Genomic DNA, 72,089 nt, shown 5'->3' with positions numbered 1-72,089 from the left:
AAGTCAACTCATTTTTCTTTTTTAAACATTTTTTATTGCTTTATAATCATTTTACAATGTTGTGTCAAATTCCAGTGAAGAGCACAATTTTTCAGTTATACATGTACATATATATATATATATATATATATATTCATTGTCAAATTTTTCTCTCTGTGAGCTACCATAAGATCTTGTATTTATTTCCCTGTGCTATACAGTATAACCTTGTTTATCTATTCTACAATTTTGAAATCCCAGTCTATCTCTTCCCACCCTCCACCCCCTTGGCAACCACAAGTTTGTATTCTATGTCTATGTGTCTATTTCTGATTTGTATTTATGCTTTTTGTTTGCTTGTTTGTTTGTTTTAGGTTCCACATATAAGTGATCTCATATGGTATTTTTCTTTCTCTTTCTGGCTTACTCCACTTAGAATGACATTCTCCAGGAGCATCCATGTTGCTGCAAATGACATTATTTTGTCAATTTATATGGCTGAATAGTATTCAGTTGTATAAATATACCACTTCTTATTTATCCAGTCATCTGTTGATGGACATTTAGGCTGTTTCCATGTCTTGGCTACTGTAAATATTGCTGCTATAAACATTGGGACACAAGTGTCTTTTTGAAGTAGGGTTCCTTCTGGATAGAGGACCAGGAGTGGGATTCCTGGGTCATATGGTAAGTCTATTCCTAGTATTTTGAGGAATCTCCATACTGTTTTCCATAGTTTCTGCACCAAACTGCATTCCCACCAACAGTGTAGGAGAGTTCCCTTTTCTCCACAGCCTCTCCAGCATTTGTCATTTTTGTATTTTTGAATGATGGCCATTCTGATTGGTGTGAAGTGATACCTCATTGTAGTTTTGATTCGCATTTCTCTGATAATTAGTGATATTGTGTATATTTTAACAACTGATTTTTCTGTATTGATATTTTATCATACAACTTTTCTAAACTCATTTATATTATCAGTTTTTTTTTGGTGGTTTGTCTCTGTACCAGCATCTTCAGTATACCCCCAAAAGGAGCAGTCATAATCATAATGATCAGATATAAAAATGTCAGGTCTAAGTGTAAACTATTGGATGGTAAGTCAAGGGCCAACTTGAGTACAAAATTATATATACAAAACTGTTAAGAAATACCAAAGGAGAACATAGTTGTAAATTAAGAAGGGTGAGAAATACAATCAGGACACGAAGCAGGCACACTCATCTCATCACCCTACTCAAATAGTGATAACTTTTTATAGCCCATTAGCAAGGACAAGTTATTAAAGAGGAGGTGATTCATGACAAGGTGAGCACACCAGAGAGTGTGCTTTGATGCACTAAAGTGTAGTTGAAAGAAAAGCACCTGGTTTACACCCAGTAGATCCCATACTTCATGAAAAATTTGAACTAAAGCCAGCCCAGGCTTTCTACCATATTCAACTATCATAAGTAAATTAGAGATTTGTTTAACACTTAATATATTGAAGATAGAAAATTAAATCTAGTAGTATAAAGTACCATTAAGGAAAGATGAAATAAGTTAAATACCTTGAAACCAGATGATGTATTTATGAACAGTTTACTGGAACAAATTCATCAATATGGTATAATAGAAGATTTATGAGTAGAGGTAATAAGCCCAACAAGTCTGATGATAGCAGGTTGTTCATAAAAGAATTTTAGTTCAATTTTAATTATTAATTAAAAACAAAACTGTTAATATAATTTAATGTAATTTTAAAAGGTACAGGTTGTAGATGCAGGATATAAGCTTCTCTAGAGAATAAGCCTAAACAATGCTGTAGTTTGCTTAAAAGAAGCCACCAATTAAGAAAGCATTCAAGGTTAAGAACACATTCATCTCAATATCAATAGCAAAATAATAAACCTCATAATTTAATACTGGACTAATCTATTAGTTAGTAAAAGCAATACTATTCATATTGGTAGCAAGAAATATTTATCCTTGCATAAGCTTATATCAGGATGAATCACTTATTGATGGTTAACAGTAAAATAAACCCTAACCAATACTTAATTATAAAAAAAACTGTTAGTCCAACACAGGTTTGCATTTAAGGAATGACTTTCTAAAAGGAAAAGGAACTTGGTAATCACATGTCCTGCATGTTTACCAGGAAGGTTACCTCTAGCACTTCTAATCTTAGAGGAACTGCCTAACAAAGGACATATTTAATGGCCATGGTTTCCTGACACTGAAAATGTAGCATAATCACTTGTTTTCTAAATAAGCAGCTAGGAGAATGGCACAAGGTTTTTACTATCTCTTTTCATCAGTGAAATTGACCTTCCCAATAAGAGGTGGGAGCCATATAAAATGAGAAGTTCCTTTGGTGCTTTATGTGTTTAATCTATAAAATAAATAACTGAATCTTAAGGGATAACATAGCTTTTAATGGGTTAATAATTATGGTTGTGGTGGCCCCAATGAATATAACAAGCTCCAAGTGATTAAAATTTAGACCAGCTTTTCAAAATGCTGTAGAATGTATTGATCCAATACATTGATTAACAGAAAAAAGTACTCTAAGAATAATAGCTCAATTCAAATTTAGAATTCATTTCAGCAATAGATTTTATACCCTCAGAATTGGATCAGAAGATCCCAGTGTTGTAACTGCTGAAAATGCTTCATTTAATGATTAAAGTTCTGTGAGATATGAGTTCAGACTGGAATGATCCCAGTAAGTTTGTATCTATTATACACTTGTCCCAGTATGAGAGGGCAAAAGAATTAAGGGTCACTTTATAAAAGCACCATCAAATTAATTGGTGATACAGTAAAATTTTAATAATTTATACATACCCTAGTGTAGAACACGGTTTGCTACAGTAGCAGAACACAACAATTGCATCAAACATAAATCTTTATTTCCTTAAGGTTAAGTCCTCTTCCTAAGAACAGATTTACAATCTACATTCTTTTACTAAGTATTACAGGTTTGCTCACTGTGTCATTATTCACATTAATTAAAGGGAATTCCTAGGTTCTGGAAATTTAGAGAGGCCCAAATATCATCAATTTATGTATATTATTGCACCAATGCTGGCCTTAACCATGGCTTTCACATTAGCAGTTCCTCTTAACATAACTTATCCACTATCCACTGATGTAAACTTAGGCACACTTCTTATACTGGCTGTATGAAGCCTAGCTTCTTATTCCATGCTCTGATCTGGATGAGTTCAATATTAAAAATACACACTAATCAGAGCTTTATAGGCAAAAGCACAATCTCAAATAAAGTAAACTAGCAATTATTGGTTTATTATTCCCACTGATAAATGGATCATTTATACTCTCATTTATTAAACAAGAATACCTATGATTAATTTTCCCCTCCCAAACCCTAGCTAGATTTTTTTTTATATTTACCTCTACTGTAGCAGAAATCAACAGAGCCCCATTTTGATTTAACAGGAGAATCAAAACTTGTATATACCTTCCATGTAGAATATGTAGCAGGTCTATTTTCTCTGATCTTTATAGCTGAATATGTCAGTATCACTATAATAAATGGTTTCAAAATTATTCTATTTTTAAGGGCATTTCAAAATCCCTAGATAACAGAATTATATACAGCCAAATTACATACAGCCAATGTTATTATTCAAACATGCCTCCTAACAATATCCTTTCTATGAATTTGAATATCCTACACACAATTTTGAGATGATCATCTTATACATCTCTTATTTTTTAACATTTTTATTGAGTTATAGTCATTTTACAATGTTGTGTCAAATTCCAGTGTAGAGCATAATTTTTCAGTTATACATGAACATATATATATATTCATTGTTACATTATTTTCCCTGTGAGCTACCACAAGATCTTGTATATATTTCCCTGTGCTATACAGTACAATCTTGTTTATCTATTCTGCATATGCCTGTCAGTATCTACAAATTTTGAACTCCCAGTTTATCCCTTCCCACCCCTCTCCCCCTTGGCAACCACAAATTTGTATTCTATGTCTATGAATCTATTTCTGTTTTGGATTTATGTTCTCTTTTTAGATTTCTTTTTTATACATCCCTTTTTTATGAAAAAAATTAACACAAAGACTAGCTCTATGTATATGTTTCAGTACCTGTCAGTGCATCAGGCATCCCACTACAAACATAAGAAGTATGTCTGACCAAAGAGTTTTTGTTTGTTTGTTTTGCTTTGCTTTTAAAGGGGAAGTAAGTAGGTTTATTTATGTATGTTTAAATTTATTATTATTATTATTATTATTATTATTATTATTATTATTATTATTATTATTATTATTATTATTATTTAAAATATTTAATATATTATTATTATTATTATTATTTATTATTATTATTATTATTATTATTATTATTATTATTATTATTATTATTATTATCATCATCATCTAAGCATACACTCTACCACTGAGCTATACCCTCCCCCAAAAGAGCTCTTTTAAAATAGTAAATAAAAGAGGTTTAATCAGTTCCTAGAATCATAGGAATTGATCCTACCCCTAAGAATTTTAAAATGTTCATGCTACCACATTATACCACATTCTATGGTGAATATAGTCTGTTAAATAAACTATCAGGCACATACCCTAAGAGTATTGTTTTATATCTTTAGTATACTAGTAAACCCTATTTTTACTGTCATTCTACTGACCATTATCTCAGGAATCATTATTTTAATAAAAAGCTCACATGGTACTAGTATTTCCATTCTAAAAGAAAATTAAATGCACAAGTTATAGAAGCAAGAACAAGTCTTTTCTAACAATAAACACCACATCAATACTATTTATATTGGATATTATTATTAATCTAGTATACTCCAGTCAATGAACAATTACAAAATTCTTTAATCTAAGAGCATCCACCATTTTAACAATAGCCCTAGACATAAAATTGAACTTCCCCCATTTCTTTTCTGAGTGATTGAATTTATACAGGGCATACGTCATACAATAGAGCCAATCTTATTAATGTGACAAATGTACACCCCTATGTGTTACACCAAATCTCACTGCCCACTAAACATACTATTCATCAAAGCTCTATTATGAAGTATCATCAGCAGCTGAGACAGACTAACAAAACCCACTACAAAATTTATAGCCTGCTCATCAACTGTCCATATAAGATGAATAAAAGCTATTACAATATGTAATCCAATCATGACAACCCTAAATGCACTAATTTGTATCAAAAACACTGTCAACTTACTATTTATGCCCTGTGCATGGACTGCAACAGTATCATTATCACACACATAAAATAAAACTTTTCTGATCACAATTTTTATCCCCATCATCATATTGTCTTAGGTGGTCTGCCACCAGTATAAGGGTTTTTCCTCAAATGAGTAATAACTCAAGATATAACAAAATTCATTAACATCAAACTACAAACATTAATATTCCTTGCAGCATTATTCAACATATATTTGTACTTCTGGCTAAAATCCTCCAAGGCACTACCTATATTTTTATCAATAAATTATAAAAAAAAATGAGATTTTAAACATAGAAAACAACATTCTGATTATTACTAATCCTAACACTCACAGGATTACTGCCCTTAATATCAACTGTATCAGTGCTTAAGTATGGATTCAGGCTGTACACACCAACAGTTTTCAAATGTTTAAGGAAGTACAATTTCATTTCTGAAAATACGGATTACAAGAGTTTGTTCTACATCAATTGAAGCCAATCAAACACTTTAATTAAGAAAAATACTTAGTAGATTGGTGGGCTTCCACTACAGGAAGTTTCAGTCAGCAGATAAATCTTCTAGTAAACTGGCTTCAGTCTATTTCTCTCTAGATCGCTTTGGGCACTCCTTCCATGTTTAGTTTTGTTATCAACATGGGATGTCTTCTTTTTTTAAGGTTTTATTTTATTTCTTTTGGTAATGTCTTTTCCATTTCAATTTACTAGTCTTACACCTTGATAAAATTGATTCTTAGGTATTCTAGTAATATTGATATTATGTAAAATAAAATTCTGTTAAATTATTCTTGACATTATTCATTGTTACTGTGTACAAGAAAGAATTTCTGATACATTGACAATTTGTATTGTCTACTTGCTGAAGTATTTGAGTTGCTTACAGCTTAAAAGTTGAGCTACTCAGTGAATTGTTCATGATTTCAAGATTTATATATATATATATATATATATATGATGATGTCATCTGATTGGTGAATAGATTTGTTTTTAGTGTAACAATTTTATTTGTTGATACTCTTACTGTCTTTCACCCTGGCTTTTTGTGGAAGTTCCAGGAAAATAGTGAATAAAAGTGTTGAAAGGAAACCTCTGGGCTTTATTCCAGATTTTTATTTACTGTTTCTTATAATGCTGTGTATCATACTAAGATAATTTATTTCTACCCCTATTTTCACGAGTGTTTATTCCATGAAGTAAGAGTGGAGTTTTTTAACGTTTCTTGTGATCAATTGAATCAGATTATGTAATTTCTCCTGCTGTAATATTGTTGTTTATTATACCGTTCAGTTTTATGTTAAAATTTAAGACATTGTTTGGCTTAAAATGTTAAAAAATTATAAAATCTTCTGTGGAGACATTTGCTTATGGTGCATAATCTTTTTATTGTGTGGTTAAATTAAGGTAAGTAGTACTTTAGGTAAGTGGAGGAATCGAATTTAATAGGCAAGTTGATTGTTTTTGTGATGTTTCTGTGGGATTTTATTCCATCAAGATAGTCTTATGTTATTCCAAGAAAATAGGATTAAGGAATGAGGGGTAGAGACAAGGTGAAAGTAAAATAGTCAGTGGTAAGGGTTAGGCAAAGGGTCTTAGGGGTCAGCACTAGGGAACAGGGGCCTGGAGAAGTATTGGATGTTTATGTCATGAGTATGGGCTGTGGTTGGGTCTATGGGTAAGAGCTGAGTTAGGCATTATGGTCAAGGGTCAGGGCAAAGGTCAAGGTCTGGGTCATGGTCTAGGTCAGGGTCTAGGGTTTAGGGTCTAGGGTCAGAGTCAGGGTCTGGGTCTGGGTAAGGGTCAGGGTCAGGGTTTTATGGTGCAGGTTATGGTGTGAGGGTTCGGGTTCGGGTTCAGGCTTGGTTCGGGGTTTGATTCGGGGTCAGGGCTGGGTTTGGAATCAGGTTAGGGTTAAGGTTAGGGTCAGGGTTCAGGCTTATGGTCAGCATTCAGGCTTAGGGTCAGGGTTCAGGTAGGGTCAGTGTTTTGGTTCAGGGTCAGGGTTAGGGCTAGGGCTTTGTCTATGGCTAGGGTTAGGGTAAAGGCTTGGTTTCAGGTTAGGGTTTAGGGTTAGGTTTAGGGTAGGGTTAAGGTAGTGTTAGGGTTAGTGTTAAGGGTAGGGTTAGGGTAAGGTCCTGTTCAGCATCTGGGTCTGGGTCAGAGTCTGGGTCAGGGTCAAGTTCAGGTTTCAGCATTAGGGTCTGGTTAGGAGTCAGTGGTCACTGTTAAGGTCAGTGTTTTTGGTGTGGGGACAAGTTTCAGGGACAGGTTCGGTGTCAATATCAGTCAGGGTCATGTTCAGGTACAGAGTTTATGGTCAAGGTCAGCAGATGGGGTCAGGGCTTCTGCGTCAGGGCTATGGATAGGGCTAGTGTTAGGACTAGGGCTAGGACTAGAGCCAGGGCCAGGGTTAGGGTTTGGGCCAGAGTCAGGGCTAGGGTCTGGGTCAATGTCAAGTTCAGGGCTAGTGCTGGGGATAGAGCTAGGGCTCAGGGTACAAGTTTAGGGCACGGGTAAGTAGGATGCTGGCTCAGGTGATGGTTAGGGTACATGTTCCTGTTTAGTATGATGGATAGGTTGAGGTTAAGGGATAGGATGAGGTTGAGGATCAGGATGAGAGTGAGGTTTGGGTTCAGGTTAGGGGTCAGGGACAAGTTTGTGGTTGGGGTTGTGTTTGTATATGGGGTTGGGTTTAGGGTTAGGATTGAGTTTAGTGTTAGGGTTTGGGTTGGGGTTAGGATTGGGATTGTGTTTGGGGTTGGGGCAAGGTTAGGGTTGGGGCTGGGGCTGGGGCTGGGGCAGGTTCAGGGTCAGGGTTGAGGGATAGAAGTGTTCATGGTTAGGGTCAGAGTTCAAGGTTAGGGTCTGGATCCCAGAATGGAACATGTGGAGAAGCATACATTCAGCTAGCCTAAAGGGCAAGGGTAAATATGCAATCACTTATCCTGAGTTCTCACCATGTTTCCTAGAGCCGGTTTCAAGGTAAAGGCAGTTTGTGATGGAAAATCGAGTTGGAGAGAGTGCCTCCCCATATATATATATAGGTATGACTGTGTCCAAATCAATAAAACTCAGTGTTCACAAAAAGGTAGGTGATGGATGGCTTCCACACACATTCAGTTCCAAGATTTATTTTTTAATATTTTTTATTGATTTATAGTCATTTTACAATGTTGTGTCAATTTCCTATCTAGAGCACAATTTTTCAGTTATACATGAACATATATTTCACATTTTTCTCTCTGTGAGCTACCATAAGGTCTTGTATATATTTCCCTGTGCTATACAGTATAATCTTGTTTAACTATTCTACAATTTTGAAATCCTGATCTATCTCTTCCCACCCCCCGCCCCCTTGGCAGCCACAAGTTTGTATTCTGTGTCTCTGAGTCTATTTCTGTTTTGTATTTATGCTTTTTTTTGTTTTTATTCCACATATGAGTGATCTCTTATGGCACTTTTCTTTCTGTTTCTGGCTTACTTCACTTAGAATGACATTCTCCAGGAACATCCATGTTGCTGCAAATGGCGTTATGTTGTCGGGTTTTATGGCTGAATATTATTCCATTGTATAAATATACCACTTCTTCTTTATCCAGTCATCTGTTGGACATTTAGGCTGTTACCATGTCTTGGCTATTGTAAAGCTGCTATGAACATTGGGGTGCATGTGTCATTCTGAAGTAGGGGTCCTTCTGGATATATGCCCAGGAGTGGGATTCCTGGGTAATATGGTAAGTCTGTTGCTAGTCTTTTGAGGAATCTCCATACTGTTTTCCACAGTGGCTGCACCAAACTGCATTCCCACCAGCAGTGTAGGAGAGCTCCCTTTTCTCCACAGCCTCTCCATCATTTGTCATTTGTGGACTTTTGAATGATGGCCATTCTGACTGGTGTGAGGTGATACCTCATTGTAGTTTTGATTTGCATTTCTCTGATAAATAGTGATATTGAACATTTTTTCATGTGTCTATTGATCATTTATATGTCTTCCTTGGAGAATTGCTTGTTTAGATCTTCTGCCCATTTTTGGATTGTGTCGTTTATTTTTTTTCTTCTTGAGTCATATGAGCTGCTTATGTATTCTGGAGATCAAGCCTTTATCGATTTCATTTGCAAAATTTTTCTCCCATTCCGTAGGTTGTCTTTTTATTTTACTTATGGTTTCCTTTGCTGTGCAGAAGCATGTAAGTTTCATTAGGTCCCATTTATTTATTGTTGCTTTTAATTCTACTAGGAGAAAATTTTGATATGTATGTCAGATAATGTTTTGCCTATGTTTCCCTCTTATTTTATCTTGTCTTATATTTAAGTCTTTGATACATTTTGAGTTTATTTTTGTGTATGTTGTAAGGGAGTGTTCTAGCTTCATTGTTTTACATGCTGCTGTCCAGTTTTCCCAATACCATTTGCGGAAGAGTCTGTCTTTATTCCATTGTATATTCTTGCCTCCTTTATCAAAGACTAGTTGACCAAAAGTTTGTGGGTTCGTTTCTGGGCTCTCTTTTCTGTTCCACTGGTCTATATGTCTGTTTTTGTACCAATACCATGCTGCGTTAATGACTGTAGCTCTATAGTATTGTCTGAAGTCTTGGAGAATGATTCCTCCAGCCTCTTTCTTTCTCTTCAGTAATGCTTTGTTAATTCTAGGTCTTTGATTGTTCCATATAAATTTTATTATGATTTATTCTAGTTCTGTGAAATATGTCCTGGGTAATTTGATAGGGATTGCATTAAATATGTCAATTGTCTTGTGCAGTGTGACCATTTTAATATTGATTCTTCCAATCCAAGAGCATGGGATATCTTTCCAATTTTTAAAGTCTTCTTTAATTTCCTTCATCAATGTTTTTTTTAAAATTTTTTTTATTGATTTATAATCATTTTACAATGTTGTGTCAATTTCCAGTGTAGAGCACTTTTTTTTTCAGTTATATATGAACATATATATATTGATTTTCACATTTTTTTCTCTGTGAGCTACCATAAGATCTTGTATATATTTCCCTGTGCTGTACAGTGTAATCTTGTTTATGTATTCTAAAACTCTGAAATCCCAGTCTATCTCTTCCCACCCCCTACCCCCTTGACAACCACAAGTTTGTATTCTATGTCTATGAGTATACTTCTGTTTGTATTTATGATTTGTTTTTTTGTTTTTTGGGTTTTTTTTGTTTGTTTGTTAGTTTTGTTTTGTTTTTTTAGATTCCACAGATGAGCAACCTCATGGTATTTTTCTTTCTCTTTCTGGCTTACTTCACTTTAATGACATTCTCCACAAACATCCATGTTGCTGCAAATGGCATTATGTTGTCAGTTTTTATTGCTGAGTAGTATTCCATTGTTCATATATACCACTTTTTCTTTATCCAGTCATTTGTTAATGGACATTTAGGCTGTAGGTGACACCTGCACCCCAATGTTCATAGCAGCATTACCTACAATAGCAAAGACATGGAAACATCCTTCATCATTGGTTCATAGTTTTCTGTGTATAATTCTTTCACCTCATTGGTTAGATTTGTTCCTTGTTATTTTATTACTTTGGGTGCTATTTTAAAGGGGATTGTTTCCTTACATTCTTTCTCTGATGATTCATAATCAGTGTAAAGAAATGCAACAGATATTTGAACGTTAATCTTGTAACCTGCTACCTTGATGAATTCTTTGATCAGCTCTAGTAGTTTTTGTGTGGACCTTTTAGGGTTTTCTATATATAGTAACTTGTTGGCATATAGTGACACTCTTATCTCTTCTTTTCCAATTTGGATTCCTTTTATTTCTCTCTCTTGTCTGATTGCTGTGGCTAGAACTTCCAAGACTATGTTGAATAGGAGTGGTGATAGTGGGCACCCTTGTCCCAGATTTTAGTGGGAAGCTTTTGAGTTTTTCACCATTGAGTACTATTGTGGCTATAGGTTTGTCATATATAGCTTTTATATGTTGAGATATGTTCCTTCTATACATACTTTGGTGACAGTTTTTATCATAAATGGGTGTTGAATTTTATCAAATACTTTTTCTGCATCTATTGAGATGATCATGTGGTTTTTGTCTTTTCTTTTGTTGATGTGATGTATTACATTGATTGATTTGCATATGTTGAACCACCCTTGTGTCCCTGGGATGAACACCACTTGGTCATGATGTATAATCTTTTTATGTGTTGTTGGATTCTATTTGCTGATATTTTGATGAGGACTTTGGCATCTATGTTCATCAGTGATACTGGCCTATAATTTTCTTTTTTGGTGTGTCTTTGCCTGGTTGCGGTATCAGGATGATGGTGGCTTTATAGAATGAGTTTGGGAGCATTCCCTACTTTTCAATCTTCTGGAAGAGTTTGAGAAAGACTGGTATCAGTTCTTCTTTGCATGCTTTGTACAATTCCCCTGTGAAGCCATCCGGTCCTGGATTTTTATTTATAGGGAGGTTTCTTATTGCAAATTAGGTTTCATTTCAAGTGATCGATTTGTTCAAGTGGTCAGTTTTTATTGATTCAGTCTTGGTGGACAGTATGTTTCCAGAAACTTGTCCATCTCCTCTAGGTTATCCAGTTTGGTTACATACAGTTTTTCATAATATTCTCATATGATATTCTGTATTTCTATTTTATTTGTTGCAATTTCTCCATTTCCTTTCTTTTTTTGCTAATTTGTGCTCTCTCTTTTTTCTTCTTTGTGAGTTTGGCCAGAGTTTTGTCGATTTTATTTACTTTTTCAAAAACCAGATTTTGGTTTGGTTGGTTTTACCTATGGTGTTGTTAATCTCCATTTTCTTTATTTCCTCCCTAATCTTTATAATTTCCTTCCTTCTGCTGCCTTTTGGGGTTTTTTGGTCTTCTTTTTTCTAGTTCATTCAGCTGGTGGGTTAAATTGTTTATTTGAGGTTTTTCTTCTTTTTAGAGGAAGGGCTGTATCGCTATAAACTTCCCTCTTAGCACTGCCTTTGCTGTGTCCCATAAATTTTGTGTGGTTATGCTTTCATTGTCTTTTGTATCAAGGTATTTTTTAATTTCAGCTTTCACTTCCTCATTGACCCATTGTTTTTCTTTTTAATAACATTTTGTTTAATCTTCAAGCTTTCCTTTTCTTCTTCTTTGTTTCTCTGTTGTTGATTTCTATTTTCATGGCATTGTTGTCAGTAAAGATTCTTGAGATAATTTCTATCTTCTTAAAATTGTTGAGGTTTCTTTTGTGCCCAAGTACATGATCAATCCTGGAAAATGTTCCATGTGCACTTGAAAAGAAAGTATATCCTATTTTTGGGGAGTGTAATTCTCTGAAAATATCCACCAAATATAATTTTTCTATTGTATTATTTAATTTCTCTGTTGCATTATTTATTTTCCCTCTGGAAGATCTGTCTAGTGATGTTAATGCAGTGTTAAAATCTCCAACTATGATTGTATTCCCATCAGTATCCCCCTTTATCTCTGTTAGTAATTGTTTTATGTACTTAGGTGCTCCTATATTGGGTGCATATATATTAATGAGTGTAATATCCTCATCTTGTATCACTCCTTTAATCATTATAAAATGTCCTTCTTTATGGCCTTTGTTTTAAAGTCTATTTTGTCTGAAATCAGTATTGCAACACCTGCTTTTTTGGCTTTTTCATTTGCATGGATTATCCTTTTCCATCCTTTCACTCTCAATCTATATGTGTCCTTCTCCCTAAAGTGGGTCTCTTTTATGCAGCATATTGAAGGTTCTTGCTTTATTATACAATCTGCCACTCTATGCCTTTTGACTGGAGCATTAGTCCATTAACATTTACAGTAATTAATGACAGATGAGTGTTTATTGCCATTTTGAACTTATCTTTGCAGTTGATTTGGTATTTCCTCTTTTTTCCTTTCTTCTTCCTTTTGTGGTTTGGTAATTTTCCTTTGTATTATCATGAATTTTATTTAGTTTTAGTGAGTCCCTTGTAAGTTTTTGGCTCACTGTTGCACTTTTTTTTAAGTCTATTTACCCATTACTATAACTGTTTTTATTAAAGTGATAGTAACATGATCTCAAACACATTCTACTGAGAAAAAGAAATTTAAAAAAGAAAAAAATTCTATATTTTCCTGCCTCCCTTTCCCACTCTCAATGATTTATATGCCTTCTTTTATAATTTTGTGTTTATTTTATTTGTAACTCATGAGTTATCACCTTTCCAGTTGTGAGTTTCTCATTTCTGTAGCATCCTGCTGCTTTTCTATTTAGAGTAGAACTTTCAATATTTCTTTTAGCATGGGCTTAGTGTTGCTAAACTCTGTAGTTTTTTCTTGTCTGTGAAATTCTTTGTCTCTCCTTCTATCCTAAAGTTTAGCCTTGCTGGATAAAGTATACTAGGCTGCATCTTTTTTTCATTCAGGGATTTGAATATATTTTGCCACTCCCTTCTGGCCTGTAGTGTTTGTGTAGAGAAATCAGCTGAAAGTCTTATGGCGGTTCCCTTGTAACTCACTCTTTGCTTTTCTCTTGCTGACTTTTGGATCATTTCTTTATCCTTGACTCTGGCCATCATGATTATGATATGTGTTGGTGTGGGTCTTTTTGGGTTCTTCCTTTTTGGGACCCTCTGAGCTTCCTATACTTGGATATCTGATTCCTTCTTTAAGTTTGGGAAGTTTTCAGTCATGATTTCTTCAAAAACCTTTTCAATCCCCTTTGATCTTTCTCCCCCTTCTGGAACCCCTATTATGCGAAGATTGGGATGCTTTATATTATCCCATAGGTCCCTTATGTCATTTTCATTTATTTTAATTTGTTTATCTTGTAGCTCTTCTCATTGGGTGCTTTCTATTGTCTGGTCTTCTAGGTCACTAATTCATTCCTCTGCATTTTCTAGTCTGGTTTGCTCAGCCATTAGATCACTCCTCATCTAAGTCAATGAGTTTATCAATTCTACTTGGCTCTTCTTTATAGCTTCAATTTCATTTTTGGCATATTTTATTTCTCTAAACACTATCTCTTTTAGTTCCCTCAATATTTTGATCACTCCTTTTTTGAAATGTTGATCTAGTAGTCTATCAATGTCTATTTCATTGATTTTCTTTCAGGGGATTTCTCTTGGTCTTTTAATTGGGGATGCTTTCTCCGCTTCTTCATCATGCTCATGCCTCTCTGGCACTGTGATTTATGGAGTATCAGTTATCTATTGTGGTCCTTAAGGAGTTTATCTATGTAATGCCTATGTAGGAATAAGACTTAGAAAAAAGATAGAAAGAATTTTAAAAGAATGGAGAAAAAAGGTTTGAAAAGAGTGTATAATGAATGAATAGCAATCGGGTTGAGATGTCATTTAAAAACCTTTTGAAAAGGAGAAAAGTGGAAAAGATGTATCTGAAACCTGTGTGTAATCAATAACAGGACATCAAAGCCAAGAGTAATAAAAATGAATTAAGAAGTAAAAATTAAAAGGGTGATAGAAAATAGAACAGGTAAAACCAGATTTAAAAAAACAAAAAAGGAGGGGCTCAGTGTTCTCCTGTAGACTGTGTGTTTTTGATGTGAGATCTTTCTGTCTTTATCCTGTTTTGGAAGCTCAGCTTGCTGTTTCCAGCGGCCCTCCATTGGCACCCTTGTCTGAGCTGCTCCCAGTGCCTGTCAGCAAGCAGATTGTGCCTCCTCCCAACACTGAGTCAGGTGCAGCTCTCCTTTGCTATGGGTGGGCAAGTCACTGCCCCTCCTGACGCCACAGTCAGATTTTGCAGACTGGCCAGGTAGAAGGGTGGGTCACTCCCCCTCCAAGGACTGTGGTCAGGGGCTGCATTCCTGCCCAAAAGTCGGAGGCCACCCTCCTTCTCCTGGTGCCAGTCCCTTTGCTGCTTTGTGCTGCTGTGCTCTCCACCTCTGGTCGGTGCTCCACAGGTGGGCTCGGGGAAGACCGAGGAACATCCCTGTCCCTGCTGAGGGCCAAAATCCAGCTCCTTGTTTGTCTTGGCAGAGCAAGTTTTCTGAGGGACCAGGATGGAAAGATCCTATCTGCCTTAGGCTGTTTGTCAAGTCTCTGCCTGGCCCTTGAGTCTGCTAAGTCCTTAGGTGCAGATGCAGGTTTTGCCCCCAACCCCACTTGGGTGCTAAGCACAGGAGAATATGGTGGCTGTGCCTGAAGCCAGCCTCTCTTCACCTGAAAACTTTCCGTGGGTTTTCATATATGAGGGTATGCATCCTTCCCCCAGGGCATGTCAACCGTGTTGTTTTATGGAGGGCCCAGGTTGTTCTGCCCTGTGCACCCACACCCATGGTACACAGCCCTCTGCAGCCCCCTGGGGCTGCCTCAGTGCAGCTGCCCCCATCCTCCACCTGCCTTGGGCAGTCTGGTCCTGGCCCTGGCTGCTGGCCCATGTCTCAGGCTGGGTGTTTCAGGGAACCCCTGTTCCTGTTTAACTTAGTTCTGTTGGTCAAGGGCTGCTCTGTACAGATCCAAGCCTCAGAGGCTCCCCCTCTCTCCTGCTGGTCTCTCAGTTGGAGAGGGGAGACCCACCAAACTAGCGCCAGTCCTTCTTTGCTGCTCCCTCCCCCAGGACCTGTCCCACTCTGCTTTGCCTTTTCTTCTTTCTTTTTTCCTTTTCTCCTACCAGATTTTTGGATTCTCTATCTTTTGAAGAGGACAATGTTCTGTTGGAGTTCTGCAGGTGCTCTGGTTGGCTGAGTGGGACTGTGGATGTGAGTCTTGGTGCATTTGTGGGAAAGGGTGAGCTATGAGTATCCTTCTACTCCACCATCTTGGCTTCCTCAGTTCCAAGAATTTAATATGTGGAGAGGCATACATTCAACTAGCCTAAAGGGCAAAGGTACATCTACAGTTACTCTCATTTCTAACCATGTTTCTTGGGGCCTGTTTCAAGGTAAAGGAAGTTTGCAATACAAAATGGAGTTGGAGTAAGTGCCACCCCTTATATATATAGGTAGGCCTGTCTCTATAAAACAGAATCTCTCTGCACACAAGGTAGGTGAAGGAAGGTTTCCACACACATTCAAATCCCAGAATAGAACATGTTGAGAAACATTCCTTGAGCTAGCCTAAAGTACAAGGGTACATGTAGAAACACTGACCCAGATTTTTCAGCATGTTTCTAGGTCTGGTTTCAATTAAAGGTAGCTTGCACTGGAAAACCGAGTTGGAGCTAGTGCTTCCCCTTATATATATGGGTAGGCCTGTCTCCCTAACACAGAATCTGTGTTCCCTACAAGTTAGATGAAGGGTGGAGTGCACACACATTGGATCCCAGAATGGATATGTGGAGAAGAATTCATTCAGGTAGCCTAAAGGGCAAGTGTTTCTAACACTCACCCATATTTCTCAGCTATTTTTCCTATAGCCAGTTTCAAGGTAAAGGCTGTTTAAGCTGGAAAACCGAGTGAGAGTGAGTGCCTCCTCTTATATAGATAGGTAGGACTGTCTTCATAACACAGAAACTCTGCGATCCCAGCAAGGATGGTGAAGGACTGCTTCCATGCACATTTGGATTCCAGAATGAATCATGTGGAGAAGCGTTCATTCAGCTAGCCTATTGTGGTACACCTAGGAACACCACCCAGTATTCTCCGCATGTTAACTAGAGCCAGTTTCAAGGTAAAGTCATTTTTCACCAGAAAACTAGGTTGGAGTGAGTGCCTCCCCTTTTATATATAGGTATGTCTTACCCTGTAACACAGAAAATCCGTGTTCCCAACAAGGTAGATGAAGGATGGCTTCCAACACATTCAGATCCCAGAATTTAACTGTGGAGAACCGTTCATTCAACTAGGCTAAATGGACAGGAAACTTCTAAAAACCCTTACCCTGATTTCTCAGGATTTCTAGAGCTAATTTGAAGTTAAAGGCAGTTTATTCTGGAAATCTGAGTTCGAGTTTGTGCTTCCCTTATATGTATATAGGTAGGCTTCTCTCTTTAACACAGACACTATATATTACCAACAATGTAGGTGAAGTATTGCTTCCACACACATTCAGAAACCTGAAGGCAACATGTGGAGAAACGTTCTTTCAGCTAGCCTAAAGGGCAAGGGTCCATATAGAAATATTTACCATGATTTCTCAGCATTTTCCCAGAGCTGGTTTCAAGTTAAAGGCAGTTTGTACCCAAAACCGAGTTGGAGTGACTGCCACCACATATATATATAGGTAGGCCTGTCTCCCTCACCCAGAAACTCTGTGTTCAAATAGGGTAGGTAAAGGACAGTTTCCACAAACATTTGGATCCCACAATGGAACATGTGGAGAAGCACTCAATTAGCTAGCCTAAAGGGCAAGGATATATTTAAAAACAATCACCCTGAATCTTCAACATGTTTCTTAGACCTGATTTCAAGGTATAGGCAGGTTGCACTGGAAAACCTTGTAAGGAAGAGTCCATCCACTTATATATATAGGTGGGCCTGGCTCATTAACACAGAAACTCTGTGTTCCCAATAAGGTAGGTAAAGGACGGCTTCCACACACCTTCAAATCTCAGAATGGAACATGTGGAGAAGTGTTTATTCATCTAGCAGAAAGGGCAAGATTACATCTAGGAACACTTTACCTGAGTTCTCACCATGTTTCCTACAGCTGCTTTCAAGTGAAAAGCAGTTTGAGCAGGAAAATTGAGTTGAAGCGAGTGCTGCCACATAGGTATGGAAGTAGCGTAGTTCCCCTAACACAGAAACTCTGTTCCCAAGAAGCTAGCCAAAGGACAGCTTCCACACACATTCAGATTCCAGAATGGAACATGAGGTGAGGCGTTCATTCATCCAGCAGAAAGGACATGGGTTCATCTAGAAACACTTACTCAGATTTCTCAGCATGTTTCCTAGAGGTGGTTACAAGGGAAAGTCAGTTTGTGCTGGGAAACAGAGGTGGAATGAGTGCTTCCTTATATGTTGTTAAGTAACATAATTCCCCTAACACAGAACAACTCTGTTACCAACAAGCTACATGAAGTTTGGCTTCCACACACATTTGGATCTCACAATAGAGCATGAGGAAAGACGTTCTTTCATCTAGCATAAAGGCCATGGGTATATCTAGAAACAATTCCTCTGATTTCTTAGCATGTTTCTCAGAGCCGATCTCAAGGGAAAGTCAGTTTGCACTGGAAAAGCGATTTGCAGCGAGTGCCTTCATAAATATGTAAGTAGCGAAGTTCTCCTAACACTGAAACTAGTTTTCCCACCAAGCTAGGTACAGGATGGCTTCCACACACATTCAGATCCCAGAATGGAGCACGTTGAGTGATGATCTTTCATCTAGCAGAAAGGGCATTGGTATATCTAGAAACAATGATTCTGATTTCTCAGCATGTTTCCTAGAGCTGATTTCAAGGGCAAGGAGCTTTGCCCTGTAAAAATTGTGTTAGAGTGAGTGTCTCCCCTTAGATATGTAGGTAGCATATTTCCCTTAACACAGAAATCCAGTGTTCCCATCAAGCTTGGTAAAGGACGGCTTTCACACACATTCAGATCCCAGAATGGAGTATGTGGAGAGGCACTCTTTCATCTAGCAGAAATGGAAATTTTACATCTAGAAACACTTACTCAGATTTCTCAGCATGTTGCCTAGAGCCTGTTTAAAGGGAAAGTCTGTTTGCACTGGAAAACTGAGTTGGAACCAGTGACTACCAATAGATATGTAAGTAGTGCTGTTCCCCTAACACAGTAACAGTGTGTTACCAACAAGCTAGTTGAAGGATGGCTTCACACACATTCAGATCCCAGAATGGAGCATTTGGAGATGCATTCTTCTAGCAGAATAGGCATTGGTACATCTAAAAAACACTCTGATTTCTCAGCATGTTTGCTAGATCTGATATGAAAGGAAAGGAGTTTTTGCTGGAAAACAGAGTTGGAGCGATTGCCTCCTCATAGATATGTAAGTAGTGTAGTTCTCCTAACACAGAAACACTGTGATTCATAAAAGCTAGGTGAAGGACACCATCCACACATTCAGATCCCAGAATGGAGCATGCAGAGAGGAGTTCTTTCATTTAGCGTAAAATGTAAGGTTACATCAACAAAAACTTACTCTCTTTTCTTAACATGTTTCCTAGAGCCGGTTTCAAGGTAAAGGCAGTTTGAACTGTTAAACCGACTTGGAGCCACTGCCACCCCATAGATATGTATGTAGATTACTTTGGCTAACCCAGAAACCATCTTCTCCCAACAAATTATTTGAAGGACGGCTTCCACACACATTCGGATCCCTATATGGAGCATGTGGAGAGGCACTCTTTCATCTAGCATAAAGGGCATATGTACATCTAGAAACACTTACCTGATAACTCAGCATGTTTCCTAGAGCCAATTTTAAGAGAAAGGCAGTTCGCACTGAAAAACATTTGGAGCGAGTGCCTCCAGAATTCAGTTGCACAGTTCCTCTAACACAGAACACCTGTGTTCCCAACAAGCTATTTGAAGGAAGTCTTCCAGACACATTCGGATCCCAGAGTGGAGCATGTAGAGAGGCGTTCTTTCACCTAACATAAAGGACATGGGTACATCTAGAAACACTTACTCTGTTTTCTCAGCATGTTTCCTAGAGGCGGTTTCAAGGGACAGGCAGTTTGTGCTGGAAAACCGAGCTGGAGACAGTGCTTCCCCAAAGATATGTAAGTAGCATTGTTCTGCTAACCCAAAAACCCTGTGTTACCCACTAGCTAGGGAAAGGATGTCTTATATGAACACTTACTCTGCTTTCTCAACATGTTTCCTAGAGTTGGTTTCAAGGGAAAGTCACTTTGCACTGGAAATCCAATTTGGAGCGATTGCCTCCTGAAAGATAGGTAAGTTGCATAGTTCCCCTAACACAGAATTCCTGTGTTCCAAACAAGCTAGTTTAAGGCCAACTTCCACACACATTCAGATCCCACAATGAAGCATGTGGAGAGGAGTTCTTTCATTTAGAATAAAGAGTATGGGTACATCTAGCAATAAATTCTCTGATTTCTCAGCATGTTTCCTACAGCCGGTTTCAAAGGAAAGGCAGTTTGCTCCAGAAAACTGATTAGAAGCAAGTGCCTCACCATGGATATGTAAGTAGTTTAGTTCTCATGCCACAGAAACCCTGTGTTCAAAGCAAGCTAGATGAAGGATCGCTTTCACACACATTAGGATCCCAGAATGGAGCATGTGGATATTCGTTCTTTCTTCTAGCATAAAGGGCATAGGTATCTAAAGATACAGTTAGTCTTAATTCTCCACATATTTCCTAGAAGCAGTTTCAAGGGAAAGAAGATAGCGGTGGAAAACCGAGTTGGACCGAGAGCCTCCATATCGATTTGTAAATAGAGTATTCCCCTAACACAGAAACTCTGTGTTCCCAACAAACTAGTTGAAGAATAGCTTACATACACATTTGGATCTCAGAATGAAACATGTAGAGAGGCATTAAGTTCATCTAGCATTTAGAGGATTGGTACATTTAGAAACAATGACTCTGAATTCTTAGCATGTTTCATAGGGCCTGTTTCAAGAGAAAGGTAGTTTGTGCAGGAAAACAGTTTTGGAGAGAGTGCCTCCCATCAATCTGTAGGTAGCGAGTTCCTCCAACACAGAAACAATGTGTTCCCATCAAACTTGGTTAAAGATATCTTCCACACATATTCAGATACCAGAATGGAACGTGTGGAGAAGAGTGCTTTCGTCTAGCTCAAAGGGCATGGGTACGTCTAGAAACAATTACCCTGATTTCTCAGCATGTTTCCCAGAGCTGGGTTAAAAGGAAAGGCAGTTTACTCTGGAAAAGCAAGTTGGAATGTGTGATTCCCCATATGCTTGTAAGTTGTAAAGCTCCACTAACACAGAAAATATGTGTTCCCAACAAGCTAAGTGAAGGACAGCTTCCACACACACTCGGATCCCAGATAGGAACATGTGGAGAGGCGTTCATTCATGTAGCATACAGGGCATGACTAGATTTAAAAACCATTACTCTGATTTCCAAGCATGCTTCCTTCAGCCGGTTTCAAGGGAAAGGAATTTTGATCTGGAAAACTGTGTAGGAGTGAGTGCCTCCCAATTGGTCTCTAAGTAACATTGTTCCCTTAATACTGTAACTATGGTTTTCCACAAAGCTAGATTAAGGAAGTCTTCACAACATTCGTTTCCCAGAATGGAACATGTGGAGAAGCATTCATTCATCTAGCCGAAAGTCACGTGTACATTTAGAAACACTTACTCTGAATTCTCAGCATGTTTCCTGGAGCCAGTTTCAAGGGAAAGGCAGTTTTCCCTGGAAAACCGAGTTGGAGCTATTGCCTCCCCATACGTATGTAACTTGTGTAGTTCCCCTAACTCAGAATCTCTGTGTTGCCAGCCAGATAGTTGATGGACGGCTTCCACAGACATTCATATTCCAGAATGGAACATGTGATGAGGCGTTAATTCATCTAGCAGAAAGGGAATGTATACATCTAGATACACTTTGATTTCTCAGCATGTTTCCTAGAGCAGGTTTCGAGGAAAAGGCAGTTTGCCTGGAAAACAGAGTTGGAGCAAGTGCCTCTATATAGGTTTGTAAGTAGAGTAGTTCCCACAACGCAGGAACTCTGTCTTCATAAGAAGCTAGGTGAAGGAGGCCTTACACCCACATTTGGATTCCAGAATAGAACTTGTGGAGAAGTGTTCATTCATCTTGCACAAAGGGCTTGGGTATATCTAACGCAAATACTCAGATTTCTCAGCATGTTTCCTAGAGCCGGGTTCAATGGAACAGCCGTTTTTGCTGGAAAACATAGTTGGAGCTCCTGCATCCCCATATGTATTAATGTAATGTTGTTACTTTAACACAGAAACTATGTGTTCTGAACAAGCTATGTGAAGGACGGCTTGCATACATATTCTGAACCAAATATGGAACTTGTGGACTGGCATTCTTTCATCTAGCACAAAGGGAATCTGTACAGGTATAAACACTCTGAATTCTCAGCCTGTTTCCTAGAACCAGTTTTAAAGGAAAGGCAGTTTGCACTTCAAAACCGAGTTGGAGTGATTGCCACGCCATACATATGTAAGTAGCATAGTTCGGCAAACTTCAAAACACTGTGTTCCCAACAAACTATTTGAAGGAAGGCTTCCACACATATTCATATCCCAGAATGGAGATGTGGAGAAGCATTCTTTCATCTAGCATAATGGTCATGGATATATCTACGAACACTTAATCTGATTTCTCAGCATGTTTCTCACAGCCGGTCTCAAGGGAAAGGCAGTTTGCAATTCAAAACCGAGTTGGAGCGAGTGTCTCCCAATAGATATGTAAGTAGCTTAGTTCCCCTAACACAGAACACCTGTGTTTCCAACAAGCTAGTTGAAGGGTGGCTTTCACACACATTCGGATCCTAGTATGGAGCAAATGGAGAGGCTTTCTTTCTTCTATCATAAAGGGCATGGTTACATCTAGAAATACTTACACTTATTTCTCAGCATCTTTCCTACAGTTGGTTCCACGGGAAAGGCAGTTTGCCTGGAAAACCGTCTTGGAGCAAGTGCCTCCTCATAGATAGGTAAGTAGTGTAGTTCCCATAAAACAAAACACATGTGTTCGAAACAAACTAATTTAGCAGGACATCCATGCAGATTCAGATCACAGAATGGAGAATGTGAAGAGGCATTCTTTCATCTACTATAAAGAGCTTGGGTACATCTAGAAACAAATTCTCTGGTATTTCACCATGTTTCCTAGAGTTGGTTTCAACGGAAAGGCAGTTTGCGATGGAAAAGTGTTGGAGTTAGTGCCTCCCCATAGATAATTAAGTAGAATACTTCCCCTAACATAAAAACCTGGTATTCCCAAAAAGCTGGATGAAGGACGACTTCCACACACATTAGGATTCCAGAATGGAGCATGGGGATAGCCATTCTCTCATCTAGCATAAAGAGCATGGGTATATCTAGAAACACGTACTCTGATTTCTCAGCATGTTTCCTAGGGCCGTTTTCAAGGGAAAGGAAGCTTGAGCAGGAAAAACTAGTTGGAGCAAGTCCCTCCCCATAAATAGGTAAGTAGCATAGTTCCTTTAACACAGAATACCTGTGTGACCAACAAACTTTTGAGAGCAGCTTCCACACACATTCAGATCCCAAATGGGGCATATGGAGAGGCACTATTTCATCTAGCATAAAGAGCATGGTTACATCTAGAAAAACTTACTGTGATTTCTCAGCATGTTTCCTAGAGCCTTTTTAAAGGGAATGGCTGTTTGCTCTGGATATACAAGTTGAAGTAAATGCCTCCCCATAGATATTTAAGTTGTGCAGTTCCCAGAACACAGAACAACTCTGTTCCCAACAAGCTATATGAAGGAAGGCTTCCATACTCATTTGGATCCCAGAATGGAGCATGTGGAATGCCGTTATTTCATCTAGCATAAAAGGCATAGGTATATCTAGAAACACTTAGTCTGATTTCTCAGCATATTTCCTAGAGCTGTTTCAAGGGATAGGCCATTTGCGTTAGAAAACCTAGTTGGAGCGAGTGTCTCCCAATAGATAGGTAAGTAGCTTAATTCCCCTAACTCAGAACACCTATGTTCCCAACAAATTAGTTGAAGGACGGCTTCCACACACATTCAGATGCCAAAATGGAGCATGTGGAGAGTCGTTCTTTCTTCTATCATAAAGGGCATGTGTACATCTAGTAATACTTACTCGATCCCTCAACATGTTTCCTAGAGTCGGTTTGCAGGGAAAGGCAGTTTGCGCTGGAAAACTGAGTAGCAGCAAGTGCCTACTCACAGATATTTATGTAGCATAGTTCAGTTAACCCAGGAACACTGTGTTAACAATAAACAATCTGAAGGACAGCTTCCACACACATTGAGATCTCAGATATGAGCATGTGGAGAGTGGCTTATTCATCCAGCATAAAGGACCTGGCTACAAGTAGAAACAATGACACTGATTTAATAAAATGTTTCCTTCAGCCGGTTTCCAAGTAAAGTCAGTGTGCACTGGAAAGCCGAGCTGGAGTGCCTCCCTATAGATATGCAAGTAGCATAGTTCCCCCTCATCAAAAACTCGGTATTCCAAACAAGGTAGATGAAGGATGCTTCCACACACATTCAGATCTGAGAATGGAACAAGAACAGAGGCATTGCTGCACCTAGCATCAAGGGCTGGGCGTCATCTATAAACACTGACTGTGATTTCTCAGATGTTTCCTAGAGTCAGTTTGCAAGGAAAGGCAGTTTGTGCTGGGAAAACGAGTAGGAGGAGCTTCTTCCTGTAGAAATGTAAGTTGCTTTGTTCCCCTCAAGCAGAAACTATGTGTTCCCAACAAGGTAGGATAAGGACGATTTCCACACATATTCAGATCTGAGAATGGAACAAGAAGAGAGGCGTTGCTGCATGTAGTATCAATTGCTGGGGAATATCTGGACACACATACTGTGATTTCTCAGCATGTTTCCTAGAGCCAGATTGTAAGGAAAGGCAGTTTGCACTGGAAAACCGAGTTGGAGCAAGGGCCTCCCCATGGATATGTAAGTAGTGTAGTTCCCCTCAAGCAGAAACTCTGTGTTCCCTACAAGCTAGGTGAAGGACGTCTTCCACACACATTCAGGTCTGAGAATGGAACAAGGAGAGAGGCATTGCTGCATCTTGCATAAAGGTCTGGGGGACATCTAGAAACACTGACTGTGATTTTTCAGCATGTTTCCTAGAGCCGGTTTGCAAGGAAAGGCAGTTTGCACAGGAAAACCGAGTTGGAGAGAGAGACTCCCCATGGATTTGAATATAGTGTAGTTCCCCTCAAGCAGAAACTGTGTTCGAAAAAGGCAGGTGAAGGACGACTTCCACACACTTTCAGATCTGGGAATATAATAAGGAGAGTGGTGTTCCTGCATATATCATCAAGACCTGGGGGACATATATAAACACTAACTGTGATGTCTCAGCATGTTTCCTAGAACCAGTTTGCAAGGAAAGGCAGTATACATGGGAATACCAAGTAATAGCAGGTGCCTCCCAATAGATATGTAAGCAGAAACTCTGTGTTCCCCGCAAGGTAAGTGATGGACGACTTCCACACACATTCAGATCTGAGAATGATAAAAGAAAAGAGCTGTTGCTGTCAAGCATCAAGGGCTGGGGGATATCTAGAAACAGTGGCTGTGATCTCTGCACATTTCCTTTAGCCCATTTGTAAAGAAAGGCAGTTTGCACTGACAACTAAGTTGGAGTGAGTGCCTTCCCATACATATGCAAGAATTCTAGTGCCCCTAAAGCAGAAAATCTGTTTTCCCAACAAGGCAGGTGAAGGACGGCTTCCACACACATTGAGCTCTGAGAATGGAAAACGGAGGGAGGTGTTACTGCATCTAGCATCAAGTGCTAGGGGACATCTGGAACTCTGATTGTGATTTCTCTACATGTTTCCTTGAGCTGGTTAGCAAGGAAAGGCAGTTTGCACTTGAAATCTAACTTGGAGCGAGTGCTTCACCATTGATATGTAAATAGCATTGCTCCCCTCAAGCAAACACTTAGTGATCCCAACAAGGTAGTTGAACGATGGCTTTCACATATATTTATCTCTAACAATGGAAAAAGGAGGAAGGCGTTGCTGCATCTTGCTTCAAGGGCTAGGGGACATCTAGAAACACTGACTGTGATTTCTCAGCATGTTTTCTAGAGACGGTTTTCAAAGAAAGTCAGTTTGCATTGGAAAAACGAGTTGGAGTGAGTGACTCCCCATAGATATGTAGTTAGCATACTTCCCCTCATGCAGAAACTCTGTGTTCCAAAGAAGGTAGGTGAAGGATGGCTTCCACACACACTCTGATCTGAGAATGTAACAAGGAGAGAGGTGTTGCTGCATCTAGCATCAAGGGCTTGGGGACATCTAGAAACACTGACTGTGATATCTCAGCATGTTTCCTAGAGCCGGCTTGCAAGGAAAAGCAGTTTGCTTGAAAATGGTGTTGGAGAGAGTGCCTCCCCTTTGATATATAAGTAGCATAGATTACCTCAATCAGAAACTGTGTGTTCCCAACAAGGTAGGGGAAGCACGACTTCCACACACATTCTGATCTGAAAATAGAACAAGGAGAGAGGCAAGGCTGCATGTAGCATTAAGTGCTGGGTGACACCAAGAAACAATGACTGTGAACGCTCAGCAATTTTCCTAGAGCCTGTTTGCAAGGATAGGCAGTTTGCAATGGAAAGCAGAGTTGGAGCGAGTGTCTTCCAATAGATTTGTAAGTAGAATAGTACACCTCAGGAGAATCTCGCTGTTCCAAACAAGGTAGATGAAGGAAGGACTCCAATCACATTCAGAGCTGAAAATGGAACAAGGAGAGAGGCATTGCTGCATCTAGAATCAAGGACTGGGAGACATCTAGAAACACTGACTGTGATTTCTCAGCATGTTCCTAACACCTGGTTTTCAAGAAAAGGCAGTTTGCAATGGAAAACTGAGTTGGAGCGAGTGCTCCCCATAGATATTAAAGTAGTGTAGTTCACCTCAAAAAGAAAGTTGATATTCCCAACAAGGTAGGTGAAGGACGGCTTCCACACACATTCAAATCTCAGAATTGAACAAGGAGAGAGGAGTTGCTCCATCTAGCATCAAGGGCGAGTGGATATCCAGAATCACTGATTGTGATTTCTCAATTTGTTTCCTAATGTCAGTTGCCAAGTAAAGGCAGTATACACTAGAACAGCGAGTTTGAGCAAGTGCCTCCCCATACATATGTAAGTAGAATAGTTCCCCTCAAACAGAAACTCAGTGTTCACAAAAGGTAAGGGAAGGACGGCTTCCACACACATTCAGATCTGAGAATGGAACAAGGAGAAAGGCAATGCTGCATCTAGCATCAAGGGCTGAAAGACATCTAGAAACACTGATTGTGATCTTTCTGCATGTTTCCTAGAGCCTGTTTCCAAGAAAGGCATTTTGCACAAGAAAACAAAGTTGCAGCCAGAACCTCACAACAAATATTTAAGTGGAGTACTTCCCCTCTTGCAGAAACTCTGTGTTCCAAAAAAGGTAGGTGAAGGACAGTTTCTGCACACATTCAGATCTGAGAATGGAACAAGGAGGGAGGCGTTGCAGCATCTAGCATCAAGAGCTGAGGGACATGTAGAAACACTGACTGCGATCTCTCAGCATGTTTCCTAGAGCCAGTTTGGAAGGAAAGGCAGTTTCCGTTGGAAATGCGAGTTTGAGCGAGGGTCTCTCTCTAGATATGTATGTCATGTAGTTCCCCTCAAGTAGAAACTCTGTGTTCCCAACTAGATAGCTGAAGGACAGCTTCAAAACACATTCAGGTCAGAGAATGGAACAAAGAGGGAGGTGTTGCTGCATCTAGCATCAAGGGCTTAGGGACATCTAGAAACACTATCTGTGATCTATCATGTTTCCTAGAGCTGGTTTACAAAGAAAGGCAGTTTGCAGTGAAAAATCGAGTTGCAGTGAGGGCTTCCCCATAGGTATGTAAGTCACGTAGTTCCCCTCAAGCAGAAACTCTGTGTTCCCAACAAAGTATGTGAAGGCCGGCTTCCACACACATTCAGATCTGAGAATGGAACAAGAAAACAGGTGTTGCTGCATCAAGCATCAAAGGCTGGGGGACATCTAAAAACTGTGACAGTGATATCTCAGCATGTTTCCTTTAGCCGGCTTGTAAGAAAATGCAGTTTGTGCTGGAAAACTAAGTTGGAGCAAGTGCCTCCCCTTAGATATTTAAGTCGCATAGTTCCCCTCAAGCAGACACTTGTTTTCCCAACAAGGTAGTTGAACAATGGCTTCCACACACATTTAGAACTGAGAGTGGAACAAGGAAAGGGACATTGCTGCATCTAGCATCAAGGAATGGGGAACACCTAGAAACACTGACTGTAATTTCTCTGCATGCTTCCTAGAGCTGGTTTCCATGGAAAGGCATTGTGCACCTGAAAACAGATTTGGAACGAGTGACTCTCCAAGGTTATTTAATTAGCATAGTTCCCCTCTAATAGAAACTCTGTGTTCCCTACAAGCTAGGTGAAGGACGTCTTCCACACACATTCAGATCTGAGAATGGAACAAGAAGATAGGCATTGCTACATCAAGCATCAAGGGCTGGGGGATGTCTAGAAACAGTGACCTGTGATTTCTCTGCATGTTTCCTTGAGCCAGTTGTAAGGAAATGCAGTTTGTGCTGGAAAACTGAGTTGGAGCTAGTGCCTCCTCTTAGATATGTAAGTCACATACTTCCCCTCAAGCAGAAAATCTGTGTTACTAAAAGGTAGATGAAGGACAGCTTCCACACACATTCAGATCTGAGAATGGAACAAGGAAAGAATTGTTGCTGCATCTTGCTTCAAAGGCTGGGGGTCATCTAGAAACACAACTTTCATTTCTCAGCATGTTTTCTTGAGCAGGTTTTCAATGAAAGGCAGTTTCCACTGGAAAAACGATTTGGAGTGATTGCCTCTCCATAGATATGTAAGTAGCCTAGTTCCCCTCAAGCAGACACTCACTGCTCCCAACAAGGTAGTTGATTAACAGCTTCCACACACATTGAGATCTGAGAATGGAACAAGGAGAGAGGCATTGCTGCATCTTGGTTCAAAGGCTAGGGGACATCTAGAAACACTTACTGTGATTTCTCAGCTTGTTTCCTACAGCCGGTTTGCAAGGAAAGGCCATTTGCGCTGGAAAACCGAGTTGGAACAAGTGACTACCCATGGATATATAAGTAGCGCAGTTCCCCTTAAGCAGAAACTATGTGTTCCCAACAAGGTAGGTGAAGGACGGCTTCCACATACATTCAGATCTGAGAATGAAACAAGGGGAGAGACGTTGCTGCATCTAGCAAGGGATGGGGGACATTTAGAAACACTGACTGTGATATCTCACAATGTTTCCTAGAGCAGGCTTGCAAGGAAAAGCAGTTTGTTTGAAAACGGTGTTGGAGAGAGTGCCTCCCCTTTGATATGTAAGTAGCATAGATTACCTCAAGCAGAAACTGTGTTCCCAACAAGGTTGGGGAAGCACAACTTCCACACACATTCTGATCTGAAAATAGAACAAGGAGAGAGGCAAGGCTGCATGTAGCATTAAGTGCTGGGTGACACCAAGAAACAATGACTGTGAATGCTCAGCAGTTTTCCTAGATCCTGTTTGCAAGGAAAGGCAATTTGCAAAGTAAAGCCGAGTTGGAGCGAGTGTCTTCCAATAGATTTGTAGGTTGCATAGTTCCCCTCAAGCAGAAACTTGCTGTTCCCAACAAGTTAGGTAAATGACAGCTTCCAATCACATTCAGAACTGAAAATGAAACAAGGAGAGAGGTATTGCTGCATCTAGAATCAAGGGCTGGGAGACATCTAGAAACACTGACTGTAATTTCTCAGCATGTTCCCTACACCTGGTTTTCAAGGAAAGGCAGTTTGCAATGGAAAACTGAGTTGGAGCGAGTGACTCCCCATTGATATGAAAGTAGTGTGGTTCACCTCAAAAAGAATGTTGATATTCCCAGCAAGGTAGGTGAATGACAGCTTCCACATACATTCAGATCTCAGAATTGAACAAAGAGAGAAGTGTTGCTCCATGTAGAATCAAGGGCTAGGGGATATCCAGAATCACTGATTGTGATTTCTCAATTTGTTTCCTAATGCCGGCTTCCAAGAAAAGGCAATATAAGCTAGAAAAGCAAATTTGATCAAGTGCCTCCCCACACATATGTAACTAGCTTAGTTCCCCTGAAGCAGAAACTAAGTGTTCCCAACAAAGTAGGTGAAGGACAGCTTCCACACACATTCAGATCCGAGATGGAACAAGGAGAGTGGCGTTGCTGCATCTAGCATCATGGGCTGGGGGACATGTAGAAATACAGTCTGTGATTTCTCAGCATATTTCCTAGAGCCAGTTTGCAAGGAAGGGCATTTCACACCTGAAAAGAATGTTGGAGTGAGCTCCTCCCCATAGATATATAAATAACATTGCTCCCCTCAAGAAGAAACTCAGTGTTCCAACAATTTATTTGAAGGAGTGCTTCCACACACATTCAGATCTGAGAATGGAACAAGGAGAGAGGTTTTGCTGCCTCGAGCATCAAGGTTGGGGAACTTCTAGAAACACTGTCTTTGATATACCAGCATGTTTCCTAGAGTCGTTTTGCAAGGAAAGGCAGTTTCCACTGGAAAAGAGAGTTGGAACGAGGGCCTCCCCCAGATATGTAAGTCACATTGTTCCCCTCAAGCAGAAACTCTGTTCCTGACAAGTTAGATGAAGACAGCTTCCACTTACATTCAAATCTGAGACCTGAACAAGGAAACAGGCATTACTGCATCTAGCATCATGTGGTGGGGAAAATATAGAAACACTGACTGTGATTTCTCAGCATGTTTCCTGGAGCCGGTTTGCAAGAAAAAGTAATTTCCACTGGAAAGCCAGTTGGAGCAAGTCTTTCCCAATCAATATGGTAGTAGTGTCAAGCAGAAACTTTGTGTTCCCAACAAGGAAGGTCAAGGATGGCTTCCTCACACATTAAGATCTGAGAATGGAACAATGAGAGAGGAGTTGCTGCATCTAGCATCAAGGGCTGCGGGACATCTAGAAACACTGACTCTGATATATCAGCATGTTTCTTAGAGCCAGTTTGCAAGGAAAGGTAGTTTGGACTGAAAATCGATTTCAAGTGATGGCTTCCCCATAGATATTTAAGTCGCATATTTTCCCTCAAGCAGAGACTTTTGTTCCCTACAAGGTAGCTGAAGGAAGGCTTCCTCACACACTCAAACCTGAGAATGGAACAAGGAGAGAGGTGTTTCTGCATTTAACATCAAGGGCTGGAGGACAGCAAGAAACGCTGACTTTGACTCTCAGCATGTATCCTGGATCTGGATTGCAAGGAAAGTATTTTGCGCTGGAAAACCAGGTAGGAGTGAGTCCCTTTGAATAGTTATGTAAGTCACATAGTTTCTTGCAAGCCGAAAATCCGTGTTCCCAACAAGGAAGGTGAAGGAAGGCTTCCAACACATTCAGATCTGAGAATGGAACAAGGCGAGAGGCGTTGCTGCATCTAGATCAAGGATTGGGGGACATCTAGAAACATTGACTCAGATATATCAGCATGTTTCCTAGAGCCGGTTTGCAAGGAAAGGCAGTTTGCTGGAAAACTGTGTTGGATAAAATGCCTCCCCATAGCTATGTAAGTAGTGTAGTTCCTCTCAAGCAGAAACTGTTTCCAACAAGTATGTGAAAGATGACTTCCACACACATTCAGATCTGAGAATGGAACAAAGAGAGAGATGTTGCCGCATCTAGCATCAAGGGACTGGGAATATCTAGAAACACTGACTGTGATCTTCCAGCATTTTTCCTAGATCCGCTTTACAAGGAAAGGCCACTTGCACGGGAAAGCCGAGTATGAGCTAGTGCCTATCAAGAGATATGTAAGTTGCATAGTTCCCCTTAAGCAGAAATTCTGTTCCCAACAAGGTAAGTGAAGGACGGCTTCCATACACATTCAGATCTGAGAATGGAACAAGGAGAGAGGCTTTGCTGCATCTAGCATCAAGGGCTGTGGGACATGTAGGAAGAATGACTGTCATTTCTCAGTATGTTTCCTAGTGTCAGTTTACAAGGAAAACAGTTTTCACTGGAAAACCGAGTTGGAGAGAGTGCCTCCCCATATATATGTACATAGTGTAGTTCACCTCAAGCAGAAAGTCTATATTCCCAATAAGATAGGTGAAGGACGGCTTCCACACACATTCAGATGTGAGAATGGAACAAGGAGAGAGGCTTTGCTGCATCTAGCATCAAGGGTTGGGGAACATCTAGAAACACTGTATGTGATCTACCAGCATGTATCCTAGAGCTGGTTTGTAAGGAAAGGAAGTTTCTACTGGAAACATGAGTTGGAGCGAGGGCCTCCCCATAGATATATAAGTAGCATAGCTCACCTCAAGCAGAATGTCTATGTTCCCAACAAGGTAGGTGAAGGGCTTCATCCATACACATTCAGATTTGAGAATGGAACAAGGACAGAGGCGTTGTTGCATCTAGCATTAAGGGCTGAGTGACACCAAGTAAGAATGACTGTGATCTCTCAATATTTTTCCTGGAACATTTTGCCAAAAAAAGGCAGTTTGCAATGGAAAGCCGAGTTGGAATGAATGCCTCCCAATAGATATGTAATTAGCATGTTTCCTCTCAAACAGTAACTCTGTGTTCCCAACAAGCTAGCTGAAGGACAGCTGCAACACACATTCATATCTGAGAATGGAACAGGGAGAGTGGCATTGCTGCATCTAGCATTAAGGGCTGGGGGACATCTAGAAACACTGACTGTGATCTCTCAGCATATTTCCTAGAGCCGGTTCACAAGTAAAGGCAGTTTCTGATGGAAATGCAGTTAGAGCATGTATCTCCCAATACACATGGAAGTAGTGTACTTCCCCGCAAACAGAAACTGTGTTCCCAACAAGGAAGGTCAAGGACGGCTTCCTCACACATTCAGATCTGAGAATGGAACAAGGGTAGAGGCGTTGCTGCATCTAGCATCAGGGGCTGGGTACATCTCACAACACTTACTTTGATTTATCCACATGTTACCAAGAGCCAGTTTGCAAGGAAATGCATTTTGCACTAGAAAACCGAGTTGGAGTGAGTGCCTCCCAATAGATATGGAAGTAGTGTTATATCCCTGAAGGAGAAACTCTGTTCCCAACAAGTATTTGAAGAAAGGCTTCCACACACATTCAGATCTGAGAATGGAAGAAGTAGAGAGGCTTTGCTGCATCTATATGCATCTGTAAGCTAGATGAAACAATGCCTCTCCACATGCTTCATTTTAGGATCTGCATGTTTGTGGAAGCCATTCTTCTCTTAGCTTGTTGGCAACATGGAGATTCCAGTTATGAAAACTATGCTACTTATATATCTATAGGCATGCACTGACCCATCTCAGTTTTACAGCCAAAGTGCCTTTCCCTTGTAACCTGTTCTAGAAAACATACTGAAAATTCATTGTAAGTGATTCTACATGTACCCATGCTGTTTATGCTAGATGATTCAATGGCTCTCCCCATGCTCCATTCTGGGATGTGTATGAATGTGGAAGACCTTCTTCACCTAGCTTGTTGGGAACACAGAGTTTCTGTGTTAGGAGAACTAAGCTACATTCCTATCAATGATGAGGCACTGACACCAAGTCTGTTTTCCAGCATAAAATTCCTTTCTTGGAAATCGGGCCTAGGAAACATGTAGAGAAATCAGAGTAATTGTTTCTAGAAATACTCGTGCCCTGTATGCTAGATGAAAGAACACATTTCCACATGCTCCATAATGGGACCCGAATGTGTTTGGAAGCCATAGTTCACCTAGCTTTTTGAGAACAAAGATTTTCTGTGTTACAGGAAAAATGACACCTAAATATCTATGGGGAAGCACTTGCTCGAACTCAGTTTTCCAGGGCAAACTGCCTGTCCTTTAAGAAAGGCACTAGGAAACATGCGGAGAAATCAGTGTATATGTTTCTAGATATACCCAAGAAATGTATGCTTAATGAGTGAATGCCTCTCTGCATGTTTCTTTCTGCAATCCGATTGTGTGTAGAAGCCATTCTTCACCTGTCTTGTAGGGAACAGAGATTTTCTGTGTTAGGGGACTGAACTACTTCCATATATATGGGGAGGCACTCACTCCAACTCTGTATTCCTGCACAAATTTCCTTAAACTTGAAAATGGCTCTAGGAAACATGCTGAGAAATCAGAGTATGTGTTTTAGAGATAACCATTTCCTGTAGGATAGATTAATGAACGCCTCTCCACATGCTCCATTCTGGGATCCAAAAGTGTGTGGATGCCATCTTTCACCTAGCTTGTTGGGAACACAGAGTTACTGGGCTAAGGCATCAATGCTACTTACACACCTATGGGCATGCACTCACTCCAGCTTGGTTTTCCAATGGAAATTGCCTTTCCCTTGAAACTGGCTCCAGGAAACATGCTGAGAAATCAGAGTAAGGGTTTCTGGATGTGCCCATGCCCTGTATGCTAGATGTAAGAACACATCTCCACATACTCCATTGTGGGATCTGAATGTGTGTGGATGCTGTCCTCCACCTAGATTGTTGGTAACACAGAGTTTCTGGGCTAGGGGATCTACTTGCATACCTATGGGTATTCACTCACTCCAACTTGGTGTTCCAGCACAAAATGCTTTTCCCTTAAAACCGACACTAGGGAACATGCTGAGAAGTCATAGTAAGTGTTTCTAGATGTACACATTCCCTATACACTGGATGAATGAACACCTCTCCACATGCTCCATTATGGTATCCGAGTATTTGAAGAAGCCATCCTTCACCTAGCTTGTTGGGAAAACATAGATTCTGGATTAGGGGAACTACGCTACTTACATACCATTGTGTAGGCACCCCCCCCAACTCTTTTTCCCAGAGCAAACTGACTTTCTCTTAACCCAGCACAAGGAAACATGCTGAGATTTCAAGGTAATTGTTCCTACTTGTACCCATGCCCTGTATCCTAGATGAATGAAGGTCTCTCCACATGCTCTCTTCTGGGATCTGAATGTGTGTGGAAGCCATCCTTCACCTAACTTGTTGGTAACACAGAGTTTCTGTGTTGGGGTACTACGCTACTTACATACCTATAGAGAGGCAGTTGCTTCAACTCGGTTTTCCAGCACAAAGTGTCTTTCCCTTCAAACCGGCTCTAGGACAGATGCATAGAAATCAGAGTAAGTGTTTCTATATATAACCATGCCATGTATGCTATTTGAATGAATGCCTCCCCACATCCTCTAGTCTTAGATTGCAATATGTTTGGAAACAATCCTTCACCTAACTTGTTGGGAACACAGAGTTTCTGTGTTAGGGTAACAACACCACTTACATATCTGTGGGCAGGAACTCGTTCAAACTCAGTTTTCCAGGGCAAACGGCCTTTCCTTTGAAATCGGCTCTAAGAAGCATCTTGAATTATCAGAATATGTGTTTCTATATATAACAATTAAATGTATGATAGATGAATGAACGCCTCTCTACATGCTCCATTCTGGGATCCGAATGTGTGTGGCAGCTGTTCTTCATCTAAATTATTGAGAACTCTAAGTTCCTGTGTTAGGGGATCTACTCTGCTTACATATCAATGGGGAGATAATGACTCCAACTCGCTTTTCCAGGGCAAACTTCCTTTCCCTTGAAACCGGCTCTTGGAAACATGCTGAGAAATCAGTATTTCTAGATGTACCCATGCCCTGTATACTAGATGAATGAACGCTTCTCCACATGCTCCATTTTGGGATCCGAATGTGTGTGAAGCTGTCCTTCACCTAGCTTGTTGCGAACACATACATTCTGTGTTATGGGAAATAGGTTACTTATATACCTATGGGCGTGCACTTGATCCAACCAGGTTTTCCAATGCCAACAGCCTTTCCCTTGAAACTTGTTTTAGAAAACATGATGAACGGTCAGAGTAAGTGTTCCTACATGTCCCCATGACCTGTATGCTAGATGAATGAATTGATCTTGCCGTGCTCCATTCTGGGATCTGTATGGCTGTGGAAGACTTCCTTCACTGAGCTTGCTGGGAACACAGAGTTTCTGTGTTAGGAGAACTCAGCTATATTCATACCTATGGGGAGGCACTGGCTCCACATCAGTTTTCCAGTGCAAAATGCCTTTCCTTTGAAATCGGGTTTAGGAATCATGCTGGTAAATCAGAGTAAGTGTTTCTAGATATATTCATACTTTGAATGCTACATAAATGAACGCCTTTCCACATGCTCCATTCTAGGATCTGAAAGTGTGTGGAAGCCATCCTTCACCTAGCTTGTTTGCAATACAGAGTTTCTATCTTAGGGGATCTACACTACTTACATACCTATGGAGAGGCACTCCCTTCACTCAGTTTTCCATTGCAAACTGCCTTTCCCTTGAAAACGGCTCTATGAAGGATGCTGAGAAATGAGAGTAAGTGTTTCTATATATACCCATGTGATCTATGCTAGTTGAATAAACGCATCCCCACATACTTCATTCTTAAATCCCTATCTATTTGGAAGCCATCCTTCACCTAGCTTGTTGGGAACACAGAGTTTCTGGCTTAGGGAAACTCTGCTACTTACATATCTATGGGGAGGCACTCACTCCAACTCAGTTTTCCAGTGCAAACTATCTTTCCCTTGAAACTGGCTCTACGAAACATGCTGAGAAATCAGAGTAAGTGTTTCTAGATGTACTCATACCCTGTATGCTAGATGAATGAATGCCTTTCCACATGTTCCATTCTGGGATTTGAAAGTGTGTGGTAGTAGTTCTTTACCTAGATTGCTTGGAACATATAATTTATTGGTTAGGGGATCTACACTACTTATATTAGTATGGAAAGGCACTCGCTCCACTCAGTTTTCCATTGCAAACCACCTTTCCCTTGAAAACGGCTCTATGAAAGATGCTGAGAAATGAGATTAAGTGTTTCTAGATATACCCATGTGATGTATGCTAGTTGAATGAATGCCTCCCCACATATTCCATTCTTAGATCCCTATGTATTTGGAAGTTGTCCTTCACCTAGCTTGTTGGGAACACAGAGATTCTGTATTAGGGGAACTGTGCTACTTACATACCTATGTGGAGGCAACCACTACAACTCGGTTTTCCAGTGCAAACTGCATTTCCCCTGAACCCAGCTCTAGGGAACATGCTGAGTGTTTCTAGATGTACCCATGCCCTGTATGCTAGATGAATGAACGTCTCTCCACATACTACATTCTTGGATCAGAATGTGTGTGGAAGCCATCCTTCACCTAGATTGCTGGGATCACAGAGTTTCTGTTTTAGGGGAAGTAAGCTACCTACATATCTATGGGAAGGAACTGGCTCCAACTGTGTTTTCCAGCACAAAATACATTTTACTTGAAACTGGCTGTATGAAACTTGCTGAGATATCAGAGTAAGTGTTTCTAGACATATTCATGCCCTGTATGCTAGATGAATGAATGTCTCTCCACATACTCAACTTTGGGATCCGAATGTATGTGGAAGCCATCCTTCACCTAGCTTGTTGGGAACATGGACTTTCTGTCTTAGGGGAATTACACTACTTATATATTTATGGGTAGGCACATGCTGCAACTCAGTTTTTCAGTGCAAACTGTCTTTCCATTAATACTGGCTTTAGGATAAATGCTGAGAATTCAGAGAGTGTTTCTACTTGGACTCATGCCCTGTATGCTAGATGAATGAAGGCCTCTCCACATGGTTCATCCTGGGATCCGAATGTTTGTGGAAGACGTCCTTCATCAGGATTGTTGGGAACACAGATTTCTGTGTTCAGGGATTTACACTTCTTACAAATCTATATAAGGGCACTCACTCCAACTCGGTTTTCCAGTGCAAATTGCCTTTCCCTTGAAAACGGCTCTAGGAAAGATGCTGAAAAATCAGATAAGTGTTTCTAGATATACCCATGCCATGTATGCTAGTTGAATTAACTCATACCCACATACTCCAATGTTAGTTCCCAACATGTTTGGAAGCAATCCTTCAACTAGCCTGTTGGGAACCCAGAGTTTCTGGGTAAGGAGAGCAACGCCATTTACATATCTGTGGGCAGGCACTCGACCAAAGTCAGTTTTCCAGAACAAATGGGCATTCCTTTGATATTGGCTCTATGAAACATATTGAGAAATCAGAGTATGTGTTCCTAGGTATAACCATTTCCTGTACGATAGATGAATGAACGCATCTCCACATGCTCCACTCTGGAATCTGAATGTGTGTGAATGCCGTCTACAGCTTGCTTATTGGGAACACAGATTTTCTGTGTTAGGGGAACTACACTACTTACATACCTGTTTGGAGTCACTCATTCCTTCTCCGTTTTCCAGCAGAAACTGCCTTTCCCTTGGAAATGTCACTAGGCAACATGCTGAAAAATCATAGTAAGTGTTTCTAGATATACCTATGCCCTGTATGCTAGTCAAATGAACACCTCTTCACATGATCCATTCTAGGATCCGAATGTGTTTGGAAGCCATCCTTCACCTAGCTTGTTGGGAACACAGACTGTCTGTGGTTGGGGAAAAACTCTATTTACATACCTATGAGTATGCACTCTGTCCAACTCGGTTTTCCAGCACAAATTGCCTTTCTCTTGAAACCTGCTCCAGGAAATATGCTGAGCAATCAGGATAAGGGTTTCTAGATGTACACCTGCTCCTTGTGCTAGATGAATGAACACTTCTTCACATGTTCCATTTTGGGTTTCTAATCTGTGTGGAAGCAGTCCTTCACCTACCTTGTTGTTAACATGGAGTTTCTGGGATAGGGGCACTGGCCAAACTGTATATATAAGGGAAGGCTCTCGATCCAACTTGACTTACCAGCACAAACTGCCTTTACATTGAAACCGGCTCAAGGAAACATTCCGAGAAGATAGGGTATGTATTTCAAGATATATCTTTCCATTTTGAGCTAAGTTAGAGAATGCTTCTTGTCATGTTCCATTTTGGGATCCGAATGTGTGTGTAAGCCAACCTTCACAAACCTTGTTGTGAACACAGAGTTACTGGGTTAGAGTCACTGGCCTACCTATATATATTAGGGGATAGCCTCACTCCAAGTCATTTATTAGCACAAACTGCCTTTAACTTGAAACTGACTATAGGAAACATGCTGAGAAATCAGGGTAATTGTTTCTAGATGTACAATTGCTCTCTGTGCTAGATAAATGAACGTTTCTCCACATTTTCCATTCTGACATTTGAATGTGTGTGCAAGCCCTCCTCACATACCTTATTCAGAACACAGAGTTTCTGTGTTAAGGGCACTGGGCTACTTATATATATAAGAGAAGGCACTCACTCCAACTCAATTTTCCAGGGCAAACAGCCTCTACCTTGAAACTGGCTCGATGAAACATGCTGAGAAATTAGGCAAAGTATTTCCACGTCTAACCTTGCCCACTCGGCTAGAATGAAAGAATGCTTCTGTGATCCTAATGTGTGCAGAAACCGTGATTCACATACCTTGATCCGAACACAGAGTTTCTGGTTTAGGGGCACTGGCCTACCTATATATATTAGGGGAGGCACATGCTCCAACTCAGTTTTCCAGTGCAAACTGCCTTTACCTTGAAACCTACTCTAGGCAACATGCTTAGAAATGAGGGTAAGTGTTTCCAGATATACACTTGCCATTTGTGCTAGATGAATGAATGCTTCTCCACATGTTCCATTCTGGGAACTGAATGTGTGTGGAAGCTGTCCTTTACCTAGCTTGTTGGGAACACAGAGGTTATCGGTTAGGGGCACTGGCCAACCTATGTATATTATGGGAGGCACTCACTCCAACTCAGTTTTCCATTGCAAACTGCCTGTACCTTGAAACTGACTGTAGAAAGCATGCTGAGAAATCAGGGTAACTCTTTCTAGATGTACCATTTCCCTTTGTGCTAGATGAATGAACGATTCACCTAATATTCCATTTTGGGATCCAAATGTGTGTGGAAGTCATTCTTCACCTGTGTTGTTTGTAGCACAGAGTTTTTCAGTTAGTGACACTGGCCTACCTATATATGTAAGGGGAGACAATCACTCCAACTTGCTTTTCCAGTGCAAAAGCCTTTACCTTGAAACCTGCTCAAGGAAATATGCTGAGAAATCATGGTTATTATTTTCAGAAGTACTTTTGCCCTTTGTGCTAGCTCAATGAACGCTTCTCCACCTGTCACATTCTGGGATCCGAATGTATGTGTAAGCCACCCTTCACCTTCCTTGTTGGGAAAAAAGGGTTTCTGGGTTAGGGGTAATGGTCTACCTGTAATAAAAGTGGAGTGAGTCACTCTAACTCCGTTTTCCAGCACAAACTGTGTTTACCTTGAAACCATCTCTAGAAATCATGCAGAAAAATCAGGGTAAGTGTTTCTAGAAGTACTCTTGCACTTTCTGCTTGATGAATGAACACTTCTGCACATCTTTAGTTCTGGGATCAGACTGTGTTTGGAAGCAGCCTTTCACCTACTTTATTCTCAATGCAGTGTTTTTTGGTTAGTTGCATTGGCCTACCTATTTATAGAAGGGGAAGCACTCGCTCTAACTTGGTTTTCCAGAACAAACTGCCTTTACCTTGAAACCCCCTGTAGGAAACATGGTGAGAAGTCATGGTACTTGTTTCTAGATGTACATTTGCCCTTTGTGCTAGCTGAAAGAAAGCTTCTCCACATGTTCAATACTAGCATCCGAATGTGTGTGTGTAAGGCACCCTTCACCTACCTTGTTCAGAACACAGAGTTTCTGGTTTAGAGGCACTGGCCTACCTCTGTATGTAAAAAGGGGAGTGACTCCCTCCAACTTAGTTTTGCAGCACAAATTGCGTTTACTTTGAAACCCTCTCTAGGAACCATGTTGAGAATTCAAGGTAAGTGTTTCTAGATATGTCCATGCCCTTTCTGCTGCAAGAATGAACGCTTCTCCACTTGTTCCATTCTGGGATCTGAATGTGTGTAGAAGCAGTCCTTCACCTACACTTTTGTGAAAATAGTTTCTGGGTTAGTGGAACTAGCCAAACTTTATATATAAGTGAAGAACACACTCCAACTCGGTATTCCAGCACAAACTGCCTTTAACTTGAAACCAGCTCAAGGAACATGATGAGAAAGGGTAAGTGTTTCTAGATGTAATCTTGCCTTTTGTGCTCGGTGAATGAACGCATCCCTACATGATTCATTCTGGCATCCAAATGTGTGTCGAATCCTTCCTTCACATACCTTGTTCTGAGCACAGAATTTCTCGGTTAGTGGCACTGGCCTGCCTATATATAAAAAGGGAGTCACTTGCTCCAACTCGGCTTTACAGAGCAAACTGGCTTTACTTTGAAACCAGCTGCAGGAAACATGCTGAGAAATGTGGGTAATTGCTTCTAGATGTACCCTTTTCTTTTGTGCTACGTGAATGAACGCTTCTTCACATGTAACATTCTTAGATTCAACTGTGTGTGGAAGCCTTCCTTCAACTACATTTTTATGAACACAAAGTTTCTCGGTTAGTGGCACTGGCCCACCTGTACATATAAGGGAGGCACTCTCTCCAACTGTTATCCAAAGCAAACAGCCTTTACTTTGAAACCGGCTGGAGGAAACATGCAGAGAAACCAGGGTATGTGTTTCTAGATGAACCCTTGTCCTTTGTGCTAGACAAATGAACACATCTCAACATGTTGCATTCTGACATCCCAATGTGTGTGGATGCTGTCATGTAACTACCATGTTGGGAAAACAGAGTTTCTGGGTTAGGGGGTCTGTCCTACCTTTATATATAATGGGAGGCATGTGCTCCAACGTAGTTTTCCAGAGCAATCTGCCTTTACCTTGAAACGGCTTGAAGAAACATGATGAGAATTCAGGGTAAGTGTTTGTAGATATACCCTTGTCCTTTGTGCTAGATGAATGAACGTTTCCACATGTTCCATTCTGGTATCCAAATGTGTGTGGAAGCCGTCCTTCAACAACCTTGTTGGGAACACAGAGTTTCTGGGTTAGGGGCACTTGCCTGCCTATATATATATATAAGCAGATTCACTCGCTCCAACATGGTTTTTGAGCACAAACTGCCTTTACATTGAAACCATCACTAGGAAACATGCTGAGAATTCAGGATAAGTGTTTCTAGATATATCCTTGCCCTTTGTGCTAGATGAATAAACTCTTCAGCAGATGTTCCATTCTGGGATCTGAATGTGTTTAGAAACCGTCCTTCAAATACCTTGTTTGGAACACACTGTTCCTAGGTTGTGGACACAAGCCTATATATATATGGCAGGACATATTCCAGCTCTGTTTTCCAGGGCATACTGCCTTTTCCTTGAAACCTGCTCTAGGAAACATGCTGAGAAATCAAGGCAAGTGTTCTCAATATACTTTTGCCCTTTCCGCTAGATTACAGAATGCTCCTGCTTATGTTCCATTATGGGATCCTAATGTGTGTGGAAGCTGTCCTTCACCTACCTTGTTGAGAACACAGAGTTTCTGGGTTAGGTGCACTGGCCTACCTGTATATAAAAGTGGAGTCACTCGCTCCAACACGGTTTTTGAGCACAAACTACCATTACCTTGAAACTGTCTTTAGGAAACACGCTGAGAAATCAGGGTAAGTGTTTCTAGATGTACCCTTGTCCTTTGTGCTAGATGAATGATTGGTTCTACACATGTTCCATTCTGGGATCTGATTGTCTGTGGAAGCCGCCCTTCAACTACCCTGTTGGTAACACCTAGTTTATGGGTTAGTGCCACTGGCCTACCTATATATATAAGGGGAGGCACTCACTCCAACTTGGTTTTTCAGCACAAACTTCCTTTCCCTTGAAACCAGCTCTTGGAAACTTGCTGAGAATTCACGTTGCTTATACTTGTACCCTTCACTTTCAGTCTAGCTGAATGAAGGCTTTCCCACATGTTCCATTTTTTGATCCAAATGTGTGTGCAAGCTGTTATTCACCTACCATGTTGGGAACAAAAATTTTTTGTGTTATGTTGACAGGCCTTCCTAAATACATAATGAGAGGCACTCTCTCCAACTCGGTTTTCCAGCTCAAACCTCCTTTAGCTTCAAACCATCTCTACAGAACTTGATTTTTATTTCAGGGTAGTTGTTTCTAGATATACCATGCCTATTCTGGCTAGCTGAATGAACGCTTCTCCACATGTTCCAATCTGGGATCTGAATGTGTTGGAAGCTGTCCTTCAACTACCTTGTTGGAAACAGACTTTCTTTGTTAGGATGACAGGCTTACCTATGTACATAAGGGGAGCAATCACTCCAAATCGATTTTCCAGCACAAACTGCCTTAATTTGAAACTTTCTCTAGGAAACATGCTGAGAAATCAGAGTATGTGTTTCTAGATATATTTATGTTTTACATGAAGTTCTATGATTCATTTTGAGTTATTTTTATGTAAGGTGTAAGACTTAGGTCAAGGTTCATTTTTTTTCTATGCATATCCAATTGTCCCAGTACCTTTGGTTGAAAAGACTTTTCAAAAGTTGCTTTTTGTATCTTTGTCAAAAATCAGTTTCCTGTTCTTGGGTGGGGGCTATTTCTGGGTTTTCTATTCTGTTCCATTGACTTATGTGTCTATTGACTAATATAAATTTTATGTAATGGTTCTAAATATTTCCTACTATACAATCTAGTCGCCTGTCTACTGTAGTCTCCTGTTCATTGCTGTCCTCAACCAGGGACTCTTATCATTATGTTCCTGGTGTACGTTTTTTGTTTTGGGTTTTTTTTTTTTTTGGTCTATAAAGAAGATATAGAGAATCTTGAATATTATTCTATTTAATGGTATTTTGTGAATTTCCTTGTGAAGAATTTAGTCTCTTTATTAAGCTTTCTTAGAGGGAAAGCCCTCAGCCTCACCATTGAGTATATTAGCTGTGGGCTTTTCTTATGTATCATTTATTATGTTGAGGTAGTTATCTTTTATTTCTAGTTTGTTAAGGGTTTACATAATTAAAAGGTGTTAAATTTTGTCAAATGCTCTTTCTGCATAAATTGAGATGATCATGGGTTCCCTTCATGTTTATTCTGCTACTGTGGTATATTAAATTGATTAATATTTGTATGTTGAACCATTCTTGCATTCCAGGAATAAATTCCACTTGATCACAGTGTATAATACTTACAAATGTGCTGTTAAATTGTCTGGTGATATTTTCTTGAGAATTTTCATCAGGGATATTGGTCTGCAATTTTTATAGTGTCATTGTCAGTATTTGGTATCAGTGTAATGCTGACACCATAAAATGAGTCTGGAAATGCTCCCTCCTCTTCAAATTTTTGGAAGAGTTTGGGGGAGAATTAGTGTTAATTCTTCTGTAAATGTTTGGTAGACTTCACAAGTGAAGTCTTCTGGCCCTGAGCTTTTATTTGTTGGAAGTTTTTTGATGATTGATTCAATCTCATAACTAGTTTTGGATGTTTAGATTTTCTACTTCTTTATGGTTCAGTCTTGGTAGGTTTTGTCATTCTAGGAATTTGTCCATTTCATCTGAGATATCCAAATTTTTGGTGTACAATTTTTCATAATGCTTTTATAATACTTTTTATTCCTGTAAAATTTATTGTAATATCCCTTCTTTCATTTATGATTTTAGTTATTTGAGTCTGTTTCCTTTTTCCATAGTCAACCTAGCAAAAAGTTTGTCAATTTTGTTTATGTTTTCAATAAAGCAACTCTTGGTTTTATTGATTTTTCTCTGTAGTTTTTCTATTCTCATTTTGAGTATCTCTGCTTGAATCTTTATTATTAAATTTCTGCCACTAGTTTTGCATTTAGTTTCTTCTTTTTTAGTTTTTAAGTTGTAAATTGTTGATTTGGGAATTGTTCTTTTTTTAATATAAGCATTTTCATGTATAAATTTCCTTCTTAGTATTACTTTTGCAGAATCCCTAAGTTCTGTATGCTAGGTTTTCATTTTCATTTGACTCAGTTTTCCTAAATTTTCTTATGGTTCATTCTCTGACCCATGGGTTGTTTAAGGGTGTTAATTCCTCACATTAGTGGATCTTCCCAGTTTTTTTCTGCTACTGATATCTAGTTTCATTCCATTTTGATTTAAAAGATTATTTGTATGATTTCAATCTTTTTAAACTTATTGAGACATTTTTGTGGCCTGACATATAGTGTAACCTGGAGAATATTCCATATGTACTAGAGAACAATGTGTTTTGCTGTTTTGTGAAGTGAAGTTTTCTATATATATATCTCTTAGGTTCAACTGATCTATAATGTTGTTCAAGCCGCCTATTTCCTTATTGACCTTCTGTCTTGTTGTTCTACCTATTATTGAAAATGTGTTATTGATATCTCCTACTATTATTGTAGAGTTGTCTACTTCTCCCTGCAATTTTGTCAATGTTTGCTTCATATATTTAGGAGCTTTTATGTTTGTTACATATATCATTATAAATTATATTTGTATAACAACTCAATTGAAAAATAAGCAGGAGACCTGAATAGACATTTTGCCAAATAAGACATACAGATGGCCAACAAGCACATGAAAAGATGCTCACCACCACTAATAATCAGAGAAATGCAAATCAAACCCACAATGAGGCATCACCTTATACCTGTCATAATGGTCATCTAAAAGAACCCAAATAACAAATGTTGGCAGGGATATGGAGAAAAGTAATCCCTCATATGCTGTTGGTGAGAATGTAAATTGGTGTAGCCATTGTAGAAAACAGTATGGAGTTTCCTCAAAAAGCTAAAAATGGAACTACCATTTGATCCTTGGTGTATATATATAGATACATATATACACACACACATACATAGAATGGAATACTAATCAGCCATAAAAAATGAAAATTTGCCATTTACAACAACATGGATGGACTTGCAGGGTATTATGCTTGTTGAAATTAGGCAGACAGAGAAAGACAAATACTGTATGATATCACTTATATGTGGAATCTAAAAAATACAACAAATTATAAACTAGTGAATATAACAAAAAAGAAACAGACTTATAGAGAACAAACTAGTGGTTACCAGGTTACATTGTTTGTCTTTGTGTTGCTTTGTTAAGTGACTGTGCTAGTTTGTCATCATTCAGGATAATCAGGGTGTGCTTAAATAACACATTACTCATAATAATTGAATCATCTTACTTTTTGGAACTCTTAAGAGTTTCTTCATTTCTAACATATGAGAGTTTTCTCCTGCATAGTGAAAAAAAGTGACAATGAATATGTGTATGTTCATGTATAACTGAAAAATTGTGTTCCATACTGGAATTTGACACAACACTGTAAAATGACTATTACTCAATAAAAAAATTAAAAAGAGAAAAAGAAGAAAAAAGAAACTTTTTAAACACAAATTAAAGCACTAAAATATAAAATAGAGAAAAAAAAAGAGTTTTCTCCTGGATCCATCTCCCTGTACTCACTTGAAACTCTCATTTTAAAATGTTGCTTTATGGTTTGGTTTGAAGTTTCTAACCCTAGTCTGTATTAACTTTTATATATTTTCCTTTTTAAAGTTTATCTGAAAAGAAAACTAGAAAAAAAACCCTCTGGCAACTGTATTATCAAACAGAATTATATTACAATAAAAGACTTACAAAAGATGGAATGCATTTTTAAACACCTGTAAACAGAACTTACCTGCATGAGGTATGGTTACTAAGCCTAATGTATGGATTTTCCTTGCTTCTGTTTTGAAGTCCATGATGCTGAACCAGCAGAGGGTGTTGTTGTTTTGTCCCTACATGGTGTCATGCAGGTGGTCCCCCTATGGTGGTACAGAGAATGACCAGTAATACACCAGACAGGAGATAGTGTCTGGTGTGAAAGCAATGATCATGGCCTATGCTGGGAAGAAGACAGTAAAGGGAGCATTAATTTAGAGCCTTTTTAGTTATGGTCAACAGACAAGCCAGAATTTCATTTTCAGCAGTAGATTTTTTTTTTTAAGATTCAGAAAACTTAATTCTTTCCTGTAAACTGAATATAGATAGTGAATGTCTTAAAATCTTTGAGCAACTGTTTTAAATTAGAATAGTTACTTTGCTTTTGGTCTTTAACTTAAGGGAATATCCAGAAGTCCAGTGGCATTTCAAAAACAAGGGCTTGATCCTTGCCTATTACATTTTTTAAGTACAGTAAGAATAACTGTAGACTAGGGTACTGTGGATAACTCAAGAGCTACTTGGATATGTTATATGAAAGTTATATTATCAAAAATTAGAAACATCATGAAAATCAATCAACCTTGGAGATCAATTTGGTATAATTTATTCTTTAATAATGTAGATTTAGATAGCCCTTTTGTATATGTAACACTTATGAAGATAAGTTGGCTTTATATAACTTCTTTGTAGATAAATGATTAAAAATTTGGTTTTTTTATCATTTGCTTCTTAAAAATAGAATATTAATTGCATAAAATATATTTTCCTTCAAATTCATAATTTTTCCCTATACTATCTTCACTTGTTTAGATAGTTGAACCCACAATCTGATTTATTTTAAACACTCAGTATTGCTTCTGTCTGTTGCTTTATTAGATAGCAAGAATTCTTTATTATTTTTAATAAAATACACTAGCAGGAAACTATAATGGGATTCTTCCATTCACAGAGTCAAGCAATGATACCTGTTTTGTTAGATCAAGTGTCTAAGCCTCTCAACTTCCAAAAGATTACATGGACAAAGTTAAAAACGTCATAAGTGATCAACTAACAAAATTTAACATGTTCCTTGATTAAAAGTATAAATATGGGTCAATCTTAAATTCGGATATAAAGCTTTTATGAATTACATGAGTTTTCTCCAAAATTCTTTAATTTGGGCTTTAAACCCTCCAGTAAAAAACTGGTTTGAAGGAAGAAGAAAGTCAAGAATAGATTCAATCCAAATTCTATGGGAATAAACAAAGCAAAATGTTTCAGTCATTTTTTGAAGCAGAACAGATATGTTTTCTGCACCATATGATTTTAATATTATTCATCTTAACATACGGTTTAGACACCATGAGACCACAAGCCAACAAACAAGATCTCAGGCAAATCAAGAAAAACAACTAAGGGGATTTTCTATTGCAAAATTACCCCCAACTAGAACTGTAATAGAGGAGAACGAATCTGACGCCATATTGGATCTATTCCTTTACTTTGAAGCACTGTGCCCTGTTTTCCAGGCTTAATCTTGCTGGCTCAGCATCTTTTGTAAAACAACATTGACATTAGCCTAAAACCTACAGGAAAGCCTATTCTCGGGGCTCTGACCTTTAAGGATGTTAGCACTTCTGCACTTATGCAGAGATGGCAAGTTGCAAAATAGAGAATAACCGTTGTTTTGTTGGAGGTTTACAGGGACACCATAGAATGACCCACGTGGATGGCTACAAGAACAAAGAATGCCTGTAGCAAGAAGTTTGCACAATCAACCACACCCCTCTCCTTTTTAGTTTAAAAGGACCCTGAATTCTGACTTGGGCAAGATGGTTCTCCAGGACATTAGTCCCCCATCTTCTTGGTCTGCCAGCTTTCTGAATAAAGTTACTATTCCTTGCCCCAAAACCTCATCTCCTGATTTATTTATTTATCACTGTTGTGCAGTGAGCAGAACAAGTTTGGCCTCGGTAAAAGAACCAGCTTTGTCATTTCCTCTGATGTGAAATCTCTCTGGGTGTACACGTGCTTGCCTGGTGGTGGTGGTGGTGGTGGTGATTGTGTTGGTGGTGGTGGTAAGCAAAAATATTTCCCTTCTCCTAGATTTCAATAGGCTAAAATTTCCTGTTATTTAATTCAACTCTAGAATTTTACATAATCACCTGCAGATGTGCTTCTGGAAGCTACAAAATTTCCAACAAGGAAAACAATTCTATTGTCTCCTGACAAGATACTTTTCCTCAAAACTGAGCAGCTCTGAGACACACTGCAGGAGTACAGATATATGCAGTGTGCTTCATTTCCTATGCTGTTCCAACACAATTTTCCACTTATATCAAAGTAAATTAAAATTGGCCTTCAATAGCAGATGCACTGGCATGATACAAAAATGTCAATTCCACTTATTTATTGAGCCAGAGCAGCTTTAGAATAAATTATTTGATACCAAATTCCTGCTTGATGCCCTGTCTTCTCCCTGGTGGCTAATTTCTTCTTCTTACTTCCTTAAAGTTCTCCTGTTATGGGAAGTTAGCCTTTACTATGCACATTTGATTGGGAAGGCACAAATTAAATATGTGAGGGGATGACATACATATTTAATTCTTACTTATACATATATACAAGCACACAGGACCTGTGTCTTAGAAGATGTCATTTCCTAATGTGGGCAAGAGGATAGTCTATAGTACAATCAATGATCTAAAAGCAGTTTTCTAGGGTATAATAAAGCAATGCCTGAGTTATAAGGCAGAACAACTACTGGATATGGATCAGTGGCACCAATCAGTGGGTGCATGTGTGTACACAAACACACCCATGCACACGGAGCAGCCTTGGAGACACTCCATCTGTGCTGATGGAGCAAAGCCATGCTAGGGTGATGAGGAAAGGGTGCCTAATACAATCAAACCAGGACACCTGAGTAATGGGTAATAGGAGTCAATTGAATTTTCTGGTTAGCTGAAGGTCAAACAAAAACACTTTTAATTTTAAAAGTCGTTGCTAAAAATTTTCTTAAGGCACAGGAGCCTGCTTTCCTGCCTTGCTTAGTGTCATATGACATATTAAACATGACAGATTCATAATTCTCTGACTGTGGAACGGGAAAGGCCTTGCTCTCATATATCTGAAAATTAGTCTATGTTTTGCAGCACAGTGGATGCTGAAAATGGGGCAATTTGTGTGAATGGAAATGGACATAATCTAGCAGTCATTGTCTGTGTGTGATTTGCCAACTTTCTCCAAAAAGTAGGGGTAGCAAGCAAATCAGATTAATTGAGTGTTCTTGGGGTGGGGAGTTAGGTGGGCTGACAGCTAAGTGGTCCCAGGAATCTTGTTTTACTGTGTAAAATTGTGACTATGATCCAGACAGTGACACATTGTCAAATTCTTGTGCCTGTAGCTTTGATACCTGGCCATGTCTGTGCAGCCAATTTTATCGATGGTGCATAATGAAGATAACTAACATTCCCTGAGGACCAGGTTGTGTGACTTCCATGCATTGACTCACTGAATTCCCTAAGTACTCTTTGTGGTACATAACAGTCTTAAAATATGTGGCAGGGAATTATTCTATTTACAAATGATAAAATGAAGCTGTGAAATGTTGAAACCGGGCCTGAAATCATGCAGATGGGAATCTGCCATGCTGGGAGCTGAGCTCGGGCCAGACTCTGAAACCTGAAGTGCCCAGCAAGTCCCCTAACCCAGGAACCTGGCCCACAGCCACTGCCAGGCCCTGTTCTGTTTCTATGAATGCTCATGGGAAAATGCCAGGGACTCAGGGCCAGTGTGACTTGATTAAGAAATTCAAACTGGGACAGCCTTTTGTTGGGGACTGTAATCTGGGAGTGAAATTGGCAGTGTAGTAAGGGAGGAAACAGCCCTGGTTGTAAGGGTATTTCTAGGGAAGGAGGTTCCCTGATGGGCTGGCATGGGAATCATTGTGGTTGTGAGCCCCCTGTTGCCCTGTGGGAGTGGAGGCAGGGAAGGAGAGAGACTCTTCAGACTGGTCATAGTCAATATAGTTTGTAAACAGCTGAGTTCTGTTCCCTCACAGCTCAGACACATTCAGGGCATGAGGATGCTTAGCTAATGAACAACAGTGTGTAGTAAAGGCCAAGAGTGGGGTGGGGAGGAGAGATGGGACCACCCCTTGGAAGAACTTCTGCCCCAGGGGGCCAAGAAGGTAATGAATATTTGGGGATTCACAAAGTGTTTATATGGCCTCATCAGGTAGTTCCTACTTTAAACTGATAGTCTGGAATATATGGTCAAATATGGTGGAATGACTGCTCTTATTTTAAGTTCTACAAACTCTTAGATGGATAGATTTCTATCTCCGTTATACAAGCACTGCTGGGTGACCTTTATAGTCATGTGAGGATCAAAAGAGTGAGTACTTATTAATATTATTATCATTCTTCTACTTAATTAACACTTCAGCAACAGTATAATGGTCACACTTCTTAAAAACTGCCTCTGTAAGAGGTCTTGTAAGTCACAAATAATAATCATAAAGAAAATATATTAAAAATAATAATTACAGTTACAACAACTATGTTGTTTTTAACGATGATAGTGTTAGCATCTCCCTCTCATATTAAAGAATACCCAACACTGGATTCCTTAGGAAGCACCGCTAATGCATTTTTGGACTTTTCAAGGTCTTCACTGTGTGAAGCCTTTTTACTCATATTGGTCCACCACAGCCAGAATTGCTGTTCCTTGCATGATGGGCAGCCATGATCCGATGTCCTGGGCTTTTTCTGGCACCATGCATCTCTACTGGGTAGTCATTTCCACGTGTCCACTCTGATTTCCAATATATTGTTCCCCAGAGCCAACAGAGGGGCCAGTGGAAAAGAGGCCACAAATAAGGTGGTGAATCCAAGTTGAATAACTGTTGAAGGAATGGACACACATCATGGAGTGTTGGATGTATGGAAGGACAACATATATTCCTTTACTCCTGTAAAGAGAGGGAGGCAAATGGTGAACAAAATCCCAAAGAGAAAAGACAGTCATGGTAATAATAATGTTCAATAGTGAAAGAATCCAAACAAAAGACAAATATAAAATCTCTGTGAAGAAGACTAATTACAACCTGTTTCTTTCACATATATACCCTTAATAGGAATAACATACTTAAAAATCTTTAACCAACCATAGTTATTTGCTGATAGTAAACTTGGGAATCTTGAAGCATATTATTCATTCTCAGTGTTGAAATAATACAATCTTGGAAGATGATTTGTAATTGAGGATTAAAAAAAGAATTTTGTGGAATTATCTAACAATTTAAATAGAAATAAGAAATGTACCTTTGGGAAAGCTATGCATAGAGAATGTTGGAGGAAATATGCTGCAAATAGGCAAGTGAGCAAGCTCCCTTGAGTCTGGGAAGGTGAGTGCAGCATATCCAGAGAGTCTATGAAATTGTTACAAGTCACAGAAAGGTATGCAATTAAAGTGTCTTAATAAGCAAAATATCCTTCTTCAGGAATTTTTATATTGATATTCCTATGGTCTGTGTGGTCACAGGAAGTGAAAATTATGGTGGTGGCTTGGAAGTTCTTTTCTCTTTGTCTGTAATTTACACGGCGTTGTTACAGATGGGGCAGCAAAGACCTGTGGTAAGCTGTTCCATGGAGTGGGGGAGCAGTTAGAAATGATAAGGCCAGAGATCTAAAAGACTTTTAGACCCTCCCTTCCTAACTGGCAGACCTTTAAAGTAAACTAGCACAGGTATGTAACTAAGACAGTGGATGAGAGGCAAATTTATGGTCCCTTTAGGGTTACTGCTCAGTCAAGGGATAGGGACCTCTCTGGCCAGGAACCGCAAGACTGTGGATGGGTTGGATGGGTAGGAGGAGCTGATATTTGCTTCTGACCTGAGAGGCAGGGGTGTGTTGCAGAAAAGCAGACAGTGTTGGAAAGATGCAGCAGCTCCACAGCCCAGAAGGAGCTGTCATATTCAGGGCGGTCAGAGAGGCAAGAACCAGAGTTAGTGATGCCACAATGTCAGCAGCGTGGCAGCAGTGATGTCAGTATCTGTGTCCATAACCCACCTAACTCTACATGAACTCATCTGCCTACAGGGGCCAGGTAAGTAACAGAAATGTGTGCAGTGGGTGCAGTTACTGGCAAATCGGCAAGTGGATATCCTAATGAAATGCACTGCTCACAATCACCATATTGGAAAGAGGGCCCCACACTGTCAGATCTCTTTCTCATTCAAGAGAACCCAGAAATTAAGACTTTATTAGAAATCAACCCAGTTCAAATCCCAGAAATCATTTATAATGAAAACAAAGGCACAGACTATTTAGAAATAAATTAGTGAAAAAAGTTAAGATGGTTCTGATAAATGAGTTAAAAAAAGAAAGAAAAAAAAGATGATTCAATGAACAGTAGAATACACCATACTCTTCACTGGGCAGACTCAAATTTGGGGGACATAGCACACTTTTTCTCCAAAATAAATTTAGAATCTGAATGCAAATTTAGTTAATAATCCCAAATGGATTTAAGAAAAAAAGCTGAAATGTGATCCTAAAGTTCTTCCAGAAATATACACAAATATACAAGTAAAATAATGAGGAGGGATGGTTGAATTGGTAATATTAGGGACCTTCTGGAAAAAGATAAAGTAGGACCAACTCTAGGAGGTATTAATCTATGGTCATGGAAACAGTTTAGAAATAGTGCACTGAGATTATGAATGAAATATGATACATTTCAAGAACAGATGTGGATATTTATGAGATTTTAGTAATATTATAAAACTGACACTTCAAATCAGTGGATTCAACTACTGGAGTAATTAGCTAAATCATTGGAAGTCCTGGTACAGTGTCCTCACTTTTGACATTAAAATAAATTCCAGGTAACTTTTTTTAATTAAAAAATAAAACACCAAAAAAAAAAAAAAAACCAACATGATTTAATCTGTTCAGATATTCAAGCGAGAAGAACTTTCTAAAAAGCTTTTGGAACAAAGACCAACAACAACAAAGGCCTAGCAACTCAGCAAGGCCAGAAAAGCCCAATGTAAAACAAAACTAACCCTCACCTGACCCTCTATCACAGCATTGTATTGCTCTCTGATACTTTATACACTTTCTTCTTCCCTTTAAAGTCCAGTTTCTTGGAGAAGTACCTGCGCTGATAACTCCTCCAGGGCTCAGAGCCCTGCATCCCTCACGGCCCTCACCGTGGCACTGAGAAGGAGTTGCACTGTCGGTGGCTGTGAGTTCCAAACCAGTGGGCATTTTCAGTCCCTGTTTATTTGATTACCAGGTAGCTTTTGATGTGGACAAATATTTTCCTCTCTGTGGAATGTTCTTTCCCCTTGATTTTTGTTTTACTAAAATAAAATTAAAAAGCCCAGGCTGATATACACAGATCAGTTTTTTAAAGGCTATCTAAGTATAGTTCTCCTCCTCCATTTCCCCAGTCTTGGCACTTAAAGGTGGGCTCATCTCTTGCTTTCTTGCCCCACACACCCACCTTTCTCACTATGCTTCTTTTAGTCAGTGTTCAAATCCCTCTTAAGCCAGGTTACAGTCTTCCCTATGTTGCTTCAACTAGTTTTCTCCCAAGTGCTCTGCTATTCTTCTTTCTCTTGGTGGATTTCTCTTCTCCCATTTGCCATGTACTTGGCCCTTTTCCCCAGGGCCTCGTCTTCAATCCTCTGCTTGTAAGAACTGAATCACCCCCACGGCCTCACCCACAGCTCCTGAGCTCCTGACTGGTGAATCCAGCTTAACAATGGACATCACCCCTCAGATGTCCCATAGACACTTCACACTCAAAATGCCACACACAGAACCACCTCCTCAAAACAAGCTTCTCCCCTTATACTCCCCCTGCAGACCCACTCCCTGGATGGGTCACTGGAAGGTCATCTCAGCAGCTCTGTTACCCCCGGCCCGGCCCTGCAGTCACCTCTGCAGCAGTTACCACTTCTGCCACCCATGTTTCTATCCCTCTGCCCAGGGCCTCTCTGCAGGCGTGTGCCATTTGTTGTCTGGGTTACCTGGGGTGGCCCCCTGAAGTATCATTTCCCCCAAATATGGGCCTCCCCCCAAAAATATTATCTTCCATTCTGCTGCCAGAATAACCAGATCTTCAGCATAAATATTATGCAATTCTCTTGGTTACAAATATTCCAATATATCCCTGTTTCTTTAAGGATACATTCAAGTCTAAGCACACAGGACCCATCATGACAGAGGCCTTGTGTACCTGATATTCCCACCTATGGATACTTTGTTCTAGCCCTTCTTGTCGTTCTTCAGTCTGGCCAAGCTGCTTCATGCCGTGTACTCTTATATGTCTCTACCTCTCTGCATGAAGTGCCCACTCCATCTACCACACATTAGAGAGCTAACTTCCATTCCCCTTTCAAAATTCAGTTCAAATATCTCCAGCTCTAGGAAGTCCAATTTGAATTCACCTGCTTAGCAATCCATCAACTACTCATCATGCCTCGCCTGGCCTGGGGAGTGCAGACACAAAGTCTTACCTGTCTTGGTCTCCCTAGCAGTTGATACAGTGTTTGGCATAGCAGGTGCTCAATGTTTGTTGGATGGATAAATGAATGAATAAGTAAAGAGATGAGAGGTCTACAATCCCCCTGAGTTACTCAGCTGCCATTTTGGAAAGTTCATTCTGCAGAGACAAGGAAATGTCACTGCAGGTGTTGGGCAGACAGAGCAGAGGTGAGGGCATGGTGGAGTCAGGCCTGGTCCTGGAGAGTGTAGGAGAGGCGTGGGTGGGATAGCACTGGAGAGAGAGGGAATGAAGGGGGTGGGTGCTAGGAGATGTTGAAGAACAACTGATATTAACTGCAGCAAATTAAATGGAGAAAATAATATATGAAGGGAAGATCAAGTTAACCCAGCAAGGGTGGAAAAGGCAGGACCAGACAAAGAGCTCTCACTTCATCACTCACAGCATTTCTCTTATGGCACCTGCCCTCTGGGAAGGCATTGCAAAATTCTTGGGACTGGTGTTTATGCTGTGGGTGCTCTAAGTACAAAATGGTATCTTATGGCTTTCAGATTTTAAGATAGATTATTTCTCTTATGTCCAATGTCTGAGTTCTCAGATGGCAGGATCATTCGCTGGTGTGGGGAGAGCTATTTTGGTTAACAACTCAGGGTTACTCTAATAATCTCAAATGACAGTGGGGAATTCACTAAAACAAATAAAAGAGAAATTTCACTCAGAAAAAAACATGCCATATAGAAACTTGTGAGGGCCGTGGGGACAATGTTACTGCAAACTCATCTAACAGTTGTATGTGAGTGTGTTGAAACCCCAAGCTCAAGTCACTTAAACATGTATGAGAACCAGAGTCCAGGCTGTGGTGCTCCAGACATGGAAGTGAAGATGCAAAGCGTGACTACTGCCTCCAAAATGAGCACAATGGACACAGACACGATCACACACCATCAAGACAAGAATCAAGTGCAACTGATGCATAGAGAGAAGAGCAGAAAATCTGTAACAAGTGGAGGGGTTCCTGCCAAGGCTTGGCAAGAATCCTCCCAGGCAGAAAAGCAGAGAAAGTTACTTCAGGTGAAGGAGACTAGGGTTGATGGCTGGGTGTGAGGCCTAACTAAGCACGGGTGGAGGGCTCCAGGATCATCTGTCAGAAGCTGTTCCCCTTCAGCAGCTAAGAGGCATAATTAAAAAGGCAGGTGGGGTGTCATTAATGACCATGGGGAAAACTGGGAGGAGGAAACTGAGGTCAGGAGATCACCACCAAAGGCACTTTATTTTAGAGGAACAAAAATAATTCAAAAAGCACTTGGAAATTCTATCTCCCATGAACCAAAATAACAAAAAATAGGTTTCACTCCAGCATTGAATACAGAATAACAGACTACCTACTCTCAGAAATGGATTGATTTTTCTAATTCATTAGGGACAATTTAGATAATAGGAAAACCAATAAATCTGAAAAATCTCTTTAGAATACCTGTTCTCCATCCTTTCTTGCAGGGTAGGGGTGTCTGAATTATTTAACTGGTGTTTTAATGAGACTATAAAGTTCTAAAAGTCCTATAAATTTCTCCCCAAAGTGTATAACTTTTCCTTTCAATGCCCTTTATTTGACTTAACTAGAACAATAACTTTTTTCCAAGGCTTTTTTGTGTGTGTGTTAAAATAACAAATGATATGCTGCCCCCAGAATGTTGTTATTATTATTAATGCTGATAATAGCCCCAATAAGAAATATTTACAATTATGACTCATTTTAGAATAACAGGTCATTGGCTTATAGTCCTTTTGATAATAAGCAGAATAAATGAACATAACTTCTACTCCAGGGACGGCAGCTGCACCCTTAATGGAACCTGGTCACAAAACACAACAAAAGCAAAAATGAAACTCAAATCAGACACCAGGCCACAAAGCATCACTGACTGAAGATGCCACAATATGACCTTTCACTCACCAAAGGAATCAGATGCATTTCCATGTATAATGTATATTTTTAAAGCAATTATTTTATATATAGAATGTGATTTAGGAAAAAAAAAATCTCCCTCTATCTGTAGACTTATAAACAAGAAGCACAAAGGGGTGTCTTTGCAAACATGAACCCCCATGCATAAATGCAAAGCCTATTGACCAAAATCCTTTCCTTTATCCTAAGCCTAAAAAAAAAAAACTAATTCAAGGCAGTGGTGAGCTGAAAGGGCTCAGATACAAAACGTGCACATCATTAGCCTTCTAGTAGATAAAAGTGTACCATGCATAATAGAAAAGATGATGTTTCCTATGGAAATCTATTTTAAGATGCAACCATTTAAAGGCAACCAAGAGCTCAAAACCAAGTTCAACCAAAGAGACACAGAGCCCAAGCAAATGTACAGAAATGAACAAAGACATTGGAGAAGGAGGGGATCTGTGCTTAACCGATATTTGAGATCAGCAAATTCATCCTGAATTCAAGCCAGTGATGTGCCATGAGGTCACTCAAGGAACCAGAAAGGAACCATCAGCCAGAGGAAATAGGAACAATGTCAAAGACAGGTGTAAGATGTGCAAGGGGTGACCCTGTGAACCTTGCTGCCATGAGGCAGGATGCTCTTGCGGGCTTTCTGCACAGGCTGGCTGGCTCACATGACTGTGTTTAGAAGGATATCAGCCAACAGCTGTGCCACACAGACTACAGCCCGAGTTGAGTCACATCTAGTAACGGTTCTGAGTTCATTCTTAGACGGCATGACCAGAAGGTTCTGAGAATTAATGGTGGAGGCGTACCTGAATGAATATTTCATTTCATTCCTTGGCAGTAAATCTTCAGCTTTGTACAACATAAATATTGACAAAGATACACACAGGCACCCTATTTGAAAGCCTGACTGCATGATTGTATCTAATGGAGAAAAGCAGGCTTTGTTTTTGTATGCTAGGTCACTGTTTGGCTTGGTAACCAATGCTTCTGAGACCCAAAACATACTCTAGTATAACCGACAGCACCGAAATCTCCACTGATGACTTACTCATTTCAAGGTATTCATAAAATAACCCCAGTTTGCCCATGGGCTGCAGATGGTAGTCCCATTCCCATTGTGGGGTGGTCTGTTCTGCTCCCGAAACTGTGGCACTGTTAGATTCATGACCCAGCTGCCAAAGAGATCAAATTATAAGGCAGGATATTATCAGACCAAGGTCATAAAAGTATTACTGACATTTCAAGCTGAACACATCATCTTCCCAAGAATTTAATTTCTTGTTTTCAGGATAAATTTCTTTTTATTGCTGCTTCCCTACTCCCAAATATTGTGAAAACTAGTCCTGACTACGTACCTGGGTTTACCAAAATTGTAATGACTGCTACTTTATCTCCTACCTCCTTTTCAGGTGGGCATTTTAGCTTTTAAAAGATACCTTCCCTCATTTGTCTTTTTTCCCCCCATTTCTCTGTTATTATCCACCATGGCCTTTCCAGTCTGAAAATCATCAGAGAAAATAAGTAAAAGAAAGAAAGACAGGGACTGTGAGCTGGTGATAAGTGCTGTGGGGGAAAATAAAGGAGGGCAAGGAATGTGTGGTAGGGAGGACTGGGGCTGGGGCAGTGAACATTGAATAAGGGGCAGAGGGAATGGTGATCACAGGCCTGGAGGTTCCTCATGCTGGACAGAGAGCATGGAGGCTGGTGTGGGCCAGAGCAAACAGGAAATAAGTGGTGGTTTTGGGGGTGGAGCCTAAAAGACTGCAGTGAGGATGTGGGCATTTTTCCCTCTGAAGGAATTGTGAAGCCTTTGAGGGTCACCAAGCAGAAAAGTGATACTCTAATGTTGGATCGAACAGGTCCAAGACCCTAATTTAAGCTGAACAATTCAAGGGCCAAAGAAGTGACATGCCGCCTCAAAGTCAGTGCAGAGCTTGGAAGAAACACAGCCTCGACTCGCAGCCCAGTGCTCTGCCCCTTCCTGGATGCTGTCCCACAGAGCTATCTCTAAGGTTATCTTCTTTCCTCACTCAGAGGCTTGTGGGCCAACTGAATGCTTCCCACTATTTCAAATGGCAATTTGTCCTGAAAGGAAATCAGAGTTGGCAATGAAACAAGGAGTGCACCTGTAGCCTACAGAGCTGTTGTCCCTGAAAGCAAGAGCTGGCACATGGTTTACTCGTGGATTTCAGCAGAGAGACAGAACAACAACAGACAACGGCATCTAGCTGAGCTTTGGCTGACTGCACTGCACGTTTGGATGGATTTCAAATTTAGACAATGAGGAGGCTTCACACAAAAGGCTGGTGTATACACTGTACATGTTTACATGTGCGTATGCACACACACACGGACACACAGTGTATACGATGTGACTTGTAAAGAGCTGCCCCTGTTAGGTTTCCCACTGCTTCTGATCTCAGCGTTAACAGTTCACTGACCATGCTCCAAGGTTTTCTACGAGATTTCTTTGCAATGGAACATACCTTTCACTTCACAAACTTTCCCCACTTCTTTCAATGACATAAGGGGAAGAGCAGGGAGCTCTGGGAAGTGGTGGGGATATGGACTCGAGATACCCCTGAATCTGAATCCACACTTCATGGCTTATTTGTTATTTAACTTTATTTACATTCAAAATGCAATTGTTGCAGATCTCAGAAGATGATTTACACTCACTGCTATGGCAGAATATTGCAGTTAGTAGACCCACTCCTGGATCGTCTTATTCAACATGTTCTTCCAATAATTCAGATGTTACTGTATCACAAGTGTCCATTTCTATATTTTGATCTGCTTTTCAGTATAATTATCTTCCTTCTTTATTTTCTAAATCTTATGATTTTAGAACATTTTTCTGAGAAGGGGTCCAAAGGCTCTTTATTTATGATAAATTGATAAAGAGATCCTGGAGACCAAAACCACATTTAAATCCTGAAATAAACTCAACTCTGTCATATACATGGCTAGATTTAGTTTGCAAATACTTTGTTTAGAACTTTTTGCTTCAAACAACAAGGTCCTACTGTATAGCACAGGGAACTACATTCAATACCTTGTAATAGCCTATAGTGAAAAAGAATATGAAAAACAATATATATGTGTGTGTGTATATATATATATATATATATATATATATATATATATATATATTTCTGAATCACTATGCTGTACACCAAGAATTAACACAATATTTTAAACCAACTATACTTTCAATCAAAAAGTTGAAATAAAATGGGGAGATGAAACTTACACTGCCCAGGCTGTGTACAGGATTAAATGATTGAAAGCAGGCGAGGTATTAGCAAACCCCCTAACACATCAAAACCCCATGTGGGATCTTCCTTTTGAGCAGCACAGGCTAACCGGCTGTGGCCACCTGTAAATAGGACTGAAGTCACAGACCCTTGGCTTGGGGACACCGTGTCCACAGGGGTTGGCATCACTGCAGCACCTATGAGAATGACGGGGACAGCCTGCTGCTGAAGCCACTCCCCAGGCCACAGCCCAGAGCACTGCAATCAGGTCTGAGGTTTGGCCAGGAGTGCACAGCTCCACAGCAACTCCAGGGCCCTGCAGTATGGGTGGTGCTGGGACCGCACTGGTCCATCACCCTTCCTGGCACCCAGACTAGGGAGTCTCCTAGGGTAATTTTTCTCTGCCTCATACTTCCTGTCTCAGCCTCTTGTGGAATCCGGTCCATGCCCCACGGAAGCAGGGCTTTTACGCTCTGGGACCCAAGTCCATCACAGTTTGGATCCAGGATGGAACTTCCATGCCAACTCATCTGGCGCTCCCTTCTTGTGCTGAACTGCCCTCTCCCGTTGATGGCATTAGGTCGTATTAGAAGTCCCGACTGGCTTGTCCTTCTTAGCTAAGACTCTGAGCCTCTTGTGCAGTTTTCCTGAGTGGAACCACTCATCTGTGGCAGAAAATCTTGGGCTGTCATCTACCCATCATTGTCCTCGGTCTTTTGGGTTTTCTGTTGGGTTATGGTTCTCATGCAGGGATATCAATTTGCACATGAGAAGCACCTGTAGACATTTTAAAAAATACAGACACTGGATCCTCCCCCCTCTCTGGCCAAGGCTGGAAGCTTTCTCCCTCTTGCAGGGGTTACAAAATCATTTGCTTAGGAATTGACCACACATATTAGCATAATCATAGTAAATTGCCCTTTACTCAGTACTTGCCATCTGGCACTTTCTACCTCATGCTTTGTACCTTCATTATCACATTTAATCTCTGCACTATAGATAATCACCATTTCTGTTGAAGACACTCCCACTTGCTAATCTTGAATACAAGGGTCTTTGATTCTCTGAATCTATTTCATTCCTGAGTTTCCTGTTCCTGAATTTAATGAGTGAATGATGGACACCTGTATTTAAGAGTCTCTTATTATATGTCTTTGACTAATCCTCTAACTAAATCATATCTGGAGAAGAGAGATTTTCTCTCTGAAACATTTGTTTTTTCTTATTATATAGTAGTGCATACCCACAGTGGAAAATGTAGAAAACATATAAAGTAAGAAAATTACAGCCATACATGATCTGAACACCAAAGGCAATGCTATGTCATTTTGGGCATTTAACTATTTTTATTAATATTTTGTCATAAAATTTCTCCAGGGCAAGTTCTTAACCCTGGAATTGTACTAGTCTTTTGTCAAGTACAGAATAAATTTCCCAGAAATGACCCCAATACCAAAATAAAATATGAGTCTGGGAAGGCCACAGGGCTCTCAGCTTATTCTCTGAGTCCTACAAACAATGCTGTTAATTCACTGATGTTACACTTTCAATGCCTGTGAGTCACTCACTCACTCAGCTGGCTCGGACTGAGACCTACTATATACCAGGTGCTGATCCAAGTGCTGGGGAGACCTCAGAGGGAGCCTGGATTATGGCATCACTGTCCTTCTTCATTTGCTCCCAGAATTCTACTCAAGAACCCCACATGGAATTGGGGGCTGGAGGCAGGTGAGTTATAGTGAAATCCATTTCATTATGTTCCTTTGGATGTATTTAAATGGCTTGAAAATAGTCGCTAACTTTGCTAAGTTTTCTTTTCCCTTCCTATGTATATTTGAGGATGGGAATAGTTTTGGCATAGAAAGAGTAACTGATAGATCTTTGGTATGTTAGGATTTTATATGAAAAAGTAAGAAGGAAACTGGCACCTTATACAAAGAGAAGAGTCAGTGAGGAAAACACAAGCCACCCTAGAACTTGGCTACCATTCAGCATTCCTGAGTTTCAAACAAGGAAAATATAATTCAAAACATATTCCCTAAATATTTTAGCCCATAGTAGAAATACATGGAGGCAAAGTTCAGCTCACTGGAACCTATAACAATGTGCTTACTTAAGCGAAGGTATAAACAGACCACAGATACTATAATACATCCTTTACTTTAAACTAGTCCATGTGAGCAAGTTTCACTTCACATGAATTTCTCAGTAATAATTTAGGAAATATATCCTTCTTGGTTGGTTAAAATAACTCACTGACATCCAGATTCATCCAAATTGAGTGTTAAATAATTAACCTATTTCCTTCTGGAAATGCTTTTGAGTAATCTGAGTTAAGTATTTCCTCTATCTGATCTATTTCTTTTCACACAGAAAAGTAGTATTATTTGCACATGACCTACTTTTTCTCCTCTGGAAAAATCTGACTGTGAGCTCAGGGTAAGAGTTGTCTACTATCCAGTAGTGAAAAAAAAAAAAAGTTTGACTTCACAGCGAAGATCAGAATCTTTTCTTGAGGGGCATGGTGAGCTGGGGGACAAGAGAAGTGCCTTTTTTAGAAATAGACCCGGGTAATTCATACTGAAGCTGAAAGATGAAGCCCTTGTGAAGAAATGTGGAAGGACACAGTGACCCCCAAAGGTGTTCACTCTGCAAAAACAGAGAGATAGTTAAGAAAGAAAGAAAGAAAGAAAGAAAGAAAGAAAGAAAGAAAGAAAGAAAGAAAGAAAGAAAGAAAGAAAGAAAGAAAGAAGAAAAAAGAATTTAACTGCCCTATAAAGAGAAAGGACAGAAACTTGGTAATAAGGGAGAGGGAAGGAATGTTAGGGAAACGAGGAGAAACAATGAAAGGGAAGTTGGATGTGGTGGGCAGAATAGCAAGTTTCTGGAGCCTACAATGAAGGATGATAAAGAAAATTAATTAAAGTTTTAAAAAAGTAAGAAAGTTTAAAATAGTTTAAAAATTAAAAAACAAAGTTAAGAAAATTAATTGTTTTTTTATAGTGACATAGAAGATTTTAAAGTGATGGAGGTTTTTCATTTCAAAATTCAAGTTGTTTGAGTTTCTCCTCCATGCTCCAAACCTCAGTAAGTCCTGCTTGTGTAAGTGGTTTTGGGGGACACCACAGAGAGGGGTGAGCTCTGCAGTTAGGTTGGCCAGAAACAGAATGCTGGTGTAGAAGGCAAGACAGAAGAGATATCAACAGTTTCATGAGAACAGAAACTCAAAGCCAGAAATTATCTTAAAAGTTTAGTGAGGTAGGCAGAAAAATGGTCCCCCCCAAAGATGTCCATGTACTAATCTCCAGAACATATGAAGAGGTCAGGGTCCCTGGCAAAGGGGGACTATGGTTGCAGATGTGGTTAAGGTTGCTAACCAGCTGACTCTAACAGAGAGGTGGGCCCAATGCAATCACGAGGTTCATTAAAGGAGGAAGAGTGAGGCAGAAGAGGGGAGAGAGGAGAGAAGATGTGACCACAGAATCAGAGTCAGAGGCACACAACCATGCTGACCTTGAGAGAGAGAAAAGAGGTCACAGGCCAAGAGATGCAGGTGGCCTCTGGAAGCCAGAAAAGGCAAAGATACAGGTTCCCCTGGGGCCTTCAGAAACAGTCCTGCCTACACCTTTACTTCAGCAGACTTCTGTGTTCAAGAACCCTAGGAGGTTTAATTTGTGTTGTTTAGTGGAGACTTTTTATTTTTCCTTCCTACAACCATGACGTTTGGGGATACTTGTTACAGCAGCAACAGAAAGCAAATACAGTAAGCTCCTTGAAATGTGCAGAAATTGCAGATAACACTGGACTGTCCACTTTGACATGGGATTGGGCTTATGTGAAAATCTAAAGGACAGTGTGACCTTAGCTAACATCTGCTTTTCTCATTTTTAGGAAGAGAACAGTAAGTCAAAACCTCTGTAGTTATTATTTTAGACAAATGTCTCTTAAAACATTATGTAACCCTGTGCCTTAGGACCCCAAGAGAGCCTCTGTTCTTAGAAGAACATGGATTCAGAGAGATAGGGTCTTACATCTGAGACCCATAGTAGTCTCTTATTGGCAATGAGAGCTTGGGCAAATCATTTACCCTCTTTAACCCATAGAATCTTCATTTGCAAAAGGAAGATAAGAATAAGGATTGTTTGGGTGATTAAATTGCGCGCACACACACACACACATACATGTACATCACTTAATACAGTGACTAGCACATACTAGGCACTCAGCAAATTCCTTTTATGGTATTTTAAATGCATGTATAAAAGGAGGAGAAAGTTGTGGGAAGTTGTGGGAAAACTTAGTTCACGGCCCCAAAAATGGCCATCTCTCAAAGGGCTCTGATCTGTCAGTCCCCAGTGATGGGCTAATAAGCAGAAACTATAGCACTTGGGGATTTAAGTTAAACATTAAAAGGAAGGTATTTAAGCATAATTATTAAACAGGAGGTACGTTTACACTGTTGGCTGGATCATCTTATCTGGAGGTCTTTCATAAGCAGAGAGTCTCCCCTGTTTTATAGTTGAGCATGCAGGAAAATGACTTGGATGGGTGGGCCATTCTAACCCCAAGATCACATGAATAGTACACACGGAAGTAACACCTCTTGTATGTTATTCCAAATTGACTGTGCTCCCATGATTATTGTCAGCTGTGTCATCAATTCAAGGAGACAGCCACCTGGGTCACACTGGACTATTAGAAAGAAAATCTCATTTAAATATTAGATAGGTCTAACATGAAATAAAGTCATTATTTTATGGCTAAAAATATCTAAGGAACAGACAGTAAAGACACCCTTCATTGGGCAACTAAGTGAAAACATTAAACAGGTTAGACTGTCAGAACACAAAGCTGTATTCACACCTCTTCATTTCTGTATTCTCACAGCCAATAAACTGGATCTCCTGAATAAGTCACAAATCTGCCCTTAAAGAATGCGATGTAGAAACACGAAGAGAAGTAGTTGACAAACTGGAACAAGAACACTTCCTGTTTAGGCTGTTCTCATAGTCAGTCCAGTCCTTGGGAGCTCTGCAGCTAGAATAAAGAAAAGTTAAGTCTGTAAAACTGTGAACGGCTTTGAGACTAGTCAAAGCCATGAATACATGAGTTAACCTGATAAATATTTATATATATATACACAATTCACACTGTTTTCACTTAAGCTGTTTTGAATTCCTTAACGTAGCTACTATGTTATTTCCAATTGTACACACTGTTGTAAGAGTTTCTCCCACTATGAACACAATATCCCACAAGGTAAAAAAATAGTCAACTGTTCCTTAAAATTTACAAGCACAACAGTATCCAATGGTCAAGAACTGTCCTCTGTCAGGTGTAAGTGTACAGAAAACTACTCTTGAACATCCTGCTAAATGATATTCTCTTGTCTCCTTGAATGGCAGTAAGGTAGGACTATTGAAGAAAACAAACAAAACAGGGGGTGACTTGCTAGAAGCATTTGGGGAACACAAAATGGATTATCCTCCTAGTTTAGAATTTGAATTGGTCTTAGTGTTTTCAGAAGATGACTACTGAGCAGACCACTGGGAGAACGACCCAGCCACATGCAGCCTGTGGGAAGCACTTAACTTTGTCCGCTAAGCCAGAGAGAAGAAACATTTATTATAGAAGCCATAGATGACGCAAGTGGAGCTACACTAACAGGAACAGCATGGGGGGAAGACAGATAACATTTTGATTACTTGTCCCCTCTGTAACACACGAGCAAATCTGCCACTGGAACCATGACCCTCTTCCACTTATTTGCAATAAAAAGACTATTTACGTTCAACCATAGGGTACATGATCTAATGTAACTGAAAATATTATTCAGTACTGAACTGTTTACACAGAGCTTGGACATTCTAATTCTTGTTTTGTCCCTTTTACTAATGCAAAGCTGAAGCTAATTCACTTCTCATATAGGCTAGAGAAAATACGTTTACACTTGACGTTTTCTAAAGACTGTAATGTACTGGAATTGAAGTTCCTAAAAGATAGCCTCTGTTTTCACCTGGTTCTAAAACTGGTGTAGAAATGACCTCACCTGCAGGAGGAGCTTACCAGAGGCAGTCGTCATGATTGCCACCTTCTCATATATGGTGTTCAAGGTCACGATGATGATAAAACTGATGAGGGATGAAGTGATGGGTGTGGCCCATCTGCACAGTCAGTTACTTCTGGATTGGGTCTCTTCCATTTGGGTTCTTGGGAAGTTTTGCAGAAAATACAATGAACACTGAGAGTCCATAGACAATGATCCCAATAACAGAAGCAATGGCCAACAGGACCTGACAACCCAAAAACCCAGCTGCATGAGACTCACTAATGATCATATTTTTACACAGAAAACCTGCCCCCAACCCACGCTTAAACAGACAACATGCATGTGCTGTAAACCTCACATAAACGTGAGAAGAGATGTAAATCACACATAAATGCCACAAGAGACATGAATATCAGGCATGTTAAGCTTTAAGGGAGGAGGAATGAAGGATGTCAAAAAGAATGAGTGCATCCACTAATGTAACATGCTGACAGCAGGAGCAGCTGTGTGCAGGGCATAGGGAATATATGGGAACTCCACTTTCTGTGAATTTTTCTGTAAACCTAAAACTGCACTAAAGAAGGAAGTCTGTTTAAGTATATCTTTAAATGGGTGAAAATGGAGTAACTGGTGGCATGCTGTTTTGGAGACAAGTCTGTGATAGCAGAACCAATGAAAATATCCCTTCTACATCTATAGAATTACTTAGGTTATGATCTAGTTGTAACTCATGAAGGGGATATGCTTCCTTTCAAGGGAGAACCTATCACTGATTCAGGGGTCAGCAGGTGCTAGCTGTCGTCTTCATTCTGAATAGGACCAGTGACGCTGCAGACATGCCCTGAGGGAAACACTGGAAATGACAGCAGGTCTCTGCTGATGGAAGATTCACATGCTTTTCATACTCCTTGAGATCTTAAAGTGGCAGGTATTCCTACTCCCTGCATTTGCACAAGATTCATGTCCCTGATCCATTGTAGTTCTGACTGTGGGGACCCAAGGGCAACGGGGGTGTCTGAAGTATAATTTGCACGTGCCTGATAGGGTTTCAGTTCCTCACTAGGCAGGTTTTCTTCTGGCCACTGAAGAATGCACATTAAAGCTCCCATTTTTAAACTGTTTTCCTTCCATCTACCTTCTTGGTAATAGTCCAGAAGCATGTACTCAGTGTCCATGGCTGCTCCTGATGGCTTCCCCAGAGAGAAAGCTACAAAGAATGTGAATTTCAAGACTAAGTGAACCACATAATTATTTACAGTAATAGAGGGAGGCTGACTTGCACCTGCAGGGGAGAGCAGAGGGAGTGTTTACAAGCCCCTCCTGGAGCCACACTCCTGCATCTGGATCCCAGCTCCGATGCTATCTGTGGGACCTTGTACAAATTACTTAACCTCTAGGGGCTTCAATCTCCTCACCCATATAATGGGGGGATAATAATAGCAATTTATAGGATTATTGTGATGAGTCAATGATTTGCTACAGGTGAAAACAATTAGAACATTAACCACAGGCATGTGAAAAATTCTACCTAAGTATTAGCTAAGAATATGGTGACCAAAGTCTTAAAAAGGTGTTTTTCTTAGTTTTTAAGCCATCACTTTGTAAAGAAAGCATTTTATTTCATCCTCTACCCTCTTTCATTATCCTTTTCGTCACAGTTAATTCTTCACAATTGTGAAAGGAATAACTTTTGGTGTGTGTGTGATTACATGTGAAAATTAGTTAAGTCTGAGAAAAATGTATTATAGAAGATGTATTGAGCCTTCCTCTCTTGTACAGCACATATAGGCCATTTAAATAGTATGCATTTTTAAAAAGTCTGAATAATAATTTTCAAATTATGTATTAAGTAATCATAATATTTAAGGTTCTTTAAATGCTTCCTATTGCTTCAGCACACATGTATTTTTCTAAATCCTCACAATCGCCCTGTGGGGAAGGTAATGTTATATCTCTTTTACAGCTGAGGAAATAGAGCCATGTGGAGATGATGCAATTTGCCCCAAATGAAGCAACTATTAAGTGAAAGAACTGAAATACTCAGAGCCCAAAGACACACTAACTCTGTATAGTACTGCCTCCTACATGGTGTGTGAAATCAATTCTAATTCATTTCAGAACTTTTACAAACTGGGCACATTTCCATTTTTCTTCCAAGCACTTAATGGGTTCAATATTTCTTAGGAAATGGGAAAGCTTTCCATTCTCCTTCCTCAAGTTTCTTCTTACATATCATCTTTTCTGATCATAACTTTAATATTTGCTCATTAAAGAAAATTTGAAAGTACTCAGTAGTGGACAGAACTGATGTCCTGGATCTGTCCCCAGTCTTAGAAGAAGACCCAGACTTTGCTTTAGGAGAAATAACCTCCCTTCTGTTTTCAGTCCTGTGATTTAAGCTTGATTGACCCACTCTTTCTGAAGCACCAGAGGTAGATCTCAGTTGGTTTAAAACAAATAATACCCCTCATTCTATTGGTCTCACACATGATTTGAGAATTGGCAAATAACCCAGTAAGAGCCACTATTATGTGAGGAGATATATGCTGATGCCCATGTGAATGATGAGCTTCCACTATCAAGAGAGGAAGCTGCCAAAAGAGACCTCTCTTGGCTTGGATGGATGCGTGATCTGGGATGCTGAGTGCCTAGAAGCAGCATGCTCAGACACCCTTGGACACAGAATGAAGACAGGAGAAAAACAGCCCTTGACATCATCTGGGTTACAGTATCTCTCCTTGACTGAAGCCAGACCTCAGACCTGAGGTTTTCATTTACAGGAACCAATAAATCCCATCCATCCCCATTTTTTGGTTGCTTTTTAAATCCATTGGAGATTGATTTTGTTACCTACAATCAAAAGACTCCAACTCTGAAAATGAATAAATAATAAAATAAGAAAAGTGCTTCTACCTATAGAGATAATTCCTTCAGAACTGTGCATTGTTTGTATATTAAAAATCATTTTATATATTAATTTTATTCTCAAGCCTATCATAAGCATAACACTTTGACATGTCATAAAATATATTCATGGACACACTTTTTCATGACTGCAAAATATTCTACTATGTGAAGTGTTGGAAGAATATTTTGGCTGAGATTTTATATATATATATACATATAAAAGTATGTCTGTGACTTTCATCCATACTGACTTTTCCCTGCCATTTTGAAATACTTCCTTATTAAAAGTTTTTCAAAGCTGAATTAGTGGATTAAAGCATATGAATATTTTTGACTCTTGATATGAAATGCCAGACTGTTTTCTAGGAAGGCTGGAGTAGTACACCAGAAACTGACACAGCATTGTAAATAAACCATACATCACAAAATTTATCCAATAGCCTAGGCATGGAATTGGTGATCACTGGCACTTCATCCTCATAAACAGAGCTCTGTCACTTGAGAGGTGGAAAATTATTTCATTTTGATGTGCACTGACTGAATTACCATTGGAGCCTGACATCTATTTTTTTCCTTTGTGAATGTGTGTTCATCTTCTCTCCCTTCTATGCTCCTGAGATTTTTTGGTGTTATATTTGAAGTGATCTGAGCTCTCTATATATTCAAGGGATTAGCCCATTGTCAGATTTGTAAACAAATAACATCCTCTGGTGTTTTGTTTAAACTTAGGATGCTTCTGAGGCATGGAAATCTTTATATATTTTCCTCTGAAACTTATTGCACATCTAGAGGTTGTATATTCATCCATATTTATTTCTAGTTTTTTTCTAATTGTGTTGCTTTTTTAAATGTTTCTGGAATTTATCACAATATATGGTTCACTCTATGATTTTAATCTTTACATTTCCCACCAAATAGCTAACAAGTGTTCCATTTATTGAATAACCTTTTTTATCTCCATGATTTGTAATGCCTTCTATCTCGTATATTAATTTATTATTGATATCAGAGCCCATATCTGGACTTCCTGTCCTATTCTCTAATCTGGCTATTCTTGAGCTAGTAAAACTCTCATTATCTTATTATTATATTACTAATATGATTTTATTCACAATAAATCCCAAATCAATTTTATAAGTTCTGGTATTTTGGAGATATTTTCTTTTAATCTAGAATCATGTGTTTAAAGCTTCTTTTATGTCTTTCAGTAGTTTTTAATTTTTTTTTGATAGTTCCTATTATCCTTTTGTTAGGATATTCTTAGATATTTTACCTTGGTTGTTCCTATTGGAAAATTTTAGAATTCCTAATGTCTCCATCTGGTCTCTTAATCAGACCCTGGAGAATCCTAAACCACTGATCTGATTTGAACAAATGAGGTGAAAAGAATTGGGGGAAGCACTGTGAGCAGAAGACACTGTGGAACCTCCAGAGTGGCTCCCTGCATTGGCTCAGATGTTCTCTGGAAACAGTTTTCTCTATGAGACTACATAGTTCCCAGCTTGACTTTCAGTTTTCTCAGCATTTCATATTAGATTTTAAAAAGTCTGTGGCAGGTTCTTACCCAGAAAAAGAACACTTGCATAAAGGGTTATATTTATATACTTTCCCCAGGTGGTAAAGGGAACACACTCTTCTTCGTAATTAAAAAAAGAAAAAAAAACAATTTTAATCAATCAAGGGATTACACCAATGAAATGATTTTTCTCCTAACTGATTACTAAATCCCAAGCATAATTAAAAGAAATAATAATAATTTTCAGACATAGCTTCCTTATTCATAACTGTATGGGTTTATTTCTTTTTTTTTCTGTTAATGATGTCAAACACACAACAAAATACATAGTGTTCATTTTAATACTATTTTTTGAAAATACACATGTGAACAGTAAACTATTTCCCTGCCATGGTCTTAGCTAAGGGGTCTGGGTACCTGACGAGGCCAAGCTGTAAAGCTCTATTCCTGAGCTTGTCTTAGATTTCAGAAGTGAGTGTATTGACAGCTTAGAGTCTGTGCAGGCCAGAAAGTTTCACAGGTGTCTGCAGCTAACTGGTCTCCACTGTGTGTTTCTTGGTTGAGATTTATGTATTAATTAGCTACTACTATGAAGTTTAAGAGTTTCCATTTTAGAGTTTATAGTTAGATATTTTTTAAGAGATGAAATCAGTAAGACTCAAGATTTACCTGGATTATAAAAGCAGATATAGTATAATAATAGCTGTAAATAAGTACATGGCTCTTCCTCTGTGCCAGGCAGCCTTCCAAGTAGATTATGTACATTAATTCAACCCGCCCTAACCACAGTCATGGGGAAGCAACTCTCTTATTATTTTATAGGAAACTATGGCACAGAGAATTTAAGATGTCCAAGATCACTCAGGAAGCAAGTTGCTGTGTTCAAATATGAATTTAGGCAACTTCAATTTCAAGGTCTCACTACCACAATATTGGCCTCTCTAAACAATGGAGCATGCATTCACAATTAAAGTAAAATGCTTCAATTAAAAAATTAAAAAAATTAAACAATTTTTTAAATAAAGAAGAATGATAAAGAGAAATGAGTCATAATCATCAATTTCTCAACAAGAATGTAGCAATGAAAATTTAAACTTATTATTTGACAATTTTAAATTTAAAACTGGCAGTTTAAATGACCAAAATGACTTTTCTTCAGTATTTTTTGTATGCTGCCAATGTGGTAAGTTTTTGTTTTTCAGAACTCAAAAACATGAACATCTAATTTTGTCTCTGTTTCAGCTTTCATCTCTGAATGTACAGTTTTTCACCAACATATACTTTGACCACCACCTTCAGGTAAACAATGGGAACTATTCATAATGGAGATTATTAGAAGTTTATTACATTGTAAAAGACATATGTCACCTTCTATTTTTAGCTGAACCTCATTTTTTTCCATTTATAAAAAGAGGAGTTTGACTTGCTCCCTCCAGACATTTTCAGTGCCAACATTCTGTAAATCTGTGATTCAATTTATAAAATCTATATTTGGAGACATTTTCAGATGCTCCTGGTAAAAGCATTTTCTTTCCAAGAGTTATTCATG

Source organism: Camelus bactrianus, chromosome 29 (genome assembly GCF_048773025.1).
Source record: "Camelus bactrianus isolate YW-2024 breed Bactrian camel chromosome 29, ASM4877302v1, whole genome shotgun sequence".
Classification (NCBI taxonomy): domain Eukaryota; kingdom Metazoa; phylum Chordata; class Mammalia; order Artiodactyla; family Camelidae; genus Camelus; species Camelus bactrianus.
The sequence above is the reverse complement of the archived record's forward strand: the minus strand, read 5'-3'. Positions refer to the sequence as shown.